Raw genomic sequence first — 69,245 nt, 5'->3', positions numbered from 1 at the left:
TTCGTTTTGAACGATAAAAATTGGAAGTGTGTACGCACCTTAAAGTTTACCTATCCCCAACTCTATTTGCTTAAATTAATAATGTCAGTCAGATATTTTGTACATTTTAAATCACAAAGGTGCAATCCTTTTACTTATTCTAACACTGAACATAGGTTGGTATGAAGCCTTACATAAGTTCTGATAGAATTAAGGTAAATGTGTGGTTGTTTATGTACAGACATTTCATACCACAATATTGCTATGGCCATTCAAATCCTAAATACCATTATGTATGGTATGATTACTTTGCAAAGTGAATTGGATGAACCCGTGTTCACTTTAAATAAACAACTATGAGTGAGTTAGTTAACAAAACAAGATTTTATGCTAGCATTATATTGGCTAATTGAAGCAAACAGAGATTTATCATATTATTAAGATCAGTGAACTATTCAATTTACAAAGTGAACAGTCTTTATTCTTTAGTAAATCAACCCAATTGCATAAAATGCTACTTGGTGCCCCAAACTAAATGCTTTGATTTACATGTTTATATAATCCTAGTTATTGATTTCTAATTTGGTTTTTCATCTAAATAAAACCCTTCAATGAACAAAGATTCATGTCTTGATGAATTCGGTCACTGATCCTATTATGTTCCATTACTTTATTTATTACTTTAAATACTAAGTTTTTTTTCCTAGTTTCCTATGTTCCTAGCTATGCAAGCAGGATTGTGGATAACATTCTTTTAAAAGTATTGGTAATCATCTCTGTATCTAAGTTGTACCATATTAGATAAATAATGGATGCCAGAGACGACCATCCTTGCTGAAAATACGTTATAATAATACATACCCTAATCCCTGGCTATTGCCCATTGTGCCTAGACAAGGGTAATGTTACAATCCCTCTAGCAAGATCCTAGATGGAGTGCTCTAATTTTACAAGAATATGCTGCTATACTGTGTTAGAAAGTCATCATCAAGATTTCACCTAAAGGGTAGCGATATCACCCCATGCAGTGCAGAAGTCTGAAGTAGGTTGGCATTGTTTCTAACTTTTTCCCCACAAGTATGTTTTCAGCATATACCATATGGCAAATTAGAAAATGGGTGAAGAACCTAATGTACATAGTAGCCTTATATTCTAGTGCAATGTCCACTTTTCTAAACTAATAGAGTAAAAACATTATTAAAATGTGCGTCCAAGAAAAGCCAATCCAATTTTAGTTTATTAAAGACAGTTTTGTGAGATAAAACCAAATACCCACAAAGAGCAAACTGGTCTGTTCCAAGTAGGAGTATGAATGCTCTATTACACAACATGCCATACTGTAGAATAATATTAAAGGCTCATACATGTAAATCAGCAACAGCTGGTGAGTTGCAAATTGCATATTACAATTCTGTTTTAAATACCAAAATATTCAGTCATTGTGAAACTGCAGATGTCAGCATGCTAAAAGCTATAACTTCACACATACAGAACAACAAAGTAAAAGCCAGTTAGATGTTTCTGCTTCTCCCCTTCATACCACCTATGTTCCCTTCCCCAATCATATTATTTTAGGTAGCACTTGTCCTCTACATATCATTCATTTTTTAAATAAACCAAATTTTTATTGGCAAGCCCCAGTTGTCTAAAAAAATCTGGGCTTCGTATACAAGGCTTTTTCAACACTGGCTATAAAGAATTATAAATTATTTGGCAAATAAAATAGTAAGCATTGAGTATTTCATATATTCATTATGCTGTTTGCTTAGAGTTTTGGTTTATGAAGCATTTATGAACGACCATTCCACTGTGTGATGGTGTGTACTAGGTAGGGCTGTGCTGCTGCTTGTGGACAGAAAGCAGTGGCAAGACATTTATGGCTTAATGACTTTTGTGACATTGGTGAAATGGATGTCAGGGTTATGGTTGCTGCAGTAGTGACTGTAAGTTATGTTGGGACTGGCTCAGATAGGGCATCTGTGTGGGCTAGGAGCTTGGAAATCACTGCAGGAAGGCTGGTGAACTGTGGAAAGGTAATGATTTCTACTTGTCACAAGTAGATCAGAATGATCAACTCTGGTATTTTTACCAGTACAAGCTCAAAAGATAGGTCCCCCTTGTTAATTACACCAATGCAAAAGGACACAAGAGCCGTCACCCTTTTTTTTCACAAAAAATAATAAAAAACACTGGAGGTTAGCTCACTTGACATAACACGATGGCATAAGAGATCATTCATTACCCGTGTCACTTGTTCTCCCAAACACTTTGTGGTGCTGCTGATAGATGGTTCAAAACAAGCAGAGCAGGAGAATGAAGACACTGATAACCTACCCTCATTGTCCCTTTAGAAGAAAGTTAAGGAGAACCATCTATGAAAGAAGGAGCAGGATGTGCCAATGTGTGTGATGGGTACTCTTCCTAAGGTCATGTCTTAACATGGGCTCCAGAGGGTTGCAGAAAGAGAGGTGCCACTGCCTGGAACTTACTGTGAGAGGAGTTGGTAGATGATGACATGCGTGATTGTAAGCTCTTGGGGGCTTGGAGGTCCTATCCTCCTGTGTCACTGTGTGTATTCGTCTGTCATTTGCAACCCCTATTTATTGTGCAGCGCTGCGTAATATGTTGGCGCTATATAAATCCTGTTTATTAATATTAATGGGTTAAAGACAATGAACAACAGATAGGTGAAAAAGAAAGAAGAAGTTTTACAGCAGCAACCCCCGATGAAAGCTCAGAATGCTGCCCCTGGACTCTCCGAACAGGGTCTCGTTGCAGCAGCTATTTGGTAGTCATCTGGGCTTTTTTCCAGAACTCTCCTTCTTATCTAATTATGTCCAGTCATCCACCCTGCAGCTGTTGGAGTAGTAAATAAGTGCAACCCAAACCAACTGCATTTTGATAGGGCTAGCAAAATGTGTGGCAAGATCATGTCTACAACCTCAAATGGATAATTTATTCATGCAATATTAAAGTTATAATTTTATGTAACGTAGTTATAATTTTATTTTTAAAGCTGGACTCCAGGCAAACAGCTAAATACATGTTAAAAATAAAGACATGGAAACAGCTATACATGCCGAACCATTTCTGATACTTTTTAGCTTTTGATAATACTTTGCCTACCAAACAGTTTAGCCAGGTTTTGGACGACTACTGCATTTACAACAATCAGGACAGGACCTACTCAATGACATTCTATTGATCAAGGAGATGCATAATGAGGTCATCCCTCTGGTCATTTTGTGCTTCCTCCTGTCAGCATATAGTCATTGCAAGCACATGTGCAAATATATCTGGCTCCTGTCATGGTCCTATTGGCACTATACAGGGCATTTCAGGAGACTGATTGTTATAGGTTTATATAGTTCATTATTAATATAAACTATATATTATAGCCTATTATAGTTGATATTCTGATCATTAGTTGTATCTCAATCATTTTTAATGAATGCATAAATATTGTAACTGGTTCAGCTTGAAATAATGCTGCGTGTGTTATTCATTTTAATATCTGGAAGATGTTAGATCTAATGTTGCTTTAGGAAAAAGGTAGAAGCAAAAATGATACACATTCTCCCTTTCTATCGTATATCCTCTTAAACCCATTTAAGCATACTGACAATTCAAAAAAATGTAATTTGTATTTTTTTTTAGAAAACTGAATGTTACACTTGGTGACAGAAAAGCCATACACCACAACAAAGTCAAAATTTAAATAATTTAAAGGTGCAGGCACCTAACCCTGTGTGTAGTGTCAGAGGTAAGTAAAAATGTGCTAACCTATCTGATTTTCCACCACTGACTACTTGGCAATGATAATACAAAACACCACACTGTTTCCTAGATGCTCAGTAAAATCATAATCTTCTTTCACATCATCATCCACAATGCTACCGAAGCAGGAGCCTCGGGCCTGATGGATATCCAGGGGTGCAGCTACAACCTCCGTGCTTAAGTATTAAAGCAGGAGGATGCAGCAGTCACTCAAAGATGAATACCTAACATTAGTGCAGGTATCCCAGGATATCATTTTGCAGTCCTCTGTGTCACATCACTAAACAACTGACTGTAAATAAAGGATATCGCAGTCCGTGAGGGCAGTTGGCTTGGCAGTAGCTAAACAGACTTTTTGTACAGCAATCATAGCTAAAACTATCACCCAAAAAGGATCATTAAGGATCCTATCAGTGACAATAACTGAGTGTCTGAACAATGGATTAAAGTCCTATGGGGCAAGATAAGCCAATAAAGACAATGCAAATATAATTGCTTTTTGGTGCCTATTGAAATACTTATTGATGCCATCTGAAGAGGTGGCTAAGCTGCTTTTTTTTGTCTAGGATCCCCATTCTGTCTTAATCTGTCTGAAAATTGCTCATTATCTGTGATATAACAGTAAATAATGTATTGAATATTGATGTGTGGATATTAGAATGATATTATGCAGAAAGTAATAGCTTCATTTGTTAAGACCCTATTTTTGACCCTACCTAATTTGTTGGATAGTTGGAGAGGTTGGTGTCTACAGGCATCAGTCTCGTTAGTGTATGATATGTTGACGTTTACCATGGGATTCTAAATTCACTCAGATTGACTTATATAGAATCTAGTTTTGGAAATATAATGTTGCCTGGAAAAAGCAAGAATAAATACATAAAAGTACACATATGTACACAAAAGTACCTCATATGATCCATTTCAAATGCTGAACTTTAGATCCTTCCTAACCAACCTGCAAATGCTCTGCAAAAACCACAAATGTCTGTGTACTCTAACCCCTAAAGTGGCACTCTTGGCCATACCACAATGCACAGTAATGCATGTTACACCTATTGCTGCAAAGAGTAATAATTGCTTTATTCATTCTTATTCACTGACCAGTGCACATTTCAAATGTACTAGAGTGCAGCAATGCCCCCAAAATGCATTGCAGTAATTGCATTGCTTGATTTGGTGAATCATACAACCCATTCCTATTATTAGGCTTCCTTAAAACAACATATGTGAATGCATAGCATTCTGTGGCTTAAAGACTGTGGGCAAATGCAGCACAATAATGTGACTGGATCCCTATTATTTTGGTAAGTGTAAGAAAGTGTTAAAACTCCTGTTAGGATTTTATTACTTTTTGTGTCCTGTTGTATGTTCCATTCCTGTACTGGAAGTAGGTGGTTACATGCACAGTAAGTGAACATGTCCCTTGTATTCCTGTTCTCTATTTCAGCTTCCTAAAAGGGATACAAATAGAGGTGAAACCCTATAGCAACTGAAACCCATCACCATTCTATACAAAACAAAAAACGTCTTTAGGTATATTTTAATCTGTTACTGCATGGTTTTCCACTGGTGCACATTTTATCATTGCAAAGATAATATAGGCACAATACAACATTTTCTCACTCATCTTTCCTATACTATGTCAGTATTAATGTTTCTGTAGTATACATACACATATATATATATATATATATATATATATATATATATGTAATATTGACAATAAAATAATCTGCATCCAAGTGATCGATATGGTATTTTAAAAATACACTTACCAGATGGTATCTCCATTGTTCTACACTTACGAATTATTTAATCCCAGAATTACCTTCAGTTCAACTCTAGATGTACAGAACACTGCTGGATCAAATATCAAGAACAGTCTGATCAGAAACCGTGCCTGTTAAGTATCTGGTTTCTCTAAAGAATAAGAAAGAACCTGATTATAAATCTCTTCATCTGCCAAACCATATGATACCTTACTATAATATATCAAATCTTATCACATCACAGCGTACCATAATTTTGTTCTGCCTATATAAAGCGTACTAGTAGTGCATGACATCTGGTTTTGTTTATGGGTATATATATATATATATATATATATATATATATATACAGTGCTAGGGTTTCTACACACAATACAATACATAGATAGCTATATATAGCATTGCCTTTTGCTAGGGGAATATTTTAAATGTATTTATTACTTTTAAAGGTGATATCTATTTTTTAAAGCAAAATTGCTAATTACCAATGTATGAATGTAGATTCATACAACACCAATCTCCAAAATATTGGGAAGACAGGTTCAGAGTAATACATATTCTGCTAGGTTTTGTAAGTAATGTAATATAAACCCAAGCAGTATTCCTCCTGTCCAATAAAAAGAAGGTGATGTGCCCCCTGTCTGCCAGCAGGTTCCATTGCACTATTAGCCCCTATAAGTGAATTGATTCAGTAGGCAGATGACAAGCAATGATCCTCATGTTTGCAGCCATACCTTGTATATCATAAGCATAAAGGTCAATTCATTATTTATTCTGTCATATACTTCCATATCCTCAACATATACATCCAAATTATTTATACAACGGAGCAAATAGGATTTTTAAGGCTGACACAAAAAAGATATATAAAGAGTATCAATTTATTTAATTATATTAAAAATATTGAATTAATCCTTTTAAATAAGTCTCACATAGAAATATCCATATAATGTCTCCAGTTTTATAACCATAACCACCAATTGCAACACAGTATATAGCAATGCTGTATGATTTACCAATTGCCAAAAATTGGCTTAATGCTTTAAACATAGTATTTAATGCCTACACTCGACAGGTTTCATAACAAAAACTTCATCAAAAATATAGGACAAAGCAGTGGTTAAAACAATACTTAATCATACTAATCATAATTAATCACAAATCGTACAATGTATTCATACATATGGGTAAATAAACATATTCTATCAATGTAATCAATAGATAGAACAGTAGCATTCATAAAATTACATTATCAACATATATTTATCTGCATATTCACTGTACCACCATAAACAGGCTGATCGAAAAGTGTCAAAAGCTTCAGCAAGACAGTTTTTGTCCAATACAATTCAATCTACACTACTACCACTAAATATGGAAATAAATAGTAATGATTTTTAAAGAAGCAAATCCTCTTTTTTCTTATAAGATGTCTTCAAATACAATAGAACTTTCTTTAACCTGTATGAAGCCACTCAATGGGCCTAATTTTTTAAAGCTTTCCAAGGCTGGAGAAGATACACTTTCATCAGTGAATATCTTTCCTAGGACACACAAAGATATATTGTATCTGGAGTGGGCTGCCTTACTTTAAATGATAGTTATTTGTTGATGAATACCTCAGATAACACATTATGAGTTTACCCCTATATTTAAATGATATTCTTGGTTTGTTTCAAAAGGTCAATGACCTAACCATTCCATTTGTTGCTATTTTAGTTTTCTTAGTTGTAGAAGCACTTTACTCAAGCATCCCTCATTCTAGAGGCATAGAAGTAATTAGGAGATTTTTGCGTGAAAAACTTTGCTTCACGTGGAAAATTAATGAGTTTATCCTTACTGAATTATATTTTAACAAGAAATCTATTTACCAATGATGGGACCCACGACCTCCAGATACAGGGCATAGCAATGGGCACTTATTGTGCCCCTTCCCATGCCAATCTGTATCTGAGGGGGGAGAGAGATCTTTTAGCAGACAGCTCTTTAACTATCTACACCAGTCATATCCTAATATGGAGAAGATTTATTGATGATATATTCATTATAGGGACAGGCACAGAATTTGAAATTAAATCTCAGATTTAAGGTTACATTTTTATATTTACTATGTGATAGGCATTCTATAGCATTTCTAGATTTAGTGATTTCAATTTAATCAGATGATTTATTAGATACTACTCTGTTTGGAAACCAAGGGTGGAAATAAAATCATTCAGGAAAATAGTGCTCATCCTACTCACTTAATTAGAAGTATACCATTTTCACATTATTGTAGAGCAAGACATAATATTTCTTCTGATCTTGAACTTGAAGGTAAAGCTAAGGAATGAAAATTAAGACTCAGGAGGAGGGGTTATATTGGGAACTCTTACTTGAGAGCCAAATCATATGCTCAAATGCAGTTATTAGGGAACAAAAAGTAGGGCAATGTTGAACAAGATAGAGTTCGATTGAACCCTACTTTTAAAAAAAACTACAGTGAGATCCAACATATATTGCAAAAATATTTGGTCTTTCCTTCCAGATGATCCAAATACCTGCAAATGCAATAAGGAGACTCCTATTATTTTCTACTGTAAAGCTCCTTGTTTAGGTGACAAACTAATCCATAGTCACTATCAAGGCTCTATGAGAAGGGACCCTTGTACTAATTCTGACACCTATAATGCCAACACTGTAATTGATGCATGTGGATCAATGATCATGAGAATGATGGCATTCATCTGTCCTAAAATAGGATTTATAAACCTTGACACCATGTTATTATTATTATTATTATTAAACAGGATTTATATAGCGCCAACATATTACGCAGCGCTGTACATTAAATAGTTACATGCAATACTACAACAGTCATTTATTAAATGTGTGTAAATGCTTTTATAAAGGAAAAACTATTAGAAAGTTTCAAAAACAAATGTATAAGCATGTTTATTATATAATTAACAGTAATTTCTTACACCTATAAGTCATCATGTTGCCAAATATCATATTTCCAATAGTTCCAGCATCTGATCTAACCCAATAGTTTTATTTGGTTAGATCGGATATATCATGATCTACATAGAGGCAACTTAAATAAGTTACTATTACAAAAAGAAACAAGGTGGATTCATGAACTTCAGGCTACACAATTTCCTGGTTGAAATGTCACCTTTAGTTTTGGTCTTTTTTTATAAAAATCTTTAAGTTTAAATATTTGTAAATACTTTATGATTATTAGGGAAAATTATGTGTTTAGTATGTGTATTTAGTATTTAGTATTAGGATATGTGACTGGATGCAATATAATATGGTACATTCTTGTTGTCTAAATTGATTTTGGGGCTCTTTTGCTCTTTTTTGCCACACATATCTGTATTTCTGAACCTTCAAAAGCTCATTATGTGATGTCTGATAAATTCAACATTCATTTATTATGTATACTATTATGTACACTGGTATTACAAATAAAAATATGTGTATATATATATATATATATATATATATATATTTCATTGTAACACATTGTGCGGCTTTATTCTTCTTTGTACCACCAAGTCAGAGTATGCTAATATTGTGTGAATCTTCTGCTTCACTCTCTCTCTCTCTCTCTCTCTCTCTCTCTCTCTCTCTCTCTCCGAGCTCCTGCTCTCCTCCCCCCTTTCCTCAACACAGGAGACACATACAAGTGAGACATAGACAGAATCTTTTGCTTCTCTTTCCCCCTTCTGGCTTCTTGCTCTTTCAAGGAGACACATTCAAGTGAGAAATGGTCAAGTAGAGACTCTGGGTTCCCACCATCTACTTGAAAGGTGTGGATCAGTGTCTTCTCCATATGGCGATGCCAGGATTTTTCTACTCCTCTGGGGTCACCTCTCCATGGCCTGGAGAGATGACTTCTCTGGGATGCTTCCTGACAATGATCGGGATCCGATCATTGGTAGGTGTGTTCTGCTTTGGACAGACATGGTGGGGGTGGTTGGTGTAAAGAGGAACCCATACTGCGCATGGGTGGATGTCTATGCCTTCCATGTGAGCATATTTAGTGGCTTTTTACAGGTGAAAAAGTTTTAACTGCATTTTGAAGATGTAGGAATAAAGAAGATTTGATTCTTAAAAAGTGCTTAAAAATCTTTACTATTTCTTTCTACATTTTATGGAAAAAAACTGTGTTGCTGAAGCTTTTGACACTCTGATCACACTGTTTATGGCAGTACAGTGAATATGCAGATGAATACATGTCGATCATATATGTTTATTAATGATACTGTTCTATCTATTGATTATATTGACATATTGGAATTATTGTGAATAAATATGATTATGTACTGTTTTAACCATAGCTTTGCCCGATACTTCTGATGAAGTTATTGTGATGAAAGCTTCCAGTGTGGGCATTAATTATTGTCCTACCTAAGGTTGATACATAAAGCCATTTTTTGGATTCATACAGCATTTACTGTGTTGTAATTGGTGGTTATGGTTTTAATACTGGAAACAGTTTCTATGTGAGACTTATTTAAAAGGAGTGATTAATTTTTTGAATATTTTTATTATGATTAAATAAATTGATATTTTTTATATGTCTTTTCTTTGCCTAAAAATCCTTTTTTGCTCTGCTGTATAATTAATTTGGATAAGGATAAAGGTGTAGGTTAGTGCACATCAGCAGCAATATTAGGCTATAGCAAACTTATTGCATTCTAGCTTGTATTTCTTTGTTTCCTTTTGCTTGTAGATTGTATAGTGACTGTAACGAGAGCAGTGCTGCTGGTGCATGTCTGCATCACATATGCCTTCACATTTGTTACACAGAAAGCAAAGCCCTAAAAATGTGCTAGATGATTATTGGAGGTTGCAGTGGGGTGGGTGTGTGTTACTGTTCTGGTGCACTGTCTGTGTGTCAGTAGTTGTTCTTCTCTTCTCCAACCATATCACAGAGTAGATGGTCTTGCAGGCTGTGCTGGTGATTGTGCTGGTGCCAGGACTAAAACAGATTAACACGTGATGAAGAGCAGCTTGATAAATGGGACCTGAGAGCACTGGGACCAGAGCAAAACCACAAAGCAGACAAGGCAGATCCAGGGAGCCCTGTCTGCTGCAACTGAAAGAGTGCAAAAGAGCCAACAAGCGCTAAACAAGACCTAAAGGAGGGAACAATCCACCAAGCAGAACACAACAGCTTTGTATCAGACTATGAATGCTCAAAGGTACAAGAGAAGATCACATCTCTGTATCTCTGACTTGGTCTGATCAGATTCTGGAAAGACAGGAGAGAGATCTGTATTAGAGATACATGAAGTGGATTAAGACACCTCCTATATCTAGCAGCTGCCTTTGCTTGCAGAAATCTGGATGATCAGACTTGTGTGAAACTAGAATAAAGCTGTGTCTAGTTACTTCTCTCTGCTGTGCCCGGGGCTCTGAAGTGGCTTTCCAATTCCCTTTTGGGGCAGTGCACAGCCTGGTCTCTACATTCTCCACCACCATCAGTGGACAGCACAAAGCCTAATCTACAAGTTCTGCCCACTATCAGTGGACTAGAATCATCTCCATCTGCAGGCTAGGATCCACCATCAGTGGACAGGGAACATCCAACCTAGAAGCTCAGAACCACCATCACTGGACAACTCATAGCCCGGTCTACAAATTCAGCACCACAATCAGTGGACTGCACACAGCCAGGTCTACAAGTTCAGCCCCAGTATCAGTGGAGAGAACACAGTCAAGTCTTTACCTTCAGCACCACCATCAGTGGACAGTGCATAGCCCAGTCTACAAATTCAGCACCACCATCAGTGGACAGCGCATAGCCCAGTCTACAAATTCAGCACCACCATCAGTGGACAGCGCATAGAGCTCTGTACAAGTTCAGCTAATACCTAGAAAGGGAAGGGGTCTTCTAAACCCACACTCTTCCCAGACCTGACATGTAACCAAGGGTAAGTCATCTAGACTGGTCATGCTTACATTACTGCCTATGTTATCTGTTCTTTTATTTCTCTCTAAGCCTTGTCTTCATCTTTACAGATTTTAGAGATTAGAAAGTTTGAGTTTATATGACTTTGTTCTGAAAATATGAACAGCTAGAAACAACCACAATGCCCCTAGAAACTGAGCTTAATGAAAATTAGGACATTATTACTGAATAAGAAATACATTTTACATGTATAGGATCATGGGGTTTCACAGTTTTCCAAAGGATTTTGAGATATAAGGGAGAAAGGAACATGCAGATGTTTTTAATTTATTAAGGTCTAGATATTACATTTTTAAATAATAAAGCTTATAAATCTAGGAATTAGGCTTCTCCAAAGGAGGTTGGTGTGATGAAGACAGTGTGATGAGTGGCAAATGGGCTTGTTTACCAAGTTGTGTGTGTGTTATCTTCTCATCTTTTTTAATGATTCTAATGTGATCTGTAAAAAAAAGAGTAGTATTTAAAAAAATTTTCCATAAACATATTGGTAATGTGTATATTCTTACATAATTTTGTTATTACAAATAGATACTAAGAAGATAGCGATCACAAGCAAATAGCTGGTAATTGATGGTATGATTAGAGTTGCACTGTATCTATGTTTTAATTATAATACATTTTAATATTTAACCATTCCACTCAAAGGGCCACAGGGGAACAACTGAAATAGTGACATCACACATTCACATAAGTTCAGTTTGTGTTCTTGTGCCAGATTGGAATACCGGAGGTTCAGATGAAATGTCTGGGTTGGGCATCTGTTAGTAACTGTTGAATGAGGGGTTTTAGAGTCTGTGCCCTTTCTGTGTCTTAAGTCTGAATTATTTGTGAAAAATATGAAATACAACTTTGAGACATAAACAAAGAAATCAAAGGTGTATGAATCGAGTGTGTTTGACATATGTAGAAAATAATAAAAATAATATTTGTTATGTAAGCCGATACACTTATGGTTACATTATTCAGGTTTCATCTAATAAAGAAAAAAACATATGCAATGTGTTATCTTTTAGATGTGTTTTTTTTTCTGTACTAATAACTGTGAACCTTTTGTTAGATGCTATGAGGAGCTGTAGGCAGCCATTAACACAACAGAAAACACATCTAATGAGGTCAAGCTTAACATGTTGTAAGCTCAGACATTATAACGGATACGCTGCTGATGTCAGACACAAAGTGCACTACATTACCCAGACAATTTCTACAGGTTATTTCCAAGGTTAGTCTCTAGGTGCATGACATGTGTTGTATTGCATTTGCCATTGCAAAAAAATTCTTATTTGTCATAGAGATATTGCTCTTTAAAATTGTAATTGGGTATAATGAAACAGCAAGGCAATTAATGCTAAAGGACAGAGATGCTGTCATGTGAAATAAAAGTTAGCTTAAAACCATATGTGATGCATAATTAGGCACTTCACTAGGAATTTCATAACAGTCTCTCACTTTTTATGAAAATCCTAAATCACTGTTTTGACTGTTAAATCATGAAATCTTTGCATATAATGATGGTATATGCTGCAATATGGAGTATTGTACTGGATGACATTTGTTTCATTTGTTTTACTTGTATTTCTGCAGTATGTACATATTACCTTTCATTTTCCTTGTTATCTTGACTGTAGTAATGTTTGGTTTTGTAAATATTACAGATAATGTAAACACAAATTATGGATTAGTATATGTTCATTTACCCTTTTCTACAACTATTATTAAAATAGCTTGTTGCCTAAATACTGCTTATAGGTAAACTTTACACCGTGCTTATCACTTGAGTGACGGTAATGTATGGCAAATGTGATTTATCCATAGAGGTTTACAGCTGTATAATACAGCAAGATATTTGTTAGTAGGGCAATGCTTGTGATTAGTAAGGAAATAGTGACGAATTTAAAAGACCTTTGTAAATTTCCATTGCCTTTTACAGATCCCTTGCAGTCCGTAGTAACATATTTTATTGATTTGCATATTGACAATGCATCTACCTGCTTATGGTATATGTCTCAGTAGAGCAGTAGCACCCAGATAATAACAGCATTAATACTCATGTCAATTTTTATGATCTATGTAGGGAAAACTGCTATGTTATATAAATGGTGCCCACCCCCACCCTTCTGTTAAACTAATAAACTGATTTCTTATATTTCTAAGTTACTCTGAATAATTATCATAAATTAGAAAAGTTTCTGTTTTATGATGATGGTAATTGTGTACTGTGCCAATGTGTCATATTGTGATAGCGGTATTTTACATAATTCACAGACATTATTTATATTTATGTAAGATGAATACGTATGCGGTCAGAGGTTGAAAGGTCATGAAATCATTACAGAGGGCCAATGGGGACTCGTTTTACCGCCATAATACATGTAAAATGAGGTGTATACCCCTATGAAAATGGTAATGTTGGGATTATTTAGCTAAAGGATAAAGGGTTGGTATTTTTCACGATTGCTCCTCAAATGTGAGTTCTAGCCTCTTAGAAACACAGTACAAAAGTATGACTTTTAAGGTAAGGAAAATAAAAGCATATAGTAAAAGCTCTTTAAATTTACATACGCTTTCCTGAGAGTTTGATTATAGGACCACAGATGTCTGAGAAAATTGAAACATAATTAAAAAAATCTATGGTCCATTTGATATTGTCTCTGCTAGCTAAGGTGTAGGTATGGTAAAAGTCTTTCTTCACTTACTGGTGTAGACCAGTCAAAGAATATTTACACAGTGGAGATCCCAGGCTGTTTTCTATACTTCAATATTTGTCAGACTAATGGAAATTTCCCATGTAATGGATGCATAACTCGTGGCTGGAATAGACACTCACACATTTCCTTCTATCAGATGGCTGAATGTTTGCCAACTTATGTTATTCATATGAACATGGGGATAATATTCCATGGTGTATTTGTTGCCCTTATTATAGTAATCCCTGTTGGTGAACCCACCACAGTATCCATAAAGAGCCCCCATGCTTCTTTGAATGAGGAAATCATTTTCTATCAATATGTATGACTGGAGATTTAACACTAACTCCCCTGTACAGACCACTGGAAAGGACCAATCAAATTTGGCAGCAAAATAATAAATCACAAAAAAATACATGCACACAAATGGTAAAATGGTTAAGTTTTGTAATCCTATGGTTAAGTGGTTAAAAAATGCTATGGATAAACTAAATAACAATTTAACAGCTACAGCAGTATAGTGCTTTGTTTTAAATGGTAAATAAATGGGGCATAACTTTGTAAGATCTAATTCTAACAGAACTTTTAAACTTTCTGCTGTATGTTTTATAATCAACCACATAAATGACCTAACACACTAGATTTGGTCTTACATCTTTATAAAGCAATCAGTTTAGTGTCAATGACTGAACATAGACTACTTGTATATGTTAAAACCATACCTATTATTTGCTGGATATCTGCTAAATTAAATTGTGCGCACGCGCCCACACACACTCATGCACACTTCTTCTGTCCCTCTGTCTATGTGCTTTTTTATTGAGAGGTTTAAACACAATACATTCACCTTTAAACCACAAATTACTTTAAGTTACATAGAGGTCAATTAGAACTAGAAACTGCAAACATTTAAACTGGTTGTATTTGTTTTAGAAACTGATACTTGACCTCAGTAATCTTGATTATTGTTTTGAAACTGTCAGAAAAAAGCTGTAATGCAGTCTCTGTGGATTATGCCATAACAGTGCCTACGGGAAGTCTGAAAAATACGCATAGTGGGTGTGAGCTATTATTGTTGCTGTTAGAAAAAGGGAAAACTGAGAATGACATACATTTTTAATTCCCCATGAATTCAGATTAACTTTTACAGGCCATTTGTATGGAGTAGTATGTGAGTGAGATGTGGGGATGTTTGGAAGTTTGTCAACATTATTTGCTATTAGAATTATTTCACACATTGAAATCACGACAGCGACATTACCCTGATAATAAAAAGAAAGTTAAAATTTAAAAAGAATTAAGAGGAAATAGCGTAAACTGTGTTTATTATTTAGATAAATTTTGTTTTTTATTCTATGTTGCATATCCATGGAGTGTGTTTATATGTATTGGTAACGGTCACAGCTAAACCAGTGTTAGCTACTTGTCGTCATGGCAATGCTAGCACCTAGAGCACACCCTGGAAACAAAGAATTATCTGCCAATTTAATAATTGCGGTGTTTCACCCCAAGGGAGGCTGTATTAGATGTTTTCTATGTATCTGTATATGTTGCATTGGGACTACAAAGTTTTTATGCCCTGTAGCTAAGCGCTCCATCTTCTAGTGATATTCAATGGAAATAACACAGATTCTCAAATCACATGTGATAGTGAGAGATGCAGGTACTGTTAATAGAATGGTATTATGTCTATTTTTGCGATAATGTATTTCATTAGCTTAACAGAATGTAAGGTTTTATTTTGAGCTAGGAGTGTAAGCTATTGCTGTAAAAAGGAATGTGGTTTGAATATGACATGCTGATGCCCAGCTTTCAGGAAGCCCGCTAAAGACATTAGTGATTTACCGGGGACACATTGTCTACAGATCTATTGTTTCATAAGTGCCACGTGTTCTGTTAAATGCTGTTTCACATACAAATCAGCCATTTAATAGACCCATTAGCATAGCACATTATAATCCATCACTGAAGTCTTTACCGCATTAAAGCTTATCTCCAAAGTTGCATTTTACCTTTTTCCATTTTATGATGATTGCCAACTTCCACAGTCTCCTATGTGGCCAACTATTAGATGACAATAATTTTATTTTGTGTGATTGATTCATGCAGATTGCTCTAGTAGGGGAGCAGAAGAAGAAATGACCACACTTTCTAAATTCATAGAGAGGATAAGAATAAAGATTAGGAGTTACTTTTACACATAGAGTATAAATCTCATTCAAGTTCACAAAAAACATTTGAATTAGTTGCAGGTATTTAAAGAGCTGTCTCTATCTGGTGGCTGCATGTTGCCTAATTCATGATATTTACCAAAAATATAGTTTAAATAAATTAAAAACAAGCAATGTTGTTGCATTTTTTACAATTAGCATGGATTACCACACTCAATTGCTCCTGGGGTTATTTGACAGCTGAGAAACCCTATCTCAAGTCTTTCATTTTGCATGGATGTAGATGTCGTGATCTCTTTAACTGTTGGAAGTATGCAGATCACCTTTTTACAGCTCACCTCTTTCCATTATTTTCCACTGAAGCTTCAGGCAGGGCATAATAGTCAACTTCCATTTTGATTTCTCTATTCATTGTTAAGCAGTATTCCTGTGGGGGGAAGACTATTTTGGCAGCTGGATCTGTGTAAGAAATAAAACACTGTAGGGGAAATTCCTGGCTACAGAATTATAACTTCTATACCAGGAAATATTAGAAACTGTAAAGTATATATACTGCTCAGAGTCCTCCCAATACCAAGAGGTCATGAGGTTAAGAGGTCAGAAGTAAGTAAAGTGTAAGGTTTTTATTTGCGATGTAGATAAAATATGACCAAGAGCAAAATTGTATTGTGCTTCTGACATGCTATCAAGGCTACAGATGAACAGTTCAGTAAAACATTTCAAGATTAATGCAGCTAGAAACAGAGGTTATCTGTTAGATTGGAGTAACAGCAAACACTAAATTGAATGCAGTATATGTGTGAATGTTTCACATCCTCTTTCACACTGCATCTACTTACTTGCAAATCATGAATATAATCTATGTTACTTTTCAGTGGCAGAAAAGCATCTTGTTAGTATGTTAGGCATCTATATGTTCCTAGGTGAATGCAGCTATTACTATAACCTTGGTGTTTAGCTATGTCTTTTGATGTGTGGTAATCATTCAACAAAATGATACACGTTCAATGCCTGTTCTACTTTTTCATAATGTTAAAAATAAACACGAGTAGGCTTTTTTTTCACGAGGACCAGACTGGTAACAGTAATTGTGCTTTTTATGTGTTGGTACATTGTCATTGGTTGACTAAGTGATTGGTTTATTGTTTTTAGCAGAAAAGGCTAATCATATTGACCTCCATTTGTGTCACCTTGTCTGAAAGTCAGTAGGAGGAAGTAGGAGCAGAACCAGTTGCCCTATGGACAGAATTTAATGAAGGGGAGACGCTTTGGATCAGTCTATATTACTTGCCTTGCTACAAGCTGGAAAATCCATCCCACAATCTCCTCCGCCTGTTTACTCAAAAGGAGTCAAAGGATATGCCAGTGCCTAGGGAACATGGACCCCTAATTTTCTGCAGTGATGTCCATGTGTTGTAATCACATTCTTGCTGATATGTGCTGTGGTTTTCCAGCAGTTCTGCAAGATTGGTGTGAAAGAACTTGTAGTAATTTTTTTGTTAGAGTCTTTTTATGACTGCATCCTTAGTTTTTGAAACACTACATAAATTTACAGATGTAATTCCTTGTTGGTATACTTCTAATGAGGACCAGGGAGTGAAAGCTAATGACATATAGAAGGATATTGAATTATTGAGAGACAAGGATGTTACACAGTCATTAAATGTTGCCAAACAACCAATACACCAGAATGTCTACCGTTCTCTGAATTGCATCATAAACTTGAGACCAACCAATGTCCCACAAGGAGGACTTCTTGGTTTTGCTGAGGTTTTATTTATTCATTTATAGTTGTCGATTTTATTGATGTTTCAGTTGATGAACAATTTTCATTTAATACACATATTTAACTATTTTAACCTGCTCTGTAAGTAACAAACATTGGATTGTGTCATAAAGCTGGCCGAAATGATCCAGCAAAGCCAATTAATATTTTTCCCATGGTCTTCCTGTTCTGGGTCAGTTGCAATCAATACTTTGTCATGTGTGTTCTGGGCCCTATGTTAGAGAATTTTGAAAATGCCTGCTACAAAACCTGAGAATTCGTTAAGAAAGCGTGTAATGTTTACTCAAAAGTATCAGTGATCTAGGAACTGCCTTTTAGAAATTATGTAACGGAAGACTATTAACTTAATGTGATGCATCATTGCAAGGAGAGACCTGTAACTAACGTGTATTGTGATGTGCTATATCAGGAACAATGCTGCATACTCATTTTTGGTCCATTATTGTGCATTGACAGCCCATTCAAAATTAATGGACTGCCATAATGCAATACACACTAACACATTACATAACAATAAAAAGTAGGTGCATCTAAGCATGTGTATCTTTCTAGATTCACCTATGTATAAAAGCCCTTTGCTAAGATTTGCCCTGCACATAACAGTTATAAACATCCCAGGCAGCAAAAATGAATTTTAATTTACACTAACATCGTCCCTTACAGGGCTTTAAATGAATTATGAAGAAATGCAAGGGTTACTGAGAACTGCATATTTTCTAAAGGAAATAGTATGGATCATTGGTAAAATATTGATTTACCCCCTATAAAATGTCAAAAGCATTTTCCAGGTGGCTGTTTTATTCACTGTATTATGAATACAGTAAATAAAATACAGAAGAAAAAAAATGGGATCCATTGTAAACGCAATCCAAAGAATGTGCAGGCAGTAAATGTGCACGTATATAACTACAGTTTTTCCAGTCTATACTAAAGATTATTAGAAATACATTGAAACAGAACTTCAATGGAAATTCATTATTAAAATCTGATTGGGGAGAATAAGGCTCTGTTTCATGCCAGATGATGTGTGGGTGTCACTCAGTCTAAGCTATTTCTCTTAAACACAATTAAGGATGGAGTAAGAATACATGCCAAGGCATTCCCTATGCTATTGAAGCTTTTACATTTCCCACTCAGTTTAGGTGCTAGTTAGTACTGAGCCCATGATTTTCTCTATTTACTGCTATGAGTCAGGAAAGGAAAACAGGAATAAAAGAAGTATATGAAGAATCAAGCTTGGACAAAAAATGATGTTTCTTGATCTAGGGCCAAAGGGCATGTAAAAACATAATACTGGTGATACTGGGTAGAGATCCCTATATCCAACAACCCCGCAAAAGAATGGGACTATTTCACACTCTAGTTAGTATGTACAATACTTTGTAGTCATACAGATGCTAATAGTTAGGAATGTTTTTATACTGGCAGGAACTCCTGGTGAAGATAAGGGAAAAAGGCTTGGAAACTAAAAAAACTAATTACACTACTAAATTTAAAGGCTGATAAACTGCATTACGTTACATTTTTCTTCCAATGCTTAGATTTCCAGGATGTCAAACATGCAAAACCAATTTAAAATACTGCATTTTGCATTTTCTTATTTTGAAATAGAGAATGGTTGACATCCATGTGTAACGTGTGATAGTTTTAGGAACCTATTACCAACACCAGGCCCCCTGTTACCCAACTGTTAGGGTGAATTCTGTGGTTTAAAGAAATACTGCTGATTACAAACATACACAACAGCTGGGACTGGCATTGTTATAATAAAACACATACCACATTTACATAACTTATTATTACTGGAAAGGGGAGAAGAGTCTTTTATAAGTCTACCAGTTTAATATGTACTGTACCATGGTTCAAGCATTAAATAGTCTGCACAGGTGCTGCAAAAAACTACCTTAAACAGCAACCAAATCATACTTAAAGCCAACAAAGTCAGCTTAAATGATCAACCTTGGTTATTCATTCTCTGATGCATCTTTGCAGGTTTAAAACTTTCACAAACCATGTTAGCACATAAATTGTTGTTTATATTATGGAAATATTGTGCAAAGCATTTGTAAAGCACACTTAACAAATTCTTTATTGTTCTAAGGTCTAAAAAGGATTCTTAAATATTATTGTCAACATTGCTACTGGCATGAGGTTAATCAATTCCACCCAAAACAAATGATGAACCAGAGCTGACCTAATTGTTTCAAACATATACTACAGATATGTAAACAGCTAAGAGGACAACAGGTGCCCTTCTCTGAATAACCGTCTGTGCCATAATAAATAATACTGGACATTGGGATGCAAGAAGAGATCAAGTGATTTTTTTTAGCAGACACAAACAGAAAACAGCTTGTACCCTTTGGCTGCCCTTCAGATGCTGCTCTAGGCTTCTTTCACAATGCCTGGATGATATTGGAGAATGAGAAACCAGAACAGAAAAAGCTGTTCACATAGCTGTTGTCTTCATTACATTAACCTTTCCCAGCCAGGTTAAAAGTTATAAGTCACAGGTCTAGTAAAACGGATTGACATACATTATTTTCCATTGTCGTCATTTGGAAAAGAGAGGCAAAGTATTATATTAAAAAAAGTCTTTGCTTATAGGATTTGTTTGTTATTTTAAAAGTGGTTAATTGCAATATGAGCTGTAAATATCCCGAGCCTGTTTGGATGAAACCCTAGTTACGTAATCCTGTATTGGATTCTATAGCGGGCTGTGAAACAATTGCAACCTGATAGTATTTCACTTTTGGATCAGACCACTTCAAAGCTGAAGGAAAGCTCTTTTACATATACATTCCTCTCCAACCTGTACATAATTGGTAATTTTTTTAAATGATATGTGGGATTATTTGCTGCTGACAAGAATATAAACATATTGTTTATGAAAAATTTTTACCAAACCTTGGACAATCTAATTGTAGCATATTTTATAAATTTGAATATGGTGTACTGCGGTTTAATCTTGGCATGTTAAAGTATGTTTAAATCCAAGAACATAAAGCTAATATGTTCACTTGTCCGTTAATTTGGTGGCTGCCTAGTATTCTTTTTCAGACTTTTTACAATTGTTTTCAGTTGGTAATCTTTCTATTCTTAGGAGACAAATGTTACTGTAGAACAAGAATTAGGTTAAAACTATAGAGCACCTCTCATTCCATCTCCATAACACAAGAGTAGGGTGTTTTGTAGTTCAAAGAATGAAACCCGGCAAGACCGATAATACTGCAGAGTGTACAAGATTTCTCCTAGACTTTTATAGCTAAGTGGCATATTGTAGCACCCCTTCGGCTGTAACCAGCTGTCATTTGACAGCCAGACTGGGGGAAGTATTACCAGCCAAGGAGAAGAAATCTGTTGTCACTTTGCAGTAAGGGGAAGGACAGCATGAGTAGGGGACGAGGGTCTGAATACAGACACAGCTCTGGGAAATCACATTCATAGGTTGATCCATTTAGTGCAAACTGTAGTGGAGCTGCACTGCTTCTTTGCATTGTTATAGAAGATATTAGGTGCAAAAAGAACACTGTATTGAAAAGAGAAATGTGCAGAGGGGGGACACCATGACAGGAGTTAACAGACCAAAAGAAATTTAGGCAGTATATTTACCCTTATTTGTTGTTACTTAAACATATTGGTCCTGATTTTATAAAACTTTCCAATACTGGAGTAGATACACTTTTATCAGTGAAGCTGGGTGATCCAGCAAACCTGGGATAGATCTGGTCCAGGATTCAAAACATTTCCAAGCAAATAGCAAATGACTTTGAAGAAATCCATTCCAGGTTTGCTGTATCACCCAGCTTCACTGATGAATGTGTATCCTCTCCAGCCTAGGAGAGCTTTAATAAATCAGGCCTATTATCTAGAACAAGTGTGAAGAAAGCATTTTGTGCCAACGTTTACTTTTTCATAGATTACTTTTCTCCTTTTTTCTAAATGTTATTAATTACCAAATGTAATGAATTGAAAATACAGTGCATTCCTCTATCACCAACCCAAACTTCCCCACCCAATCACTGTTACTTTTTCTTACCAGATGGTTAGAAAACATTTCTGGGGCGAACAGTGTACAGAACAGCACTGGATTTCAACAGATATTTTTTATTTATTGAACAGATATAACAAACCAAGTTATCTATGTCACACTTGCAATCATGTCATTGGTGGGAACTTGCCAGGGAAATAACATACTTGCTTGTATGTCACTTCTTTGTAAGCTGAACCATTGCTCTCTCATTGTTGAAAATGCTGCAGAATACAAGGAAGAAGGAGCGACTCCTGCATGAAGGTATATGCTGTGACTCTCTGCTGTGCCATCCAAAGGGATCTCACTGCTGGTGCGTTCTTGCCAATGGCAGGATCGTGACTCTTCACTCAATAAACTCTAGCTATGTTCACTTTAAATTAGAAAGGGTAGAGAGAGAAACCACAGAAGGTAATATACAAGCAGATTAAGAGGCAGCTTTACATCTAAACAGTCAGCCATTACATTTTTATAAGTAAATGTTCTGTTGCATTGGCATATTATAACCATATGTAAATCTTCTGCTGTGTTGGAGACAGTGCAAAAGAAGGAGTGTTTAATAGTCTAAGATGCCATAAAATTAGAAATGTTGCATAGTGTTGCATACCTACTCTATGAATAGAAGTGACTTCAGTTACTCCAAACCTATTCCTAAATAGGGAGCAGTTTTGCATGCATTCCCTGTTCATTTATGAGACAAGTGATGTCACATGTGTCAGTAAATCAATAGGAAAGTGTCTTGGAACTTAAATGATAAATTTACCCAAAAGTCCAGTTATTTATGACAAATGAGAATCATGGCAAAATGAAAACTCACAATTTTGCTGTAATGGTTCTCATGTCAACTCTTTGAACCAGATATTTTTAGATGACGAGGGTTATATCTTCGTGATTGAAATATGGCCTAATAGTAAAAATGTGCTGCAGAACTTTATTGTAGGTGCATAGGGACCTACAGTTGTTGCTTAGTTCCACAGATACTTGTTGATTCTATCTTTAAGGTAAACCTATTTTATCTTTCTATTGTGGTGTGACAATAATTATGCACTAATTATGAATTCAGAACTGAGTTGCCACTCTCATGTAGGCTGCCTACAGAAGAGCAGAAGAGTTGCCTGCTTAGACTTAAGAGGAATGATAAACTGTTGTAGGAGGCATGGCTATCAGCTTTGACTGCAGCTTGTCAATCAGCACTTGGCTACACATAGTCCTCCCCACCACTTTCTAAAAGTTCTCCTTTGTGCTACCCCCACCCAACTGCGGTGATCCGCAGTGTCTTGGAGGGAGGACAGTGAGACACAAATGCAGGAGGATTTGTCTCAGTCAGGAAAGAAAGAGAACAGTTTTGCTCACTTTATAAGTCCCACATTGTATATGGTTTAGGTACTTGTTTGGACTGTGATGCAAGATCTTTTATTTAACCTTTACCAAGCCATGACACAGACCAAATGTTAAATTAACTATTTTTTTTTACTATTTCTGCTGTTATATCTAGTGTGTCTTCCTACTTATTGTTATTCTTTTTTCAAAAGTTTGACTTTCTGACTTTTTTCCTAGCAAAATGAATTGCAATTCTGTTTCTTGGCAAACATACCAGAGCCCTTGGGTTTAAAAAGTGAGCAACAATAATTAAGTATAACAGATGTCCTAGTGGAAAGATACCTGCAGGCAAGCAGCAAGTGAAATATATATATATAAATGTCTATATGTCTGTTGGCTCATTGAATATCTCCTGACTAAGCATGGCAATGCACTTTTTTGCAGATTTTTCCCAGCTGCTATTGTTTTTTTTTTAAGTTGGTGCTTAGTTTCTTCACCTTCTTTCTCCCTGGACCAGAAAATTCATTTTTACCTGCTGTACACATGTATATTTGTGTAGAAGTCTTAAAAAAACATTATTCAGTAGATAGATCATGCACACATGGTTGGACATAAGTCTGTAGGTAGTTTAAGCAACAACCAGATATTATTCGAAGTAACAAAAATATAAGAAGTAATAAAAATATAAGAAGTAATAAAAATTATAAGAAGTAATTTCATTTGACACACAGAAACATTTGTTATGAAAAAAAATCTTTTGATGTTTTCAAAAATGCAATCAAAGCACCTTTCTATGATCTGTCATGCATATAACTTGTGGTAATCGTTTTCTGTATGACTTTATCAATCTCACATTTTTGTGGAAGAATTTTGACCCATTCTTCTTTCTAACATTGTTTCATTGCACTGAGTTTTTCAGGGATTTGTTTATGCACAGCTCTCCTAACGTCCCATACTTTGACTGGGCCAATGAAACACCTTGATTCTTGTATTTTTCAGCCATTCTCTTGTAGATTTGCTGATGTGCCTGGGATATTTGTCCTGTTGCAGAACTTGCCAGGCTTTAGTTTTCACACAAAGGACCTCACGTTTCACTCTAGAATATGTTGGCATACAGAGGAGTTCATGGCCATCTTACTGACTACAAGGTGCTCAGGTCTTGTGGCTCCAAAACAGGCTCAAACCATCACCCCCTCCACCAATGTGCTTGACAGTTAGCTATGAGGAGTTTGTGCTAATATGCTGTGTTTGGCTAATATCAAATGTGGTGTTGTTCATCACAGCCAAACATTTTAGCTTTGGTCGCGTCTGTCCAAAGGACATTGTTCCAGCCTTGTGGTTTGTTCATATATGTAGCTTTGCAGAGGACAAAGAGGCTTCCTCCTGACAACCCTTCCAAACAGGCTGGACTTGTTCAGTCTTTTTATATTTGTATTGTCGTGACCTTTAACATTCTAACTGAGGCCTGTAGAGTCTAAGATGTAGTGTCTTGGCAAATTGGCAACTGTCTTGAATGTTTTCAACTGGTGAATAATCTTTTTCACTGTAAGAAAATAAGATTTAAAAAGACTTCAAATTGTTTTGAAATGGCCAAATAACCGTCCCTGACTGATAAGTAGCAATAAATGCTTTTCTAAGATAATTTCCAATGGCTTTGTACAACATCTGAATGCTGCAGGCCAGCAAACTGCCGAAACCTGCCGAACATCAAGTATTCAAGAACCTGGCTGCAACTTACCCTCTTAATGCACATAGTGGTAAGAGTGTGCTTCCGCTTTTGATTTAGTCTTTTATTAAAAAAATTAATTAAGGTTATTAAACAATTATTGAGGTTGTATTTGCCCACTTTTGTTTGAGCTTGTAGAGGCTTAGATGATATTTTTATTTATTTATTTATGCAAAACCTTACAATTTAAAGTGGGTATACTTTCTTTATTTATTGATGGACACTGTGCAGTATGTACAGCTATTTGGTAAGACAAAAACGCAAGAATGGAATAAGGCAAGCAATAGATATAAAGCATTATAAACCTCAGCAAAATCTAGTGGAGATGGAAACAGGGACTACAGCTATCTCTAGCCACGTAACAGTAACTGCTAAATACTCAGATACTGATCTTGCATTAGACAAATCCCTGATGACTTACAGATTCACAGAAACCACTAATAAACAATTTAAAGCAATCTATTCTGGTTCACTTCACAGAGCAATTCATATATCATGCTTTAAACATTCTACAGATATTCTAACCTCAGAAAGCAAGGTACAGAGTCATATAAGTCACAAGTCATTACCTACAAAAACCTAGATAAATATACAAGCCAAAATAATGGCCAGCTTATAAAACAACATGTTACAACTGTAAAGAAAATATATTATTTGCAAAGTGTTGCAAGGGAGATTGAGCCATGTACTGAAACTAGTAAAACATAATCCAGTGAAATAGACTGTGTTTATTGGTTTGAGAAAATAATGAAAAAATAAAGGCTGGTATACAGATTTAACTATTGAAGGGACTGTGGCTACTGCATGCTATGATATTTATTGGAGCATAGACCAGTATAATCTCAAATGCAAAACTATATGTCTACTCCAATAAAATGTACCCATCCTGCAATTTGATGGTACTAAGCTGACCCCAATTAATATGTAAGATTAAATAAGGAATTTAGAGAAATGAAAGCAGACCTTTCACCACAATTTTCACTATATATATATATATATATATATATATATATATATATATTTTGTAGATTGGAACTTCTCTGGACAATTGGGTTGCCTTTGAAATCAGGAGTTCAAGATGGGATCTCCATTCTGATCCTCAGGTGATTCATACTTAAAAATGTGATTTCTTGCACAATCTAAAAAGATATATTATATTCTGTATTTTGTATTAAAGGCAACTATTTTGCTAAAACAAAACTGAATATTCCCTGTGACTACCCCTGTTACTACCCCTGTTAAAGTGAGGTCTTTTTTGAGAAACAAACACTTCTTGGAGTATGGGATTCTTGGTCACCCACTGTAATCGGTAAACCACAGACCTATACACAAAAACAAGTTACATGGATAAAACAACAGAAGGAGTTTGACAAAGATTTTACTTAAATGTTTTTTTTTAACACCATATTTGTTTAGTATTTCAATGTTCACAGTTCTAATAAAGTGTTTTTGTGTTTTGTTGGGCATACCATCACTTCCTGTCTAGACAGGAAGTGAGGAGAAAATCAGATAGCAATAAAAAAATGGCTGTGCATTAGACTGTGTAACAAAACTAATCTGATGGCCACAATAGGTAGGAGTAGTTTAATAAAGAAAAGTAGGGAGCCATTCTCCACATTCTTCCATTCCTATTGTGTCCTTCGAGTCACCCTGATCTGCCATGAATCATTATGTGACCTGGAGTCAGATGGGTCAACAGCAGTAGCTGGATTTAGATGTTTCTTGTAACACCATCACCTTTACATCCATCACGTACTGCATAGCTAGTATTAGAAACACAAGGGAGGTCACATCTCTTCAGATTCCACATCTTATTGAAATTGCTGGTCATCATCAAACAACATCTCCTCCTCAGATGCAGGCAATTCAATGCTGCTGTACCTGATGGTGTTAAAGGAAGAATATGGCTGTGCAATATGTGTCGCCACACCATTTTAAAGCCTGTATTGGAGGCACAGAGGATGCAGGAAAGCATTAAGGAGACAGGGATAGGTCCCCCCATAACAAGAAGTCTCTTAACAACGGACTTCATGGCTTTTGATTTAGGTGATTAGGCTAAGATCCACTTTAAAATAGGAGAATGACAGTATTGCTACACAATGATCACCAAAATGACCATAAAATTACCATCAGTAGAAATAAAAGTCACCTGAAAATATAATGGTGCAGCATAGGGGCATATTTTGTGGTAATGCAGCATTAGCAAGAATACACTTCAAATGATGAAAAAGAATTCTGGGTACTTAAAACAGAAAAAAAGAAAATTGTATTTATTTTAATTACAAATTTGGCTTAGTAGCTGTCCAATAACTATAGGGTGACTTAGACACGCAACAGTTTGAATTTGTGTAGGAATAAAAAATATTACGCAGTTACGCAAACCTGAGACATAGCTGGCTGTGAATTGCCAGCTGGTTTGCAGATGATGATGACTGAGCTCCCCTTGTGCAATGTACACAGATTGTTTCTGTTCACTTATTGTACATTTAATGACATTCCCATGTTTTATCTACACAAGTATTTATTACCAGTTGTGTATTATCCAATAGTTATTTATTATTTATCTTAGCTTGGCATATATAAGTAACATTTTACTATTTTTATTTTACCTTGGTAGCTGCAATAATTTCCCCTTTATTTTTTTTTCTGTATCATTTTCACCCATTGATCCTGCCACTTCCCATACTAGAGTGCCAACACTTACTGTATTTAGAGAGGAGCAGCCTTGTTACTCTTGGCTACTTTCCCACCAACAACCCCTCTCTTTATTCTGATTACATATGAAAGAGAGGTGATGACATCAGTTTAGTGTACAGGAACTGAAACACTGGATTTCTTTTCAGGATCAACTGGTATTTTTCTACATTTGCAGAAAATGTTCTGAGCCTGAAAATTAAAAGCTAATGCAGACACCACATTTTAGGATTGGTAAACAATAAAGTATTATTTCTAGGGATTTTCATGGGATTAAAATTACTTTACTATAATAAGTGCCTTGGGTTTGTTGCCAGACAGTTTGTAATAAACATCTAGGAACAAGGGATACTTTTTATTCTTGCAAATTTGCCAATGATGACAACTAAAATTATAAGCAGGAGATAAAGAATGCCTCTTGAGCAGACTAACAATTTATGTTTATCCTACATAAAACCAGCATTCACTGCATTCTTAAGTTAAATGCTGCAGTATAAGAAACGGCAGTAATTATATGTGCTAGTAGTAGTTTGTTTCTTTTTAATTAAAGTTGTTGGAAATAATGCCTTGTGCAATATCATTAGTCTTCCTCCTAGTAGCAGACATTTAGAAAAACAATTATTGGTATTCTGTCTGTGGAATATTAGCGGCATTGTATTTGTTCTAAGTCTCCAAACCCCTTGGGTAGTAAATGAATGGCAAATTGTTATGCTGCCAAATATTATTATACTTAGTATGCTTCATATCTGAAGGAGCACATAAAAAGTTTCATGCAAGGCTCCTTATTAAAAAAAAGTACCAAAATACTCCCTCAAAACACATTAGTAGTGTACCGAACCTGGAGTGTAATTGAGTTCCAAAGTGTGTCTAAATAAAATTTGTCTTACTGAGACGGCAAATGAACTTCAACTAATTGTGCAAAGGAAAATTCATACTTTTAAAATGTATGATAGCCATGATATACAAATATATCATGTATGAAAAACATGGGCAAATATGTGATACAGCGGTTCGTAAATCCTATTCTCAGCACAAAACAATTTAATTTCCTATGCTTGTGATATTTGCTCATTTAGACATGCCATTATTGGCTCGAAGGCTGGGAATAAAATTAGCTTTTTCACTCCAAAGTTCAGTGAGAGACAGCCTAAACATTATAAATTATGTTCCTCTACAGATCTGAAAAAGTGTGTACTCTTTTTTTTTCTTTTTACTTGTTATTTATAAAAACTTTTTTGAGATTTTGACAATTATTCCACTTATATTTGTCCCTTTCTGGTCCACTGGCTTAATATTTTTATATTCAATATATCATTTATTTAATTTATATAAACTTTTTTAATACATACCTTATTTTAGACTGAGTGATGTGACCACTGGATCTCCGTGAGTCTCTATTCAATGCAGATAGCTTTTTAGGCTTCAGGTGCTGTACGTAGCTCCCGAAAAACATCACTTTGGTATTGGTCTTGGTATTCATATTAAAAGGCATGATGAAAGCAGCAAATTACTTCATGGAAGAAGTTATACAAATATCAAATACCTTGATGGATAAATGTTAATCTAGAAAAATGTAAGTTTCTAGCTAGACTGTAATTGCATACAGACCACCATGGGTAGGGCCAATGTGAGCTCCTATTTCTTCATAGATTATTGCAACCCTTGCTTGAGCTACAGCAAACCACTGAGTGAATTTTTAAAGGATCAGTGAAATATTAGATGATGATGCTAATATATGTATATGCACATGCCTAGAATGCTATTTTTTTTAAATAGCAATAAGTCCTCAATGTGGGTGCATAGACATGGCTTTATTGCATGGCTGCAATTTCACTAAACTTTCAGTAATTTTTACAAGCATCCACTTTGACTTGGTTCACGATTGAAAACCATTGCCATTAAATAGTGAACTTATTAAAAAAAAATCCATTCCAGCTTGGCTGACAGTCTATCTTCTGCAAGAATGAAGGTAAGTCTGGAGTTCAACTTAGGCATACCTACAAATTTCTCATAATAGGCCTGATTTATTAAAGCTCTCCAAGGCTGGAGAAGATACACTTCCATCGGTAAGCCTTGGTGATTCAACAAATCTAGAATGGATCTGGTTCATGATTGAAACCATTTGATAACAAATAGCAAATGACTACCGTATTAGGAAATCCATCCAGGTTTGCTCAATCACCCAGCTTCACTGATAAGAGTGTATGTTCTCCAGCCTTGGAGAGTTTTAATAACACAGGCCCAATTAGTTTCCCTTTATCCTCCCTGGCGGTATTACCGAGTGTGGCTTGGGGTGGATTTTCCATACCAAAAGCGGTAACCCCGAGTCACACTTGGGGTGGAATTGCCAGGGAGTTACCCATACCTTGTTCCCACGTTCCAGTGGCATCCTCCAACAGTGACCGTGGCATCCTCTATTGATGTCGGTGGAGTCCTCCAGCGATGCCTGGCATCTTCTTCCCCTGGTGATGACAGCTGGCATCTGCCCTGACGTGTGAATGTTGGGGACGTGAGACCAGGGGAAGCAAACATTCAGAGAAAGCAAATGCGAACAGATGCCCAGCCAGTTGGAGGGCCAGACCGTTAGGCAGGTAGGTGGGACCGGGCAGGAAACCTAAAATAATGAGGATTGTACTGCTTTTACATTTATTAATCCTCATTAATCATAACGCCTGGGAGGTTAACATTAAGATGAAAGGTCTGATACACACAAGCAGATCTGCTGCTAATTTTGCAGTCAACCTGCTGATCCAACCAATTTTCTAATCAGAAACCAATTGGACGGAAACCCTGGACATATGTGTACAATATTCTGCCCATCCAACTATTTGTTAAGGACAGAATGTAAATTAAATCTCAATTCGATATTTTGAATTGATTACACAACATGTACTTTAAATATACTATTGACATATTTGACCCAGCATGTGGACTTCTGCATTTACCCACATGTTCAATAACATTATAACCAATTAAAGAAGGACAAATCTGTTGGATATGAATGGTCAGAAGAATGGTTTGTACTTCTATCTAATCATTTTTTTTTTGCATCAGAAATTGGTCAGCAGTAAAAAAAAATCTGGCCTTGAATCTGTAATGATTTTGTAGTGGAGGTCTGTCAAATTTAGCCATGCTCTGTCTAGATATTTTTAGCTTTTTTTCAGAAAGGATGATAGCTCCTATAAGCTGTTTAAGCAATGCTCAGACATGAAGTAACAAACGTATACTGAAAATGCCAGTGGAAAATGTTAAGGATCTACACAATGATATGAGCATGATCATGTAGCTTTCCTAAAGGTGCATAGCAATTGAGCATTTTTTTTCATTTTTCCTTTGACATGTGCATAATTGACCTAGAGACTAATAATCTATTGAACCTGGTAAAGCTTGCATTTGTTTAACATATCAGGAAAAATCAAAGGAAGATGAAAGTAGTTTACAGAACGAAATATATTCACTTGATACAGCTTTCATTGAACCTTCTACGGCAGGTAGTTTCTTAGAACATGCAAATAAATGGAATGTATTTTCTGAGAAATAACACAATTTAAAGATGCCATATATCTGGCTAACTGTTGCACCAAACACATATAAGTTTTCTTCTCCAAACTCCCATAGCCCCAGCATTTTTAACTCTTTAGTTACCTCAGTAGTTATGTCCCAAAAATGGAACTTCTTTTCCCCAGTGTATTTATATATATAAAAGATAGACAACAGTATTTGTGTTGCTGCCCTTTACTTAGATTTTCCTTCACTTGCCTTAACACATAACAGATGACGTTAGAAAGGTATAACCAGAACAAATGTTCCTAAAAGAAGATTCCCCTTTACTGTTCATGACATAACTTTTTTGTTAAGTCCTAATTACAGTTGACACCAGAAATAAACACTTCTCCTTCCAAAAGGAAAACCTTGATTCTCATTCTCCATATGGTTTAATAATATCATATAACAATGCAGTGGTAATGGATTTTGATGACAAATAATAATGTAATGCAAAGTGACTTTACCATATAATAGAATCCTTGTTACTCTCAACATGGCTTGTGGTCCAAAATCTTAAAATAGGATTGTATATTGTACCACTGGGCTTATTCAGCTTCCTAAAGTGCAGGGAGTCATGCCCTGTTCCTGTATGGTATCAGCCAAGCCATTTGATCACCAAGTCATTGCTGATATGGTGATCACATGACATTTTAAACAAGCAGTTAGGGTTCACTTTACGGTTGGCAATTGGGTTGGGGGTAAGGTTAATATTTTTTGGCTCAAGAGCAGATGCAGGATAAACATTTAAATGTTTTGCTAAAGCCCATGAGCTATTAAAAAACCCACTGCACTCCACTTACTTATTAACTTCAATTCATTTCATTGAATGGCAACATTTCAATGAAAGTGTATGATTTTGAACTGGGAACCTACCCTTCGGGTTGAATGTTTGCTTGATCGTTTCTTTTTTTCACATGTATGTGGCTTATTTATGAAATACTCACATTATCTAATAGTTGCTGTGTCAATTTGTTCTCTATTCCAATTTTTTTTTATTTTCACCTGATGTTTTCTTGTGTCTTCATCTCCCCTGAAATCTACTGATTTATGTGCCAGTAGTGTCCACGTTACAAAGTGATTTATGTTCCTGTATTTTGCATGAAATCTAGTGATTTTCCCTGACATGTAAATCTTTGGTTCAGTTTCTTGCATTCTGTATTGTTTTTCCTGTATGTTCCCTGGTTTAAAGTGATTTAGTGTCCATATTGCATACTTGTGCATTGTGCAGTATTTGGGTTTGTATTATTCATAGGATCAATAGAATCTATACACTCTCATCCCATACTTATAAAAGCAAGTGTAAGGAATCTTATATTTTGCCTGGGGCTTCACTGTAACTGTCTGTTTTCTTCCTAATTGGTTAAACATATATTCCAATCAATAGAAGAGATATGTGTACAGAAATAGAAAGAATCAGATGAGAGAATCGTTCACTGGATCAGCGGAAAAAAACAGCTTTTATGTCTTTTATTCTGATTGTACAGTTTACAAATATTAGCATAAAGAACGTGGTTAAAAAGGAAAATAGAGCTTGATTTGTTACGGCAAGCAGCAATCTGTAGTAAGGTGTATGATGCAGAGCTAAGGGATTTGTGGCAATACCTGAAGAGAATGAGTTAAGTTCTGTTGTACATGTGGGCATAGACAGCTTAAAGGGGCAGACGCCTGAGTGCTGGGTTAGCGTTTCCTAGGGTGGGCAAACAGTATGGATTTCTACCAGAACACTGGTTTTGTTCCTTGTGCCCCTACTAGGGGGAGGTAGAACCAACATATTATTATTATTATTATTATTATTATTAATAAAAATTTATATAGCGCCAACATATTATGCAGCACTGTACATTAAATGGGAGTTGGAAATGACAGGCGACTACAGACAGTGATACAGGAGGAGAAGACCCTGCCCCAAAGAGCTTACAATCTAGTAGGTGGGGGAATTTACACAAAATAAGATGGGGGATATGTAGTGGTGGGAAGTAGTGATGGTTTCAAAAGACAGAAGAAGATGGGTAGGCAAGTTTGAAAAATTGGGTTTTGAGTTCTCTTTTAAATGAGCAGAAAGTAAGAGCAAGCCGAATAGGACGAGGAAGACCATTCCAGAGAGTTGGGGCAACTCTAGAAAAGTCTTGTATCCATGCGTATGATGAGGTTATGAGTGAGGAAGTCATTAGTAGATCATGGAGAGAGCGGCTGGGGGAGTACTTTTGTACCGGGTCAGAAATGTAATTGGGATAATAACTGTGGAGAGATTTGAAGGCAAAACACAGGAGCTTGAATTTGATTCAAAGATAAAATGGAAGCCAGTGTAGAGATCTGCAAAGAGATGCAGCAGAAGAGGAGTGGAGGGAAGGATGGATGAGTCTGGCTGCAGCATTCATAACAGATTGTAGAGGAGAGAGTCGGGTTAGTGGATCACCAGAGAGGAGGAGGTTACAGTAGTCCAGACGGGAGATGATAAGAGCATGTACAAGGAGTTTGGTGGTCTCAGGGGACAGGTAGGGGTGGATTTTGGAGATGTTGCGTAGGTGAAAGTGACAGGACCTGGAAATGTTCTGAATATGGGGGGTAAATGAGAGGGCAGAGTCAAAGGTGACACCAGGACAACGTGCCTGAGGGGAGGGACGAATAACAGTGTTGTTAACAGTTAGATATATGTCAGGGGGGGATTTGGAATTTGAGGGGGGGATGATGATGAGTTCTGTTTTATCCAGGTTGAGTTTCAGGAATCGGTCAGACATCCATGAGGAGATGGCTGACAGGCAGCATGAGACCTTATCCAGGACTGAGGGAGACAGGTCAGGGGTGGACAGATAGATTTGAGTGACATCAGCACACAGATGGTACTGTAAGCCAAAGGAGGATAAAAGACTACCGAGAGAGGAGGTGTACAGAGAAAAGAGAACTGGTCCAAGGACTCACCCTTGGGGAACACCAACAGGGAGGAGAGTGGGCGAGGAGGAGTTACCATTGAAAGAAACTTGAAAGGAGCGGTCAGACAGATAGGAAGCAAACCAAGGGAGAGCAGTGTCACTGATACCAATGGAGCGCATGATTTGTATTAGAAGGGGGTGATCAACAGTGTCAAAAGCAGAAGAAAGATCAAAGAGAAGGAGCAGGGAAAAGTTGCCTTGAGACTTAGCTCTGATGAGGTCATTGGCCACATTAGTAAGGGCTGTTTCAGTGGAATGGGCAGCTCTAAAACCAGACTGGAGAGGGTCAAGGAGAGAGTTTGTGCTCAGGTAATCGGTGAGTCTGTAGAATGTACAATGGGTTCAAGAAGTTTGTAAACATATGGGAAAGGGAGATAGAACGATATTTAGAGGGTAGGGAGGGGTCCTGTGAGGGTTTCTTTAGGATAGGGAGAATTATGGCATGTTTCAAAGCTGAGGGGTATTTACCAGTAGAAAGGGAGACCTAAAGTGAGTGTCTTACCACAAGCAAACTGTCAAGTCTCACCTGCTTTAATAGGCATGGTCGACACAGGTGTTACCATGCCTTTGTGGATAGGATACCTACAATTCTAACATTAGGAGAAACATTGTCCACTAAACATGATGGGGGTAGTGTACAGTCGTACAGCTGTACATAGTATTATTTGTGCTTTTCAAAGATTTTCACATAGTGTTCAACTTAAACCATCAAAGTTCAATGTACATCTATGACCTTTATCCCTCCATTTTTAAAAAAAATGCCCTGATCTCAGTATACTCTTGTTTGTTGCCTTCTTCGAATTAAAGCTTGGCTTCTGTGATATGTGGAACAAACACCATGATAAACAAAACAGGCCATGTTAGGTTACTTGAACTGTGTGGCAGACTTACACTTCATATGCTTGCATTCAAAACATGAAATTCTTCCTCAAAGGATTTTTCAAATCTGCTTTGAAAGCTGTAAAATTCTTACAGGCCTCCTGGGGATACTTGCCCTTTTTTAAGATTCATAAGTCTTGGAATGGTGATTTTTAAGATTAGAACAAGCTTGAAGCTATTAAAACCAATTGATGCAAAATATAAGTGTTTGGGTTTGAGAGCAGTGTACACAAAACTGCACATAATATTTTTATTTGGGTTATGCAAAACCTAATAAAATTACCAGCCTTGAACATTTTCCTTTATGTATGCAAATGCATTTATATCTGTGCATGTGCATTCATCTATTTTTTATGCTCACACACACACACACACACAGTTGTATATATACTTACAGACATATGAAAATAAAATGTATATTCTACTAGAGAAGAAATGCATAGGCCAATGTTATATGAAATACATTTTTTTCTTACAAAGCACACATATCCTTAACCTAAGGAAACAGACAGCCTTACTGCAGTGGAGTGCCTGTACAACATACCTGCAGTTGCTTTCTTCTGCAATCAAGGAGCGCCAAGGTTGCCATAACCTTCCAAGTGATACTCCTTCTGGTACAAATAGTCACTGCTAACCTAAGCCAAAAAGAATATGCATGAAACAAAAAGGTGAGGAAGTTAATTGAAGGCACCACTTAGTGAAGCCAGAGCCTATTAAGCACCCTGAAATAACAGACAAGTAATACTTTGAGTCAGCCTCAGTGATGCTAATGTAAATTTAACAATATAAGAAAGAGAACATTCATCAATGAACAAAAATGTTTTTAATAAAAACAGACCTAGGTGAATGATAAGATAGCACATAAATTGCTTAACATGAGGCCTCTCATTGCTGAGTCATTGCTGCATGCAACTGTAGGAAATGTGGGAAAAAGACAGATCCCTAAAAAGCAGGGTACCTAAAAAGATCAGTTCACTACAGCAATACATTATACTACTATTGCATGTATATACAGACATACAATTATATGCTACTGGGTGTGGTTAACAATTTTAGTTTTGTAGCTGTCTAGGAGAACAGCTATGTTTGTAAAGAATATGAGGAAAAAGGTGTAGGGAGAGGGGTCTATGTAAATAATTGCTGATATCTGGCAGTGTACTTCCCCCATAGGGGGGACTGGACTGATCCCACTTGTAGTTGTGTGTTTGTTGACTAAACATTTGGTTTAGAAAACAAGGCATACCAAAACGGGACTTTTTAGGCAGACATGACCATAACAGATTGTTTCTTAAAATATCACAAAATTTATTATCACAATTTTAAAAACATGAAAACAAGGTTACATTGTTGTATAATCTCAGTTCATATTCAAGGTGTTTCACAGATGATATCTGCTTCCTTAGGAAATAAATTGAGATCTAAAAAGATTTTTCACATACAGTACAGTGTCAAAAAGATCAATTCACCATTAACATGTATATAAATGAACACATCTACATACTATACAAATTTCTACTTACATATTTGTATACATTTATATTTCTATATTACATATACACAAGGAATGAATCACTGACTCATCCAAGCCCTAAAAAAGTCCATTCATCTGACTGGACAAAATGCATTGGTGTGAGCAGTAACACAGGTCTTTCAAGGATGTATTGCTCAAATGTGTGTTTAACACATATCACAATACAAAAAACAATAACACACAGTGTGAGGGAGACATACCAGACAGAGACTGCACACCAGACAGAATGACCAGCTGACACTTCAAAAAGTAGCAATTTGTGGGACTGCTTTTTTGGAAATCAAGGTTTATATTAAGCATGATATGAAAATTAGGAATGAGCGAGAATTTTAAACTCGATCTCATGGCGAATTCGTCTGTTCTCGCTTGCCGAAATTGTAAGCAAGAACAGCCAGTGTAAATTTGCTGATCGAGATCCAATTTTTCTAAAAAAAAAAGTCACGCGGGCTGTGCTGATACATGAATGCAATGTAATAATTTTCTGGAACTTCCGATAGGTCCGCGGAATCGGTTTACCAAAATTTTGCGGACCAACCGGAAGATCGAGGTCATTTCTTGCTCATCCCTAATGAAAATGTTTACTATAGTGCTGGCTGGAGGTTCCATAGGTCTGTTAACTGTTATGACTGAAAATGAAAACTGAAACTTTCTATGTGAAGGTGCTGTGAATTGCAATCTCTTTGCATTTGAGGAACAAAGTATTGTGGAAATATATGTGTTTTATTAGGGAATGGATAGGGAGTGATGCTTTGTAGATGTTTTTGCAAGTAAAACAGCAGCTTTCCTATCCAAAGAAATAAATGTGAATATTTGTAGTAAAGGTAAATGCTATAGAGAACTGATCTTTTTGGGTTCCCTTCTCTTTAAGGACCACAATAAAGAAATTTAACTTGTATGCCTTTTGCAGTATTGAAAAATATTTTTTTTGCTACTTTTTTGCTACAGCATGTACTGGAATGTTTTTCATGACTAAAACATTTAAAATATACATTTTAAACTATCACAATCTCTACTTTGGACACAAGACTGAACATGCCAAATTAGGACCCTACCAAGTGCTTATTACAGCATATATTACATGGGTTGCCCAGTCCTGAGCCCACTGTAGCCTCCTTTTGTTTCCAAATCAGACAGCTCAACAATTTGTTCTGATTTGTATAAAATATATGCTTCCAATTTTCCTATAATGACAAAGTCTCATCCACACACAACAAGCACCTCATCTACCTTAAACAATATCTGTAGGTAACAAGAAGACCTTTCAAAAACATGGCGGTCCAAATAAAATGTCCAGAGACCTGCTATAATCTACAGCCTTGTTGTAACTTTGATCTTTCAACAATTAAGTAAAAAGGAATGCTTTATATTTGAGGACTTGTGTGGTGGTATGCTCTAACGTTTGGAAATTATGTAAAATGTGGGAATTTTGGGACTGTGGGAATCAGTCAGTGGATTCAAGTTAGGGAAACTTTGTTAGTCTTTCCTCATTCCTGTTTAAGTAAAAGAGTTACCATTTACAACTAAACGATGAACAGCTAAATCTTTTGTGCTGAATTACAATCAAGTTATTTTCTGTTTGACTCTTTGGGGTTTACTTACAAAGCAGTGAATCTGGCACACAACAACCATATTCCAGCAGGGAATCAATCAGTCCCACTGAAGTCACATTCTCCATTATGCAGTATGTACAAGTAGCCCCTTTGGAATTTGGCAGATATACATAAAATGGCTGCTGAGTGTGTATGTGTTTGTTTGCATAGGTATTAATATACCAAGTTAGCAAATACTGGCTATTAGGCTGGCTTTATTATCAGGTGATCGCTGATGGTTATAAAGAAAGGAGGGCACAGACCCAGTACTGAAAATACGTTCTATTTTTAATATTTCTGTTTGGGAATTTACTTTAGATATGTCACTTTTTATTTGCATGGTACACCAAAGATACAAACTCTGTCTGCACTGTTAGTACTAAAATCGTTATAGTTAAACAAATCTGGATGTGGTGTGGTATGATATTTATTAACTAGATAAATTGCAAATCCCATATCTAAATCCTTAATCAAACAGCTCACGCTCAGTTACACTTTGTTATATTACACTTGGCTAAAAAGGATTGAGCAATTTGTTGTATATAGTTCTTTGATCACATTCAAACCAATGATGCTTGTGGAAATCTAAAGGAGCAACATCACTTTCATTCTTATAATTGACTAATAACTTGAGAAGGGAGTGCAAATGTAATTGTTTAGGAGACACATGTAATGTTGTCCAAGTAACCAGCGCAGAGATATTTATTGGTACAGTAGCCCAGCAGTGGCATATTTTAAAAACTGTTTTATCCATATCATAAATATACCAGTTTTATATAGACATAAATAGATCTGTTCCAATCACCCTTGGACTGACACAACCCATGCGTCTGATTGGTCACTGGCCACAAAGGCTGGCATACATTATTGACTCCTCCTTCCAGCTCTCATGAATAGATCATTTGCATGCTTCTGATTGGTCACTGGCCACAAAGGCTGGCATACTTTTTTGACTCCTCCTTCCAGCTCTCATGAATAGATCATTTGCAGGCGTTGTAGTAATGTCACAAGGTAATGGGATTATGAGAAATGCAAACAAGTAGTTCAGGGTGCAGGTAACTGAATTAATTAAAAAGGAACACTACATAGGAGGAGAAGAGAGAGGTTTGGTTTGAGGGCACGTTAAAGTGCTAACTCAAGTTCAGCTTTAAAGAAAATTTGGACAGAGAAAAATATGAAGCTGTTAAAAATAGTGATTGCCTGTATATAATTCTAGATGTATTGCTTTTATTGACCTGGCACAAACACTGTGTGTCTTTGACCCGATGATTTAAATTTATTTTACCATTACTCTGTTTGTTACATGTATATTTTAATTAATTTCTCCATTTAATTGCTGTGTATTATCTTGCTCTGTCTTTTACACATATCTTAACCTCACCACTAAAATCTCATATTAAGGCTATTTCAGAAGTTCAATCTCTTTGAAACCTAACCCCAAAAGAAAACAATTACTTACACTGCCAATTTAAATGCTCTTTTTTGATGAGGGGAACAATAAGAAGCACTTTTACACACCCTAGCCGTTGATACCCTTCAATGTCGTGGCCCTGCTGACAGCCCTGAGTTAGGATGACAGAAGACATCTAATGGAAATCAATTCAAGCACCCCATTTTAAAGAATGGAACAAAGTAAATTTGTCATATAATGTGAACAAAAGTGAAACATAAAACATCTTCAGGGCTGCTGGTGGAAACCAGCACTACCAAATGAGTCCCATCTAATGATACACAGCTATAAAGGCAGACAGTAGTGGATTATGCTAATATTTTTACTATAAGGAGTACATATTTGATATCACTCTAATTTTTCCTGAAGAAGTAGACTCTGCGAAACGCATAAAATAATACTCGAAATTGAACTTGTGTACCATCATTACCATCACTATACCAACAATATACCCTTCTTTGTTTCTAATAAGTCAATAAATTGGTTTTGTAGGTTTGTAGGGTTGTAGAACTCTGAAAAGTGGCTGATTCAGGGGTGCCTTAAAAGTCCATTGGAATTGTGGTACAAAATAAAATATTTGGATGTGACACCAGAACCAATAAAACCAACCAAACTAGTTCCTGGCCAATAGGGATTGGGCCTAAATAATGTAATTATTGCAAGATCAAGATACACATTCAATGGAATCCTTGATAAAGTGCAGTCACCAAGACTTAAACTGGTCAAATATTTTATACCCATTGCCCTTTGTACATAATATCATGGTTCTAAGATTTCGTCTTAAAAAATGTTCATTTTATTGGGCTATGAAGGTGTGTACGTTGATCTCTTTTTCCATTTCCCAATCATGCATGTGATTAATATAGATATGGTTTGCTGGAGCACCCAGCTTTACTCATGAAACTGTATCCTCTCCAGCCTTGGAGAGCTTTATTAAATCAGGCACAAGAAAACAAGCACATTTTGTTAGCAGCAATGTAAAAAACTGTGACTGTTAACGGAGTGAAATCACAGCAATTAGTATCAATCATACATCGGCAATTTTCCCCCATTGTGATGTAAAAATTTTGAATGATGGGAAATGTAACAGAAAAATGGGTTTAGAGTGGCTCCATTCTTTTTATGGTTTCAAAATTTTGCTAATAAATCTACCATGCTTTTGAAAAAAAAATTAGGATTTTAAATTCTTTTCTAAAAAATCTCAATTTTTACGCAGATTTTCAACATAGACTCAGAATTCTTAATTGTTCTGACCAGAATCGATCATATCTTACCTTACCTACCACACTTATCCGCTCCCTCATTTTCCTACTGGAACCATACCCAGACCTTTGACATTACATTAGGTCGGAGATTACAATAAGTGTGCATCTCTCAAGGATTTGCTGTTAAATGCCTGCCCTTAAAGGTAGTTTGGTTGGGGAATGCTTCCCGCTAGAGTGGTGGAGTAGCTGTCTATTAACAGTTGACTCTGTCGATGTGAATTCAGGCCGTTTTTTAAAAATGTTAGTACTGATGGAAATATATACATGTGCCCAAAAAAGAGTATATTAGTTTTGAATATAACACAAAGAATAAAAAAAAATTATTTCAAAACATTATTTAATGACCGCATTTAATATTGTTATTTCAATAACTGGGAGTTTTCAGCTTTCACAATAATTCTGCATTACACGGTGTATAGTGATCTGCATTGTAGCACTCACATTGTAGTTATTCTAGTGTAATGTATAATCCAAGGTTTATTTAATTTACAGAGTATTTCCAAGAAGGAGTTACATTGTTTTTTTCTTACAGAGGAAGGCTGATCATTTTTATAACCCTTAGATCAATAACTTTCATAGGAAAGATTTAATAGTTTGAAATCCAACTTTTTGTTTTGAACTTAGGCTTGCTTTGAGATAGGGGTATTGCGGGAAAGAAACATATGTTTAGGTATCTAAAGCTGAAATATTTGCTAAAAAGTGTCGGAGGTCTTAAGTAGTTGATAAGTCAATACTAGACTAATACTACAATACTAGATAAACTCCAATTTGATATGTAGGCCCTGGGTGGGTACCAGTGGGCTCACTGTTTCCTTCTTTCCTTGAGACTCTATTGAATTTAATTTAAGATTTCCCCTCTGTAGTTTCTGTTGCCAAACAATGTCCCTTTCCAGAGATAAGTGCCCCAAATACTGATATAACTTTACTATCTAATATGGGAAGCCTTACATCTTTATTTAGGTTTTTGGCAGTAGTTTAGCATTACTGGGAATTCTAGTGGCAATGATATCCCATATCTGATGCCTCCCAAGATAGGGGGTGATTGATAAACTGAGGGCTTTTGTGGTTCTGTAGGGATGTAACTGCATTAGATACCACATACATTTTACAGGATTTGCCTAAAGATAACACAAACCCTTGACAGATGTAATTGTTTTTTTTCTAGCTGTCAATAATTTAGAGGCCCATGGTTTGTACACCTTTAGTCAGAACAGTTGAAGTTGATTTTAATTTAAAGAATTTTAAAGTAAGGCTTTTTGCTAAATGTGGGTGGATTTACTTAAAAAATCAGGTTGTTCACTCAGCAAAGTAATTATGAGAATGACATTTAATTTAGCTTAGTGAATGAGTTAAAGATCTGCTGACTTCAGCCATTCAATTGTGTGGAATGAGAAATTTTTTTAAGTGAATTTGTATTACATTTCCCAAGCAAGATTTCACTTGTAGAGTAATAAGTCACTCTTCTTAAAGTGAATAGCATAAACTCTATTAGAAAATCAACCATATGCTTACAACTATGTACAGTAATAACTTCTTTATTGGCCACAGACCTTTCAGATTGCCATATAAATTACAGTATGTGATTCAGCTTGCCAGCAGCCACACAGATAAAAAAATATCAGTTTTGGTTGACTGTAAAAAGATTGTATTTGTAGCTTCTGAAACATTTAAAATACAGCAAAGGTTGTTTGTGCTCCTAAAAAATGTTGGATACATGCCCACACCTTTATTGGCAGACAACACAGTTTATAGTTAGCAAAGAACTGAAACTTGTATTAAATCATGGAAACTAAGCTACTTTTCTTCCAGCTTTGGACCACTTTATCAGTGACTTATAGTTGCAGCACAAAAAAAGGTCATAGTAGTTATAATACTGTAGTAATGTGTTAATATTTGGGTTGATTTATGTTATACTAAACTAAATGAGCCATCACATCAGTGTTTGTTGTTAACAGACATTTAGAATAACTGCAGTATAGAAAAGGAGTTTCTTATTTCATTTAGGATAATGGGTAGAGCCATGAAAATAATTACTGGTGCTTTTGGTTATCTGTTCATGCAAAGAGATATGACCATCTGTCAGCAAATTTCAGAGGAATTGGCTGGGGGAATAATTTATAAATAGAGCCCTAAAGGTAATGAAAAAATGGCTTGTACAAACAAGGGCATTGATGGCTTGTCAGATATTGGTCAAAGATTGACAATTTAAAATGATACTGTTGTGACTTTATTGTGCTTGATCATATGTAGAAGTAAAAACCAGTTATCCAACCTACCAATACCCTATATGTTTTATATTTACAGGATCATATGTGCAATCAAGTAAAAATTAGTAATAAAAAATGCAAAAAGCTAACTAGCTATTCTAATATTTACACACCAAAATGAAGCCTTAGCTTAACATACTTTGTTTTCTCCTGTCTGTTTATGTTTCTCACATATTCATATACTCGTATATTTGATCTTACTTTTGTCTATTTATTTTTCATATTTTTTGTACTAGTACTTTTTATTGCTTGACATTTTTGACTGTTAGCTCATCAAAATATCTATTTTTTTTATTGATTTAATCATTTTGGTAAATAAGTCTACAGCCGTTCATTTGGATTACATAATTCATCTTGACAAGACTTAATAGAAAATTTATTTTGTCTGTTTACCTTTTCTATATTGCTCTGCTGCAGGTTTGAAGCCAACAATCTATCTTTTCCACTGGGAATATATTTAAGAGAAACCTGGGGTGATGAAGACTGTGGTGGATGGCCTAGCGGACACCACATTCAGAACAATTACTACTGACCTGCTCTATATGGGAGCAAATGAAGTACAGTATGAAGACTCAAAAAGTGATCTTACAAAAATGAGCTTTTACGCACAGAAACTACCTTTATCCTCGTATCAAGAAAAAATAATAGACAGTCAAAGTACCCTACATCTGGATTCATTTAATTCAACTGAATATTACAACAAGTCAGTCACTACCTTTAAAGATGGCGAAGACAAATTACAATGTGGAAACAATTTCATGGACATGGAATGCTTTATGATTCTTACCCCAAGCCAACAGTTAGTCATTGCTGCTCTTTCCATAACCCTGGGTACATTTACTGTGCTGGAGAACATGCTTGTGCTGTGTGTCATCCTGCAATCTCGTACTTTGAGATGCAGACCCTCCTACCATTTTATTGGCAGCTTGGCAGTTGCTGATCTTTTAGGCAGTGTAATTTTTGTCTACAGTTTTGTTGATTTTCATGTTTTTCATCGAATAGACAGTCCTAATGTTTTTCTTTTCAAACTAGGTGGTGTGACAGCTTCATTCACAGCCTCAGTTGGCAGTCTGTTCCTAACTGCAATAGATAGGTACATCTCCATACACAGGCCAATGTCATATAAAAGAATAGTTACAAGGACAAAAGCTGTCATTGCATTCTGTATGATGTGGACGATAGCTATTGTCATTGCTGTGCTTCCTTTGCTGGGATGGAATTGCAAGAAGCTAAAATCCATATGCTCAGATATATTCCCTCTAATTGATGAGACTTATCTGATGTTTTGGATTGGGGTAACCAGTGTTCTTTTGTTATTTATAGTATATGCATATATGTATATATTATGGAAGGCTCACAACCATGCTGTGAGAATGTTGCAACGGGGCACCCAAAAGAGCATCATAGTTCACACATCAGAAGATGGCAAAGTACACATCACTAGACCAGACCAGGCTCGTATGGATATTAGGTTAGCAAAGACACTGGTGCTTATTTTAGTGGTGTTAATCATTTGTTGGGGTCCTCTTCTCGCCATTATGGTTTATGATGTCTTTGGAAAGATGAACAAGACTGTAAAGACAGTGTTTGCCTTCTGTAGCATGCTATGCTTGCTTAATTCGACTGTGAATCCTATCATCTACGCTCTTCGAAGCAAAGACTTGAGAAGTGCATTTTGTAGCATGTTCCCTCCTTGTGAAGGGACTGCACAGCCTCTTGATAACAGCATGGAGTCTGACTGTCAGAACAGACATGCACATAATAGTAATGTCCACCGAGCAGCTGAAAGCTGCATTAAAAGCACAGTAAAGATCGCCAAAGTGACCATGTCAGTATCTACAGATACATCTGCCGAAGCAGTGTAAGTCAGTAACACTGATAGAAAGAAAAGTGGAGTGAGCCCCCTCTAAATCTCAGTTAAGAATAACATGAGATAAACAGCAACCAGTATCCCTGCTACTGATACAAAATTAAAGCAGTAGGGAAAAAATGGAGAAAAAAGTTTTACTCTGTTATAATCCTTAGTTGAGAATACAAAAAAGAGCACTAATTTTATTATACAAGAATATTTTTTAATTATATAGTTTAATTTATTTTGAAAAAAAAAAAGAATTGAACAATTCTGATATAGATTTACATTTTTTAAAGTATTGTTTGTAGTCCTTGAAGTATTCTGTGTTGTCCATCAGGACCTTTATCGTTTGTATTGTGTTTGTCGAGATATACAAACAAAGAAAAAAACTGGAAGACTTTTTAATACCTCACATCACTATGATGAAAGTTATGCTTAAAATAGTTTTAGAAATTAGAGGTAATCTTCTAGTTTGCCAATTCCAGAAAAATTTATCTCCAAGTTTGACAATGCAAGACTGAATTTGGTTTCCTTTACTTGCACAGAAATGGAGACCATGATAATACCATGATTCATTGAAAACAGTAGGAAATACATTTATATATGGTCCTACTGTTAACTAATAATATGTATAAAACAATGCAGGACTGTCTTTTCTTTTAAATCTTAACATCAAAGGGTGTTATATATTTTGCAACTAAATGTAATGGGACAAATGGCTTCTACAAGCAAGGGCATTGATGGCCTATCAGATGTTTGTTCAAAGATTGACAGTTTATAATTATACTGTTGTGAATTTAATGTGCTTGACCATACGTAGAAGTAGGTTAAAGTCAGTAATCTAAACTACTGATATCCTATATGTTTTAAATGTACAGAATAATATGTGTAATCAAGTAAAAAAGTGATATAAAAAACTTTTAGTAAGTTTTAATGTATTGTTATAATGTATTTCATTTGTGTTTCTCAATGTAATGTGCATGTCTGTTTGTAAATAATGATATAGGTCATCTTATTAAAAATGACCGACAACTATGATTAAGTATAATATAGCTCTTGTTGCACTATTTGCACATGGATTCAGTTTCTAAAATTGAGTTCTACTATAGTAAGTATTATTGTATTTACTGAGAAGTAAAAGATACTTTCGTCCATGAAGTATTAACAGATATTTAATAAGACTAAAAATGAAAGGTGAAATCCTGAAAAAAAACTACTACTAATTAGTACTAATTACTAGTTTTAAAAAAATCCTATTTTGAAAAGCACAAATTTATTGATTGAAAGGATATGCTAATATCACAGGCAAGTACTGCACATATGAATTAAATAGGGAACCAGGAAATACAGAGCACACTATAAATTGCCAGTTTTCCAAATAAATTGATTAATATCTTGGTAACTGTCTTTTTTTTTTTTAAAAACTAAAAAAGATACAATATACCATTTGACAGTAACAGTCATTGCTCTGCAACATTTTTTGTGTAGTACAAAACGGTTTAAACCTAACTTGCTAAGTAAATGTTTCCTTTGCACAGGCACATTTATTTTGGTTGTATTAAAATGCATTTCAATTATTTTACGTGTTATTAATAAGTGCCTGTTTATAAAGGGGAAAATGATCACACTTTATAGTCCTTTTTCTCTTTCATGATGCTGGATGAGTATTTATCCAGTGGGTCATGTCTGAAATTTTATAAAATGCACTGCTGATTTGTTGATTAAATATTGCATATTTTGACATGGTGCACTTTATTTTACTGACCAGTTCATAAACTGACCCCATTGGCATGTTTATGCTTAAAACAGATCGTGAAAATTATATACAGAAATAATAACATCTGTTTTTAGACTAGCTTAAAAGCAGAAACATCTCAAGAATAAGAAGCTCTGTATTATTAGATACAAGAAATAGGTTAGCTATTATAATTATGATACAAAAATGTGCCAAAACGTAATAAATTTGTATGCTCTACTCTGATAGTCCGAGAGTTTTGACCAACTAATGACTACTAAACAATACACAGTTTAAGGGACAACATAAAGCACACATTGCATACATTTTGAGCACCATATACTGCAAGAATGCAATAAAATAACAGAGGAGCCAATAACATTTGTAGGAGATTAGGTATTTACTAATTATAATAGTAGAGGAGCGTAGTCATTAGTGTAATTGTATAATGAAGAGTTAGGCAAGTGCTTTCAGGTTTCTCTACATTTTTGTAAGGGAAACTGAATACAGTAATACCTCGCCTAACTAATGACCCTGCTAATCAATTTTTCAGCTAACAAAGATTTTTTTCCACTGAGTTTTGGCCTTGGCTAGCAAATGCATTTGTGGATGTTGGACAGCAAACTGCAGCCGCTGTGAGCTGTATTTTAGTTTTGTTTGGGCTAACGAGTGTGACTCCGGAACAAATTATTTTCATTAGCCAAGGTATCACTGTATCTTGAATGCCATGTTGAAGCCCATGGACAGTGATGGGTTTCTTCCTTTACATACAACCTGCTAATTGGCTAGGAGGTACTGAAGTAACGATGTAACACTGACCTCATAATGTGCATATTTCAATTATGCCAAAAGTAATTATAATTAGGTTCTACCACCGAAACATTGAACCCTATGGGCAACTGTAGACATTTTCAGTAACAAAAGAAGGATAAAATAATATGTCTGTACTGTTAAATAAGTACTTAGTTGTACTAAGTATATTTAACAGGTTTGCTGACAAAAAAAAGATAGTTTAAAAATAGTTTATCAAAAATGATTACAGTGACTGACAAAGATAGACACTCGCATTATTCATCTAAATGAGTATTAAGTTCACTTTAGTGCAGTAAACTTGTGTTCAGTTTAGGCTGTTCACATTGAAAAGACAATGCTACCTTTGGACTGAATATTATGATTTAGGTAATATTATGTTTACCAAATCATATGTTAGTATATATTGCTTTCCTTTTTAAGAAAAAAGAAATCTGCTTTACCCCTGAGTGGGTATTTAAGGTAAAACAACTTCACTTTATTTGCTAATGTTCATTTTGCAAAGTAAACATACACTTTTCAATGTGAATATTATTTTGCTAGGTGAACAACACAGCTTCTTTAGTAAATCTACGCAAATAAGGAACATTTACACCTGAAACATTTACAAACACAGTTTCCTTTCCATTGCTGGTCTTCTAGCATGATTACTTGGAGAACACTTTGAAAAAAGTAACACATTAATATTTATTGCAAGTAAATTAAGTAGAACAGTTTGTCTTGGTGTCTGCTATGTATTAAGGCCACATTAGGTTTCATTAAAAACGAGGAAATTAAATATGCTAAAGACTAGTTAAAACAATATACAAAATTCCTTAAGGTATTTCTAACGCAGGAGGAAGCACATTTTATTATATTCCTACACCACATTCAAAAGCACATCACATTATATAAAAAGCCATTTAAAAAACTAATAAATAATTTTACACATGAGAGATTTCTAGTCATCCAGTGCAGACATTTGCCAAAGGTATGTTGAAGTGTAATAAAATATTAAAGAAAAATCAGGAGAAGTAAAAATAAGCAGAAGCAACAAGAGCGATTTTTTGAAACTGTATTCTTGTACATGCAACAAAATTTTACAGGTTGTTTTATACTATCAAGACTTAAATAAATCACGGGACAATGGGGCTGTCTGGCACTAAAACTAGTGCTTGTTCATATGACAAATCGTATTGTGTACAAGTTTGTGACATTCATTCATTATTCATTTCCATGCCAAGCCTACTGGGGCTAAGTTAGTGTAAAGAACTAAGCTACCTGAATCACGTTCCAATGTTCTGTATTTACTATTTACTGTGTAGTGTGCTAAAACAAAAATCTGCGGTGTTTTATTTTCATATACAGGGCCTTATGAAACCTCTTGTATATACATTTTTAGTCTTTTTCTCTTACTTTTACGTAATATTTATATGTCAGCATAAAGACATTTGGAACACGTGTTGTAACGTTTGATAAAGGTGTGCTCATTTTTACTTTTGATTAACAACCCAACTGAGCTTGCTTAAATGTGCAGTTAGTTTTGGAGCATGCATTCAACCCTAATGGTTTTTAAAGGATTTGTAAATGTTGTCTTGACTTTCATTACACTTGTAGCATAGCAGTTTATATGTTAGAAATGTTAAGCAGGAAAAGGGATTGTCCATATATTTTGTTGAACCTAAAAGTGATGACAATGTAGGAGATGTATCAGCAGGTGTGCATCAGAACAAATCTTTTCAGGTGGCCTTGTATGAAGTTGTCCAGTCATTGAACTGGTGTCATTGAGTATTAACACCATTTTGGGTGACCTGTATGTTCACAGGTACCAACATCCAACTTGTACAAACATGAGGACCTCATCCAATTCTAGGAATTTGCAACACTAACTTTTATTAGTTACAGTTCAGGTTAATGATTACGGTTCATGATTGTTATACATCTAATATTTTGTTTGCCAGGTATATTATGTGTATTAGTGACCTAAACACCAGAATATATTTTCTCAGACATTAAATAGACAAATTGGTAGATGCTATTGTGTGATGACTGCACTTCCCATGTAAGAAAAAATGATTATGACACATTCCATATAATCTAGCATCTCAATCTTATTGATCTAGAAAGATTAAGTGAAGTAAGTATTAGATCTGGGCCCCATCAGCAATGCTAGACAATTTTTAAATGCCTAATCTGCTAATATATCCTTATGATCCAAATGCAAAAGTTTTAACTACTATTACATTCTTTCCAGATGATCAACTAGATGGCTCACTAGTCAATGGACTGCAAGATTTTTGCAGTGTATAAAACTGACATTATGCATTCACTTAACTACATCTTTGAACAATGAACTTTTCGACATTATTTAGAAGAGGTGTGCTGCTCCATTCTACAGAAAAGCAATGTTAATGACACCAGCAATGAGATACGGAAAAGTATGCTAATGAGAACATTTCTTATTGCTAACAAATCCTTGCTGTTAAGGTTCTCATTTACTTGGGTTGGTAGGTTGTTGGTATAGTACGAAGCTACTTGGATAAGCGATAAACAACTTTAACGTTACAAAACAAGTACACTTGCATGTCCCAGTGTTTGGTATTCTGAGAAATGATTACATTGCTTTTGTTATTTATTTATTTTTATTTTTTGGAATAAGATGAATGGTGCCTTAAAGATAGAAAGCTATTATATTGTATTATTGTTATAAAACAGTAGGACTGAGTACACCTTTCTCATTGGTCTCAATGTATTCATGTACTTCCATCTCCTAACCTAACTTGTATGAACTGTAATAGTAACTGTTTAGTCTAATCTAGTGTTGATCGTCTATTAAAAAATGTTCATACAATGTATAAATATGTATTTGAGAAAAAACAAAAACTTGTATATTTGTATCATACAGAGATTATCTTGTTGTTGCAATTGCTGTAAATGTTTTCTTACATTGGCCTTTTGATAAAACTGTTGGAATGGTTGAAAGTAAAGTAAAAGTAAAAGTCATCTGCTCTATTAGGGCTGAATGTATGTAAATATGATAAATATATTTTGTTGGAAACCTTTGGGAAGCTGAGTTAAAATTATCTCCAGTTTTATGGTGGAACTGATAAGCGTTGATGCTGTCTGCTGACTAGTTAAGTACTATAGGCCTGCTAAAACATACTTTAAAAAGCCTGTTCTTTCAGCCAATAGAAGTAGGAAATCAAAATACTCAAGTTTATTTCCATTTTCACAGCTAGGTACATTGAGTGAGGTTCATTAAGAGTCAAAGCCCAGTATCAGATTTCAGTCATGCTCTGTACATTAGCTAGTGCACAGCTGGCTTGTGATACCTTGCTTTGCTCTCAGTAATTAATGGAGATTATTCAATATTGTCTGTGATTCAAACATTGAACTTCTTATAAGAAGAATATTGTGTAATTTGGTGTTTGTTCCGCTGGTAACTCCCCGTGTTTCTGCTACAATATCTTTTGTTCAGTAACCTGTTTAAAAAATGTACACAAAGTACTAGTATATTTGTCTTTTAAAGTATTTTCACTCTCTGTAGGAAAGTGTATTTCTGTAATATTTCCAATATCAAACTACCATACCATATTTTATTTATACTCTGTAATTAAACTGTTCTTTGAAACATATGATCACCGTGTAGTGTTTTGTGTAATTATTCTTGTCTGCTAGTTATTAAAATTTTAATTGAAAGCACCAGTGGTACTTCAGAATGCCAATGAATAATCAGAACCGCTACATTTAAAAAAGATTTTTATAAGGAAAAAGTTTTTTTCCTGTTTAATTGAGCACCCCATCCCTATTTTATTGTTGTTTGCTGGCAAACTGATGTTGTTTACTGGCCAAACAGCTCTTAGGTCTTGCTTGCTACACTAAATACACGTTGAGCCATCCCTGCTGCTCCCTGGAACTATGCCAGATGTCCGCGGGTGCTGCCAGAGGAAGGCTGGCCTGTGTGTGGAGGTAAGTATTAAAAAAATCCAGAATTTTAGAAAATCTGGCACACCTCAGGTCTGGAGGTTGCCAGATTTTTGACTGTCAACCTGTATTAAACGTTTAATTTAAACTTAACTTTCACTTTTTTCTTACTATAATATATTGCCTAAGGCCCAGACAAGGTCGTTCTGGAATATGGCTCATTGGTCTTTTTTGTTTTTATTCTTCTTTTGAACCCTATTCTTTCCATGTAATGGATCAATATTCCTTGCACTGCTACCAAGATTGAGGCACTATTCTTTCCATTAATACAGAAGATGGTGCATAATTCCCCTAAAAAACACCAATGATTTTATATTGTTTCTTCCCTTTTCATGCAAAAAAAAAATCCACAAAGTGTAATATATCACAAATATAGTTCTAGAATGGTATTACTAAAAGTATAGTGCAAAGATAAAAAATCAGGTTTATTTTAGTAGCTAAAGAGAACATGCAAAATGCATTTCTTCAAAACAATCAATGATAATAGATTTTGGTGTAAAATATTAGATATTATTGTTTGCTAAGTATACTGTATGCAGCACTTTGGTTGTGCAGGAATCTGCAGCATCCACGGCATAGCCTCACTGTAATTCTAACCTCCCCAGCGGTTCATTTCTTTCAGGTTTTTTATGTCTAAAAGCGGTACATTGTTTTTCATGAAAATTTATTTTACAGTATAATATAATAGTATGAGTATAATAAAGTTGGATAAATTAGAAAAATCTATTAAAAAAAATTTTTTAATTTAATTGTTTTAATTTTTTTAAATTAAAAAAACAAAAATACACATTATACTTTTACTAATATACATACTGTAAAATAAATGTTCTTGAAAACATTGTACTGCTTTTACACATATAAATCCAATGAATTGCATTCAATACAGTTACTTTGTATTGAATGCAATACAAAAGGATTTTGAATTTCCCGCCTCGCCGGCAACGTACACACGCACCGACGTCACCAGGAACTCCCCGGTGACTCATCGGATACAGAAGCAGGAAGAAGGAAGAAGACGCAGATTGCGGCGCTGGACGGCGCGGGACGCCGGTGGATCAGGTAAGCGATCTATTCACTAACCTTCCCAAAGGTTAACATACCCCGAGTGTGACTCGGGGTTACCACTTTTAGCAACTTTTTTCTACCCCAAAACCTCTAGGCAGGTTATTAGGAATTACTGGAATTACATTTATTTTTGGTTATTAAGGATAAATTGCATTTGTACAGTATAAATAAAGCATTTTAGCTTTTAATTAACACCATATTACACTAATACCCCGGGATCAACCTCTAATTAGTTTGTAAAAAGCAGCCCAAAAATCTATGTAAAATGCAACTCATTGAAGCCTTGTAATGAAAAAACAGGGTTAGCGCCTTTAAGAAAAAAATAAAAAACAGAAAAAACTTACATGGAAACATGTCCACATACTGTGGTATTGCAGTTACTCGGGAAAATAAAGCAAACTATAAGTTAACCTCTAACAAACCTGGCCATTTACAAATCTGATTTCGATGAGAAAAGAAACACGAGTCCATGACAAGTGCTGAGCAAAGCAACAAATAAATGCAGAGATTTAAAAAGCAAGAGGTATATTCCATTCTGTTCCTGTAAAAAGTAAAAAATGGTCTCTTTTGTGTTCATCTCTCTAACCTTATTGATCAGTGAGGATGTGAATCACATTAAAAAATCAATGGATGACTTGAGAATGGGATGGGCAAAATCTTCACTTGTACAAGAAAAAAGAATTAAAAGTATCTTTCCCAGTTTAAATCTTTATGAATCAACATCTATTTTTTAATACAATAGATTGCCTAAATATAACAAAAACGGTCACTGGAATTGGGCCTTAAATCCCCACTCACCGATCCTACATATACTCTTAAAGCTTTTTAACACACACTGTGCTCAATCTCTTTACTCCTCTGATGTGAAGGTAGGCTAACATTTTTATTTTTTTGCCCTTTTTCACTCTTTTGTTTGTTACTTTTTATGTTTAATTCAAGTCTATGGCATACAGTATATGCAATACAATTTGACTGAGCTATAATTGTAGTAAAAAAACCTTAGTATAGTAAAAGACTTTGTTCATAAAATGATTGCCAATCCATAATTCAGGACAGACTTGGAGTTTTGCTGTACCCTAAAAATTTTTGTACCTCAATTTTATGCAGATCATTGGTTCTGGGACAGTTAATTGACACATTAACTTATTAAAAAATAGGGAAATTTCAACAAAAATGATTTAGGATACAAGATAAAATCTACCTGTACATCAATAATGATCACAACTGCTATGCCTTTTTGTGTACATAGTGTTGGGGAATGCATAGACCACAGTAACAGTGATTGCTTGGTGAGTCTGGCATGGCTAAAAAATGACATTCTTATCCAAAAGACTATTCTGCAATACAAGACACCATGTGTTGGGTAGCCATCTTTTTTACTTTCTGGTAGGCATTCATGGTTGGTTACAGCCAGATTGGATAGAGTTGGTGATGAGGTAACAGTCAGAAGAATAAGTACCAGCAAAATAGTTCAAGGCAGCTGTGTGTCAATGAAGCCGTTCATAGGCCAACATGGGGCAGGCAAGCATGAGGAATATGTCATCCAGTGGTAAAATTTAAATTTTATTGTTATCCAAGCTAGCAAGCATAAAGCATGTTTCGAAATAACAGGTCCCCAATTCAAATTACATGCCAAGGTAACTAGTAGAAAATAACACAAAAAAAGAGGTGTCTTAATCCCATCTCAAAGTCATCATGATGTCACACAGAAAAAATCTCTCCCATAAAGATAGGCCTTATCATTGTGCTAGCCACAATGCTAGGTGTCAAGCACTAACATTTACAGGATATTCTAGCAAAAAAGTAAAATTGTGTGAAAAATCATGAATGAAGTACAGATCAGCATTTCCAATGCAAAGATGATCCATTACTACAATAAAAAAATAGTACATTCATGTTTTAAAGAGTATTACACAGACAAATAGCCATCTTTTATTACCTTTACAGAATGAGAAATTTTTCCGTGCATCCTAAATGTGTTTCTGTTTCACAAGCTATAAGTGATATAGCGTACCTATCTGTTGTATACTTTTATAGTGCATTTTCAGCTTTTTTCATTCCAGATTTGCCCAGGAACGGGTGGTATGTGTGTAACTAAAAAGCATTGCCACACTACTTCCCCAGCAATACCTTGAATGAGGCTTCAATGTTTCCACACCACTTGAAGAAAAGAGTCAGAAGGGGAATAGGAATTGCTGGTGCTGCTGCAACCTGTGAGACCCTATCTGTGTTTTTCCCCAGGATCTACAAATAGGTAGTTATGTACCTGCATACACACAAACACTAAAAACACATACTGTACACTAAAGACATACATACCTGAGTTATCCCAGACTCCCTCAACCCTAGACATCTTACCCACCATTCTGTGCTTTCTTATTCTGTATCGCTCTCTAACTTCTTTCCTCTGTCCCTGGGGAACAGGAATTGCTCCCCATGTGTTAGCCAAGCCTTGCTCAGGCTGCCCGCCTCTCTGGACTGGGGGGAAGGGTAAATCTAGCAAAACTCTTTACAGCCAACACAGCCAATTATAGACTTCCTCCTACCTGTGTGCTGTGCTGGCAATAAAAAAGCACAAAGGGAGAGGAAGTTGGCAGCATAAAAACTTTACATTCTCCTGATTGCTGGTTTCATCACATCCCATTCTTCTGTAGCAACCCATTTTCCTTATCCTTGAATTTGCACTTTTCACAGCTTGCCCTGTTGACATCACGTAATCCTTTTCCATCACAGCCCAGCAACATAAGAACACATCCCAGTATCCTTTTCGGTGTATCTGCTTATTTCTGTGAAACAAAACAACTGATTGGAAAACTTCATTGCTAAGTCATAGCCACTTATTGGCCAGCAGATAGGGCCATTTATCTGTGAAATGTGCACAGATCCCGGTGATGCATTATTTCATACTAAAAGTAGGAATAGATATAGGGATGAGTGGAATTGTTGTTAGAGATCCAATAGAACCACTTTGGTCAGAGTTTACTGTGTATAGTCATTATTGAATAGTTAGGTTTTGATGGTAGGTACTACCTTTAACCTGTGTTGAACCAGTAATCAAAGGAAAACTTTTATATTCTATGAATATGGACTTAAATACTAGTTAATAATAATAATATATTGTTGACAATAGTAATGACCAACAGCAGACCAAACACAAAAAACAGTGCCTTACAGGAAGAGCAGTAATAAAAAATATGATGGAATTTACCCAAACTATTGGCCCTGGTTTATTAAAGCTCTCAAAGACAGGAGAAGATAGACTGCCATGTGTGAACCTGGGTGATCCAGCAAACCTTGAATAGATTTCTTAAAATAATTTTCTATTTGGTTGATATTTTCAATCCTCTACCTAATCCTTTCCAGGTTTACTGGATCACCCAAGTTTACCAATGATAGTCTATCTTCTCCAGTCATGGAGAACGTTAATATATCAGACCCATTTAGGGTTTCTGAAAGGTGTTGGCTGTAATAAATTACATAATCAAAAACAGTAAAGAGGGTTTTTTTGCATTGTGGAACCGTAAAGGAGATACAATTACAAAATATAATGGAATTAGTCTACCCTGTATATCCGAAAAAGGCTGACAACTTTAAGCACTTTACTGACTTTAGGCAGTTTACTGACTGCCATTGTTTAAATCATTTACTGCATTTAATTCCAACACTGTGCACATTTTACTAGCATTATGCACATGGCTTATGATAAAATTCATGCAGTACTACTAATAATTCTCTCCATGCCTTTCTTTTTCTTTTATAACACTAACTCACAAAGTCTTATGTGTGGGTTTTTATGACTAGCATACAAAATACTTTATTTTCCTTTAGAGCAAAAACATAATTGCATCTTTTTGGAATTTGAAAAGAAGGAAAACTGTTACAAAGCATTAAAACCAAATTTGTCTACCAAAACAACAATCCTTAGAAGTTTTCCTACCAAAACAAACCTGAAAACAAACACAGAAAAAGAAAACAGACATCTGTGCAAAAGAAGCAAATTACAGCTCTGCATTCAAGAAGTTGAAGAACAGAAGAGCAAGGACACATCTCCCTTTATAACTATTCCACTATTATAGGCAATCACAAAGACTGTGACAAGGAAGTCTGAAGTTCCCAGAAGATGTGTGCAAAATACAGTATACAAATCCATGTGAAGGCATTACACTCAAGGAATAACCTTTTTCTTTGTTCAGGGACTTCCTTATCACATACAACACTAAAACAGCATTCACAATTCAAGGTCTTTTCAAGAGTACTTCTTGAAATCTGCTCTGCCGGAGTACATGTATACACTGTGTAAACAATGGCTGTTTTGTAAGAAAGACATATAAAATGGAAAACTAATACAAATAGGCTTTAGTTATTTCTTAAATAGTGCTGGTAACACTTAAGGTTTTGTAAAGTTAAGTTTTTAAGAAACATTTAAAAAGCTCATAATAATTAGGAGCATTGGATTTTAACATAATCAACCTTTACAGTATTACCGGCTGGTAGATTTACTGAAGAAATCAGCAAGTAAAGCACCCAAGGATAACAGCGACTGATTGCTATATCCTTAGCCTAGGACACTAATGGGTGTTGTCATCCAAAAAAGTGAGAAGAAGCCAATCATTTCTTACAAGATATTAGGCTCTCTAATCTGTGTAGATCGACGCAGTTTCTTTTCATTGCATACCTAATTTTGAGACCAGTGACTAGGTGTTTATGCTTTTCAGTGCAATGCAGGCCGATCATACCTGGTGGTATGGATTAGCAGGGTGTAGTACATATGTAATCCTATACATAGCCACCATGAGATATTGATCCAGCAAACCTGGAATGCATTTTGTTAAAGTCATTTCCTATTTGCTTGAAAATGTTTTCAATCCTGGACCAGATCCATTCCAGGTTTGCCGGATCACCCAACTTAACTGATAAAAGTGTATCCTGTACAGCCTTGAAGAGCTTTTATAAATTAGGTCAATGGCATGTTAGGAAGTTTTGTGTGTGCTTCACTGATTTATACAAATATTGTATAGATGAACAGTTGACCTGTATTTTGACATTACTGTATTTTAAGTATATGCATGTAGTACTGGAATGCCTAAAGGGTACTTTTGCATAATGTTAACCATTAGGAAGTCCAGTATTGTAGCACCACACCACCTACAGTATATATAATTCTTTACATCTTTAATATATAAAACCTCTAACCACATGTCTTTTTAAATTTTATGTTATGTTTGGTTCACCAAGCATGACTTTAATAGAGATTAAGTTTTTATTTGATATATCATTTTGTTGTTTTTACATTTTTGTCAGAAGATGCATGCACATAGAGTTCATTATTAACACAGTAAAAGTAAGCATAGCATGAAGCCATTCTACAACTGTTCTTAGTTCTTATTCATTTTTTGCAAAATGAGAAATAAAAGCAGTATGCTTTTTTAACTGAATGCAGTGCAATAGATAAACCAGTGTTCTTTAATGCCGAATATGGATTAGGGTTATGCATGTCCTTGAACTCATTATTGACCTGCCTGTCATCCTTTGCAGAAAATACATTGTGTATTGATGTTAGAAATATAATACTTATGTAAAGGTCAACAGATAAATATGGTTTATAGTGAAGAAGAGAATCTGATTACATGTTTCCTAGAATAGCTTGGTTTACTGTATGTGAAAACAACGATTGGAAATAGTTTTAAATATATGAAATGGAAACCTTAGAAAGTTGCATAAATAAAAGAGATGATATTTCATTTGCTATTTTTATGTTTATAATGGAAAATCATATTTTTACCTTATTTCATCCTTTTTTGCATCTCAGGACTGCAAATCTCTTCATTCTCAATCAAAGCCACCTTCTATTTGCCCTTTCTCCAGCTATTGATGCATGTATTTTTTCAATGGCTTCCTGACAACAAGGAAACTTGATTTCATAGTGACCATGAGCAATGCTACTTTACCAGAAGCCTATTGTGACAGGGTGATAAATAGGAGAGCAAGTGAGAAAAAAGTTAAAGAATGTTGCAACCCCAAAGATGGATTGTTGTTGTTGATAGATTTTATTTTAACAAAAAATCTGCAGATTTTAAAGTTAGTAAATTCAGCTTAGAAAACTTAAATTGGTCTAAACTGGTTAGAAAAAGTAGTAAAAATGGTTTAACAATCAATTTTGGTAAATAGGTTTAAATCAGGTTTAATACATTTTAGATGAACTGACGTTGAGAATATTTGCAAGTTTGCATAACCTATGTGGAAAAAGTCAGCTGTGCTTAAGCATATGAAAAATGAATAAGTAAAACCATCAATACAAATGTAAAAAAAAATATTTTAACCTTTTAATCCACAGAGCTGAACTGCAGGCAAACAGATATATTAACAGATTAAATACATGCATATGTATATATGAAAGCTGTTTTATCTGCCATAGAATTTGAATATATGTCTGTTCAACCGATAATTAGATAACAAATTAAAATATAATGGGGGCAAAGGGCGAGCTTTGTTTTGGCAACGGTGTTTTTACAAAATGTGTTTTTTGTATTTATGGTACAACGATGGCCATCATACAAATAAAAAAAATGTTGCATTTCCTTGTCTGTAACATTGAAAAAGTAACAAACAAAATTAATAAATATGTAAAAAAATATTGGTAAAAATAAGAATAGGAACAAATCAAATTAATAGCTAGGGGAAGAAGGGGGAAGAATTAATAAGGACTGATTAGTCTTACTTAAGGGTTAATAGGGATTTGATAACAAAACTTTTTATTACAAAAACAAGATGCAAGTTGGGGAGCTGGGTTTTTTAGGACCTAATTCTTACATTCAAAAATGTTCAAAAAGTTGTAATGACAAAACTTAAATATAAATTAAATAAGGGGTTGATGATAATATCAGCTAGTCTCCCAACTCACCTTCTTAGTGGAAATGTTGGCACTAATTGTGGGTATTAGGATTATTTTAGTCTATTTTTATTAAGCTAGGAAGCCTATAACTTTGTTATAGGAAAACATTCTTACCCACCCACCCGTGGTGGCCTGCAAAGCCATCATCAATTTGTCATTAAATTTATATACAGTCACCTATGCAAGGGGGATATTTTGCCATAGTTTGGGGTGGTCAGGTGATATCAGTGAATACCATATCACCCTGAGCTTCTATGTGGTTGAGTATTAAACCTTGATGCTTATTCTTTGTGTTCTCCTTCTGTAGCTCATCTGAAGTCTTTACTTTACTATACCTCCCTCAGGATGAAATATAATAATATGTTGTATCTTTTATATCTTATGTCAGATTTCTGTTTGTCTTTGTGCTGGGATATCTAGAAAGGGGTAGGTGGGGACATTAAAAAGGTTATTATTGCCATTCATGTATTCCTTCCTGTTGGTTCTAAATAATTTCAGGGAATCTATCCAAGTTTGTTCCAAATTTAGGGTTTTTTATGTTCTTTAATTAGGTGTATGTGAGGGTTATTGTGTTTTGTTAATATGTGAGTTAATTGTATTGTTAACAAAAACTTAGGAAGACCTCCTTAGGTAGGTGAAATAAGCTTACCTCTTGTTATCCACTGATGCATACTCTATTCATTACCAAGAAGGAAGAAAGTGAGAACTTGAAAATTAGGAGTACATGAACTCTAAATAATCGTTTGTTTTGCTTCTTTTAGATCTATTGACAAAAGTGCAAAAATAACTAATGATTCTGTCAGAATTCCATTAGGATTTACCAACATGTACATTTTGTAGTGCTATCTCACAGTTTTATCAGCCTTACAAAGGGTACCTACAAAGGGAGGATGAGCAGGAGAGGAGGTGTTTGTGATCTCACACACTTCATGTCCTCACAATACTTGTTCACAATACTTGTGTCAAAAATTCAATGCTGACTTGTGTCATGTATAATCTGCAGAGTTATCCTATGCAGTATAACCAGCAATTCCCAGTTTTATTCCTAAAACGACAGAACACTTCTCCCTTTGTAATTAAAGTAAGGCAAGGGGGGTGTTCGGTTGACCTAATACACTTTTTTTTTCTGGTAAAAAGCAAGGAAGGTAAAATATACAAAGAATAAACTACAATTTATAGCACTTAAGGGAAGAAACACCCTCTCTGTCCTTAAAATTTAGTACAATGCTGTTTCGTGTTTACATTTATTTTTAATATATTTATTCAGGGGGTTCTATTAAAGATTTATCAGGGAAAATAACCAAAGACAAAAAAGGGGTATTTAAATTTAAATGGATATATATATATATATATATATATATATATATATATATATACATCACTGACAATACTACATACACTATTATGTTTTGTTTATTTTGAACAAAGGTACAAAATTTGCTTTTTTGCCTTTTACCTTATTTATAGCTCTTCATTTCCATCAGCTGTATTAACAGCACACAACTTTACCAAAATACAGCACATGCAGAAGGATGCATAAGAAGATCACATATTACACATCAAGTAAGCTGTATCACAGAAATAAATTCGGGCAATACAATGCGCTACTGCAAAGAAGTGGGAGTTAATAGCAGTGAAATGGTAAAAGAATAGGCAGTGGACATAAAAGAAACGAAAACCGAATATTTGATAATTGCACTCTAGCGCGCATTGTCTAGCTGGCATAATTTGTTAGCCTTTGACTGCTGCAAAACAACTGAACTGATCATTCATGCTAGACAAAATTATAGCATAATGCATAAATATTTAGATAAATAACATTATGGAGGGAGGAAAGTAACAAATCTAACTCTAGCCTGACAAAGTCTGGTTATGCATGCAAAATAATTGATGCAAGCAACAAGAGCATTTATATGATTTATAAATATGTATATATTTATATATATATATATATATATATATATATATATATATATATATAGATAGATAGAAAATATTGCTTTATTAAGATGATGCTGTTATCTTAGTGTTAGCTATGTGTGTAGGTTTGAATGTTACAGGCCAGATCTTGTTCCCAGTACTGTACTTTAGCACCTATAAATTATTTACAATGTTGTATCTATAGCTGTTAGTACAGCTGCAGCATGAAAATATATTGTTAGCAATATACTTTACAGTTCACCTAATTCAAAAGTAAGCTCTACACTTAACAGGGGTTATATATGTAAACCTAGAAGAAATCACCATCCAGGAAATAAATTCCAGGAAAGGCAAACAAGTTATAAATTGTTGGTTGTGTGCCAAAAAGCTCCTGACCCAAGAATGTGCTACAAATTATTTTTCAAATGGTGTGTAGGTTTCCTATAAAGATAGGGATTCTGGTCGGAACTACATTATGTCATACAAGACCAATATAGTTTTGCAGAATAGTGATTGCTTAATCTTCCCCGGTTTAATTCGCCAAGGGATCACTGAACATTGTTCAAAATTCAGTGAAACCAAAGATGGGTGGCGGATCTTGGTAAATTCTGTCCAATTTTAAGGCTTATAGGTAAACTACTGTCAAACAAAGGCATTGGAAAATGCTTGGGGAGCCCCTGAAGCTCTACATTGGGTTACATTGGGATATGAAGCAATGCTGATTGTCTCAATGGCAGTGTAAACTAGAAGCAAATATTTTGCTGTTTTCTCTGTTACAATTAGCTTGGATTATATAATGCAGCACTACTTATTACTAACCTTTTTTATTGGATTTAAAATTTTTCACTCCAGGTAGCTTTAAAATATGCAATTTTTTTATCAAAATGGCAATAGACTCAATTTGACATGCAGAAAAAAATTGGCCTGCAGTTCTCTGCGACTGTGCCCGTTTTCCTTATTGCAAAATCATATTACCATGATACAGCAATGTAAAACTGGTCAGCTGCAGGACAATTGTAAATACCAAGCCCATGTCCAAATTTTTCAAGAACCATGAGCACAGACTGGGATTTTGCTACTTTTGAGATACTGCAGAATATATATATATATATATATATGTATATATATATTTATATAAAAGGAATTATCAGACGATGGAGATGATACGGCAATGTAAAATTGACAAGCAGCAGGTCAATTTTTTGGAGCAACGTCAGGCCTGAATTTTCTAAAGACAAAGATAGAGTTGTAGTTCAAGAACTAAGATAGAGGACACAGTACTTTAAAATTTGACAGAAGCTTGAGAGTTTTTTTATAGTCATATACAGTATGTAAGGATAGGGCAATTATGACCACACTGTTTCTGCATATTTTTTTTTTAAACAATGCAGTAGCGGTCTTCAATCATATGGCATCTCCTAGCACAGTTAACAACACCTTCCACTGTCCATGTGCTATTATGACTTGTCAACCACATTGTGATATCAATACATTTAAGTCAAATAAAGTGTTTAAAAAATTGAAATAAAAAGGAAAATAAAATGTAAAAATTAAAGCTACTTCAAGGACATGCACTAGTGGAGAATTTGTATGCTTCCTCTGGGAGTTCTTGGCACTGGTTTGGAAAAAATGAAATACAAATGGTTTAAAAGATTGGAGTTACCATTGATTAGCTTTAGGATTAAAAAAAAATAAAAAATAAAATAAAAATTTTTAACATTATTTAACAATAAGTGCTCTGTTATACTGGTCATAGACCTAAAAGTAATTTTGTTTTACATTTTATTAACAACTGAACGATCAAACCATCGTTTTTACCTCCCTCAAAACTCATGAAATAGTACATTTGACAAACAAGCTGTAAAACAATAGTTACATTTTACATTATCACATTGCAGAGATGTCCCAGCTTGTGTCACCCATTTAATTAATGATAGTAATGTAACTGATCCAAGTAATTATTGTAGAGCTGAACCAAATGACATTGAATCTAATTACATGAGATGATCTAATTATTTTAGACCTATGGATTGATCATTGACATATTTTTATTATAAGTCAGAGAGAGAGAACTACTGTTACTGAATAATATTAGTAAGTTCAGTTACTAAAGGTAAACTGTCATGAAGACATATTCTTTAATTGAGTCATTCTTTAATTGTTCTGGTGAATTGCAAAATATATACCCAAAACTCAATGCACTAACGGTGAAAATCCATCTAAATATAAACATGGGGTTAGGGGGAATGAATTTGATAACAAAGCATTGTAGCAAGAAGGAAATATTAGAATAAATACTAGTATTGATGTCATTGCTTATGGCAGCTATGGACGACGGAAAGAAAAACCTTCTGCAATACAATAAACTCTGTTTGATTGCAAATTTTTATTTACATTGACCTGTTCTTACTTGTTGAGCCCCGCCATCTTCATCTGCTCGGTGTTGGATGTTCGGCCATCTTGATTGGCCAGGCCTTGATATTACATTGAACTCCCATTGAGTTAATTCAGTCTCATCAGATTTTACATTAAGCTGTTGCTGTACTTTAAAAAAGGATTGCAAACAAACAGGTAACTATGTTTTGTTGCAGTAGGGACATCCTCTGTCCTTTGTGCAATAAAAATACTGCCTGAACACACTTTTTTATTGTGGGATTATAGTTCCATTTTAGCGTCTTTACCATAGGTTTACATTTGATATGGCAGCACATAAAGTGTGCCAGGTATCTAAAATACATGTATTTTAATTATAACATCTGCATACACTGGGCCTTGTTTATTAAAAAACTGTCCAAGGCTGGAGAGGATACACTTACATCAGTGAAGCTGGGTGATCCAGCAAACCTGGAATTGATCTGGTCCAGGATTGAAAACGTTTGCCAACAAATAGCAAATGACTTTTAAGAAATCCATTCCAGGTTTGCTGGATTACCCAGCTTAACTGTGGGAAAGTGTATCCTCTCCAGCCTTGGAGAGCTTTATTAAATCAGACTTACTGTATGTTGCTTGTGAAAGAGTTAGGGAATGATTAAAAATGTGAGAATGAAAATTGTGGCATACAGCAGGAGTTAATAGAGGGTTCTAGTCTAATTTTTACTATTTGTTACTACAAGGAGGCTTGTTTGTGTGTGTGCACCAATTTTTCTAGAGGCACTTGCATTACAGCAATGCTTGTGGGGCAGAATACCCATACCCAAAGAAGCAAAGTACAAAGTAGTAAAAAACACACCAAGTATGATTTACCTAAATTGTGTGAATATTTATATAACTTGTCCAGTCATCTGAAAAGAATATGTGTCCTGTGACCACTATTGTACGGTATTGTGGTCAATGAATACTAGTATAGGATGCTAATACAGAATGATCAGAACTGACACTCTTTATATAATTTTTTATGCATTTTTGTAAAGAAAAAACTCTAGTGTAACATTTTGGGTAAAGTTGTCCAGCATCCTACTATGTGTGTACAAGGTAGTCATTACATACAATTTAATTACTCAATGAACCTTCTCAAATCTACAAAACACATGTATTTTTTTCAGGTACTGTAGCATTAGACAGCAAAACAAACTGTTCATAAATAATTAAAAATAATCATAAACTGTGTCCTTTCCTCATGAAAAGCTATGTATTTTATCAGGCTCCTGAAAGAACTTGAAAAATGTAATTTTAGATGACTACTGAATATACACCAATATTCTATGACAAAACCCTTGCTGTTCAAAGAGCTAAATTGTTCATACAATCCAATAACCTAAATAGTATTGCTAAAATTATCATCTGCACTGAACTTTTTTGTTTTTAATAGCAGGAACCAATCAGAGTTGAATACAGGAAACATATCACACAAAATAACTGAATGTCAGGGAATGCCCTAATTTAAACTCTGGAATATCCTGCAGGGCATATTATTTATTTATGTCCCTCTGATCCCTGGATAATTCAGCGTACATATATTATTGCGTATTTACTAACAAGAAGTATGCTAAGGGAGTTGAAATGACAGGCTAACAATATATGTTTCCTCATCATTTTATTATATTTAATTCATTTTCACTAATATTATTTTATAGCTTATCAGACTGTGAATGTTAAATGCAAATCAGTCATTCTCCGCCTGTGATCTGCTCCATAAACTTTCAGCATTGTGACTCCTTAGGACAGACAAGTACAGTCTAAAGCAGTTTTTCTCAGTTTAACTGACACCAATGATCTTTTTGACCGTCTCTAAGAATGACATTTTTGCAAGTGGCCAGCGTTGTAAGAGACATTCTTCCCACTGGCCACTATAATAATGTACTGTGAGTTGTGGTTATAGTAAATATAGAAGGGGTTCCTTAAGACCTGAAAGGTATTTTATAGGGTATCCCCCATGTAAGAGCTACAAGGTCTGGAGTTATGGAGGGTTGAGGAGAAATGGTTAAGTTGTTAATAGACAACAATCTGCCTTTCCTGTAAATATATCCAAGTTGGGTGATATTCTAATGCTGCTGTGACATGTTTAGACACTACTGACTACGGCTTACCTGGATAAAAAAAAAATAAATGGATAACATCAACAGGCAAACAGGTTAAAAAACCTTGGTCAACTTCTATTGTTTTTTCTAGTTAGGAATGGCTCAAAGCAGCTACATGTATGGTATGGTTTACATGAAAAACTCTTCTTATAATATACATTGACTACTTACTAAATTGAGATTTAGTCTTCCCTTTCATGGCAATACGTCCCTCTTCCAAGCAGAAAGGCTCTGGCTTTTGACAATTTAAAATTTTGCCATCTTTCATATATTCAGGTTTTTAGGGTACAGGTTGACATTTAAAAATCTGGCAACCCCCGGACCTGAGGAGTGCCGGATTTTAAAAAATTATTAATTTTTGAAGGTTAAATATGCTGTATATATTAAAATGAGAGAACATTAAATGAAAAGCAAGTGAAATTTTAATGTTCACTATCATTAACATTATCATGTATCGCTATCAAGGTTTTTTAGCATTTCCACTTTCTCTGCGTTCGACAACGTACATTTTACACCTCTTTTCTTTGCTGAATCCATAATGCATACAGCAGCAAATAAATGAGAAAGAAAGCATGTGCAAACAAGACCTAACAGCTGATTCTGGAGTACAGCGCCATCAAAACATAACTTGCGCCTCCAGAAAATTGGCTTCAAAATCAGAAAACTGTCAGAAAACTGAAGGAACGTAATTATCGATGGCCGGATTTTTGGATGTCAATCTGTACCTACATTCGTGTGGGTCATTTTATATATTTATGTGTTCTAATAAATACAATACAGGTTAAAATCCCATTGAACAACCTGCTGAACTGTTCTGGAAATATCCTGCTGATTTTATTTAAACACTAACTATTTATTATAACAACAAAATAAATGTAACAGTCTACTTTTAAATATTTTAGTTTGATTTTATACAGGAATGTATTTGTATGTACAATGTTCAGTAATAATATTACATGTAAATAATCTCATTTCCCTTTAAAATATCAAGAGCAAGATAAGAATGAAATCATGGCATGCCTCCAGTAATCCAGGAAATGTTCTCAACTATACATTCCTCTGTAATTATCATGAAATGAGAGGCAGCTTGTGGCTGACTTGACTGTTTTTTATCTTAACAGCCAGAGGAGGTAGAGACATCTGCTGTTGTTTCATCATGTCAGATAATTAGTAAAAAGGAAGGAAGGCCTAAAGTTATGTTACCTCTGACACTAACACTTGTCTCATACTTTCTCAACCAGGAGTAACTTATTAAAGATATGTCCAACATGGGAGATCTACTTGGGCTAACCACAAAACAGTGTGAAATAATGAATGTTAAAAAATAGCTCGCACACTGATTCTAAACGAGGAACAAATATGATGTATTCATATTTTTGTAAGATAAACAATTCAGATAAACATAATTAGATGGCAGGAATGATATAAACAACAGTGCCACCAGTTTATATTACAGAAGAGCTTGTCACACTCTCCTGAATTTCAAATAGGTTCAGCATACTTTACTATTTTGAAGTCTAGTATTGTATAATATATATATATATATATATATATATATATATATATATATTGTAATATCAAGCAGGGGTAGCCCTTACAGCCCCTGTACAGTTTATCAGTACAAGTCTGTTTATTTTGATCCCAAAATAAAATAGCTTCATTCAGCATATATTGGAAACAAAACACAAAGCCAGTTTACATCAACTGGAAAAGGTGGGTGCAGAGTCCTCATGAGCATGCCTACCTGCTGCAATACCACTTCCCATACCTGACAGCACACCTGTGCTACCTAAAGCAGGCCTGCAGTCTGCCGTAACCAAACCACTGTGTGTACCTGGGATGGAATGGGAAGGCTCAACCAGTACCTTCCTTCCCATTTCAGATTCCAGGGTCCTGAAATAAATTCACCATGGCAACCACATAGGAACTTATCCTGATCTTTTATCCCAGCATATACCCTGTTGTAAAAAGCTCATGTTTTTTATAATGGGGAGACATATCACCCATCCAGCGGTCCTGTTCTACACACACACACACACACACACACACACACACACATATAAATATATATATATATATATATGTATATATAAATGCATAAAATGGTAGTATTCAGTATACTTTATTTAATTTGTCATTATATGCAACTTTACAACTTCTCAAGCCTCTCTGTCAGTATGTCATGCATATATAGAGAAAACTATAACTAAAAGTATGTAAAACATATAGCAGAATAATCTATCTATCTATCTATCTATCTATCTATCTATCTATCTATCTATCTATCTATCATTATTTGCAGCAGAATACCACACTTATGCCTACATGTACTCTATGCGGTGAAAAATATAACTATAGACATATGAAATAGAATTCCTGTACTAAATAATAACCCTCTAGGTACTAACCACATATAGTTATCAAAATACAATAACTAGAGAAAATAGTCTATCATAGGGGATCCTGGGTGATCCTGCAAACGTGAAATAAATTTCTTAAAAGTAATTTACTATTAGTTGGCAAATGTTTTTTAATTCTTTTCAGGTTCCACAATAGTCTATCTTCTCCGGTCTTTTCATTATTTATTGTTCCATTTATTGTTATTGTTCTCCCCTCCTGTACCTTTGTAAATCAAAATATATGTGGACAGTGCTGAGATCACGTTTCTATAATTGATAGAAAAACTAGTCTAGAATAAGTCTCAACAAACAAAAATCTATTTTGTATAGTAGATATGTGTAAACTCATCTTGAGAGAACATATCACTGGATTTGATATTAACCATTTTTAAACAGGTAAAGCAAATGAATGCCTGTATGTGATTTTCAGAGTTGGCCAAAACACATAGCTGGCAGAGACTTGAGAATACATGAACTGAATACTGGATAGAAGCATAGTGGTTTATTGACATATCTCTAGAGATGTAGCCTTAAACACTTACACTAATTAAAGAATCTGCAAACACAAGCCCTAACCAGCCCTTCTGTAACACAAGAATTAATTGTCTTTTTTGTCTTACCTCTCGTTGAAATTCATGACAGTCCTAGTTTGTTTTCTTAGAGCAGATAGTTTTTTTTTTTTAATTTTAATTATGTGATGTTTTGTAATTTCCATCTGCATTGTTAGAATT

General features: G+C 35.0%; 1 protein-coding gene across 1 annotated transcript; it reads left to right on the top strand.

Annotated features, from left to right (window-relative positions):
- The first annotated feature begins 10,437 nt into the window (after window positions 1-10,437).
- Window positions 10,438-51,375, top strand: CNR1 (cannabinoid receptor 1). The gene is made up of 3 exons (XM_072408624.1): window positions 10,438-11,455; window positions 26,239-26,313; window positions 43,779-51,375. Exon 3 carries the CDS (start codon window positions 43,838-43,840, stop codon window positions 45,224-45,226), a length of 1,389 nt encoding a protein of 462 aa, XP_072264725.1. The 5' UTR covers window positions 10,438-11,455; window positions 26,239-26,313; window positions 43,779-43,837; the 3' UTR covers window positions 45,227-51,375.
- Window positions 51,376-69,245: the final 17,870 nt, after the last annotated feature.

Source organism: Pyxicephalus adspersus, chromosome 4, assembly GCF_032062135.1.
Source record: "Pyxicephalus adspersus chromosome 4, UCB_Pads_2.0, whole genome shotgun sequence".
In the NCBI taxonomy this organism is placed as follows: domain Eukaryota; kingdom Metazoa; phylum Chordata; class Amphibia; order Anura; family Pyxicephalidae; genus Pyxicephalus; species Pyxicephalus adspersus.
This window is presented reverse-complemented; position numbering and strand designations above follow the sequence as displayed.

Excerpts from the sequence above, each read along its gene's own strand:
- CNR1 (XM_072408624.1), top strand. The coding sequence starts at position 43,838 with ATGAAGACTGTGGTGGATGGCCTAGCGGACACCACATTCAGAACAATT.